Source organism: Centropristis striata, chromosome 2 (assembly GCF_030273125.1).
Source record: "Centropristis striata isolate RG_2023a ecotype Rhode Island chromosome 2, C.striata_1.0, whole genome shotgun sequence".
NCBI classification, from domain to species: domain Eukaryota; kingdom Metazoa; phylum Chordata; class Actinopteri; order Perciformes; family Serranidae; genus Centropristis; species Centropristis striata.
Window position 1 is genome coordinate 13,536,572 of NC_081518.1, and position 66,291 is coordinate 13,602,862.

At 38.2% G+C, this 66,291-nt stretch overlaps 2 protein-coding genes across 2 annotated transcripts in view; both read right to left on the bottom strand.

Annotated features, from left to right (window-relative positions):
- Positions 1-21,384: 21,384 nt before the first annotated feature.
- On the bottom strand, positions 21,385-44,986 carry LOC131988606 (mothers against decapentaplegic homolog 6-like). The gene is made up of 4 exons (XM_059353759.1): positions 43,540-44,986; positions 41,402-41,455; positions 39,996-40,073; positions 21,385-22,360 (listed from the first exon to the last, which is right to left on the bottom strand). Exons 1-4 carry the CDS (start codon positions 44,285-44,287, stop codon positions 21,690-21,692), a joined length of 1,551 nt encoding a protein of 516 aa, XP_059209742.1. The 5' UTR covers positions 44,288-44,986; the 3' UTR covers positions 21,385-21,689.
- An 18,654-nt stretch (positions 44,987-63,640) lies between these two features.
- The window catches only part of tmem208 (transmembrane protein 208), a 5,884-nt gene continuing 3,233 nt past the window's right edge, over positions 63,641-66,291 (bottom strand). Inside the window, exons 5-6 of the mRNA XM_059352562.1 lie at positions 64,481-64,565; positions 63,641-64,342 (exon numbers count right to left, since the gene is read on the bottom strand). Coding sequence (XP_059208545.1) covers positions 64,205-64,342; positions 64,481-64,565 — 223 coding nt within the window. The 3' untranslated portion in view covers positions 63,641-64,204. The remainder of the gene's footprint in view (positions 64,343-64,480; positions 64,566-66,291) is intronic.

The following is a 66,291-nucleotide window of genomic DNA, read 5'->3' on the forward strand; positions in this document are numbered from 1 at the left end:
TAACAGGAAGACAGCTATTTTTCCTCTCAGTGTAATTGCCTGTCACTTAGTGAAATCCTCAGTGGCAGCAGCATAGATGCTAACCACATAAAAAGGTTGGCTTTGTTAGAATAACATACCATTTTTGTGACTGTTTGGGTACGACTTTCTTTGTTTTGAAGGAGATTTTATATTTAAGCACTGGATTGTCAAGTGTTTAAAATATAGGGCTATTTTCCTAATGTAAACCGATCTTAAAGAGCCTGAAAAAACATGAATAACTTGGTTATTTAGTGTTGTTCCTTCGACTGAAAGGCCTGATATCAATCAATTAAAGCTGCCCGTTCCAACATTGTTTTTAAAAATGGTTCAATATGACATATATATGACAATATGACAAAGGGGACCTATGATTTGTGTTGTTTTGTTAGTTTACTCATATTTCTTCTTCTTTTTTTTTTTTAAAATGTTTCCTTTTTATTACATTTGATCGAGGTGTGAGTTATTGGTGTGCAGAGACATCTGTATCTGCATTTGTTAACACAATAAAACTATCTGTCTTGTGTATTTGGAAAGAATGGTTAATTACGTGCATTTGTAGAATGCTTCTCTAGTCATAGTGCCCCTCAAAGTGCTTTTCACATGCACTCATACACTGATGGCACAGCAGTATCAGTATCTGGCCCAAGGATACTTCAACATGTAGACGACCACAGGCAGGGATCAAACCAACACTCACCATCTGAATGGGTGTGGGTTTACAACAGAAATCACAATAAATATGGCAAATGTTGTATTTTTCAATCTAGTATTCTTTGTCAATGCAGATGTTGCATTCAAAGCATGAGCTTGATTTAATATTGGCATATAATTATCATGTTATATATTTCCACATCCTCATATCGTACCTTTAATTTCTCTCTCTCTCTCTGTGTGTCTCTAAAATGTTCTATTAATCAAAATATACTTTTTTGCATTGAAAATAGAGACTATTAATAGTAAATATTACTAGGGAAACATTTTAAATTTCAGTGATGCAGCACAATAGTCAGGGGGGTCCTGCAAGTAACAAAGCAGCACTCCAAGCAGGCCTACCTTATGAATAATTCAAAGAAACTTGATATAAAGTGGTAGGACTTGATAAGTATTAACTTTTTCCCCACTCCTTTATTCGGACCTGGAATACATAATTATGTTGCTGATGGAGAGTTTGCTGTATACTTGCTTTTGGTTTTGAAATAAAAAGTATTTTTTCAGCCATATCACCCCGCCCTTCTCAGTAGCAGGAGTACATTTCAGGTTTGTTTTAAAGAACTATTGAGAAGGCGACCCCCACAAAGGGAAATGGGTCAGTATGAGTGTCCTGTAGTAACAGACTGGTACAGCAGAGTCATGTGTGTGTTGCTCATCAGCACTGTGTGACTCTGCTGATGCGACTTCTCCCTGATACTATGTGAACACACATGATCAAACAAAAACACATGACTCACAGCGCAGGTAGCTCTACTCTCCACCCTTATATGGTCATTATAATAAGAGTCTTTGTAGCTGCAGGGAAAACTTGAACTCCAGTTTATCTTCTACTCGAGCTGTGACTCATCATGTGAAATGACAAGAGTTGTAAAACACAAGTTTGTCTTACAGTGCAGACTGAGGCACCACTGTCACAATGACTTACCTCTGAGTCATGAGTCCCTATAAATGGCTGCTGGTCAATCCCTGTGAGAGCAAATTTCCTGTTGTTAGCATGCCTGCATAATCTCATTGATAGGAGACAGGATATTGAGTTGAGGTCATTCAGTTTGGTGTGCAAAGGCAAGCAGCACAGAGCATTGTGCCACATATGAGATGGTCATTTGGTATCACTTAACAACACATGCTCTGTTAGAGGACGTGGACTAAATTGCTTAGGGATGTTGATTCAGCTGAAACCTGATGAGCATTAGAGCATCAGACAAACATTTCTTTTAAAGAATCAGCTGCTGAAAGTGTCTAATCTGCTACGTGCACACAGAGAAATCCTTCTTACAAATGACTGAACAGCATGTTCAACGAATGGTCTGGTTCAATGTACACAAATTTCATTACTGTGAGACAATCAATGGAAGCTTCCTGTCTGTCACTTTTCATCATGTTTACATCTTTGACAGGAGAGGGAGCACACAAAAGTCTCTTTGCAGCAACATTTTTTTTACTGAAGGAGATCTGGCATAGACGAAAGACATTCTTCGTCAACTAACACTAAACAATATTATATTTATTAGTTGATATAGTTGACATAGATCTGTAAAAACTGAGTTTCTTACAAATAATCATGCAAAAGCACCTCTTTAAATGTAGTGTTTTTTTTCAGAAATACCCTTGTAGATTGTTTTTTTAAATGAGTAAAAAACAACAACTTTGAGTTGACTCAGACCAAAACAACCATAAACCAATCATTAACAAGGTGAAGCCCTAAAGTATTATCTAAGTTCACAACTATACATCGTCACTTTCTTTCTCGCATGATTCTAACATAACTTCAATAAGGCTACGATTTAGTAGAGCTCGACAGATATATCAGTTGAAAGATATTACCGGCCGATATTGGCCTATCTGTATCGCTGTAAATGCTGGTATGTGCCATGATGAAAACTTTTTTCACACAAAATATAATGTAGAAAATGTTGCATGCCATAATTAAGAAAAGGTTATAATTTATTTTTTTAAATAGTCAGCAATTGACTGAAAGTGAACAGTAATGATGTTTATTTAGCTGTTTATTTTATTCCTATATATTCTTTATTTTTTTAGCTATCATTTATAGAATTGGCTGACAATGTTATTCATTGTTTGTATAATGTATAATTATGTATAATAATGTTAAATATTATTTAGTAAAGTTTTATGTTGGAGAAAGTAGCTCTCTAGGTACCTTTACAGAGTGGGGAAAAATAGGTGCACAATCCACATAAAAAAAGGTTTATTTTCATTCCAGCTCAAAAAAACACTACATTGTCCACCACATCGGTTATTGATGAGTTTCTCCTCTAAAATCAGTATCGGCATCGGCCTCAAAAATCCCATATCGGTCGGGCTCTCAGTGTTTAGGTTTAAGCATCATCACTTGAACAGGTGCTAAGGTCACTCCCAACTCGTCACATACCAAACTTTTGTCACAGCCCTCAGCGTCTGATACTGATGTTCACCTTTTAACGCGTGTATAAGACGCATCAAGCTTTCTATAGACTGTAATGTAAACCCATCCACTCCAGTAAACCAGACTTTGATTTAGGAGACCAGCGTTTGTGTTCAGCATGAAACCAAAAGTCCATGTTGCTATCTTGAGTCAAGCTGTGTAACTATATCTGGTAGTGAAGTGTGGAAGTAGTTTTTTATAAGCCCAAATGGGTTCTAAGTTTTATTAAATTAACTGTAGAGAGTGCGTTGGTATCGGATGCCAAGGGCCATGAAAAAACAACATAATAAAAAAAGATAAACTGACATTAAAAAACGAAAGAAAACAGAAAAAAAGAAAGTGAACACAAATACTTATAGCCCAGGAATGAGTATATATATATAAATATATATATATATATATATATATATATATATATATATATATATCACAATAAAGAAGACAAATAATTAATTAACATATTAACTTATAATTAAAATTTCAGTTACCCCCAATGCCACCACTACAGGGCCCTTCGGTGCTTGGATAAGAGTCCTCTCTCTGCCAGCTCATCCTGAAGCTCTGCCCACAAACACAACAAGACTTCACTACAGACACTGTAAATCGATGTGTAATATCATCTACATAATATGTTGAAAGCATGCTCTGTAGGAAATATTTCTGATTGATTACATCTGTAAAAAAAAACAACCCTCTGGTCTTCTCCAGCCACGTGTATTTACCTGATGCAAATTCAAATTTAACATGATAATCTCATTGAAACATCTGCAGTCAAGCACATTGAATTAAAATTCAAGTAAATTGAAATTCCATTATTGTAACAAATATAATATTTTAAGGTGCATTATTGTTGTGTGTTGTTGTATATTGTCTACGGCGTGTGTTCTATATGCCAGTACCAAAGACAAATGTTCACTTAATGCAAATCTAAAGAACAATAAAGTGACCAGAACCTGTATTTCTTCTTTCTGTGACCCCACACCTTATATTATCATATGTGAACGTGTCATTTCTAATGTCTTCTTGAAAAAGCAGTTAAATTGCACCACCCAGTGGTAACACTGCTTTAATACAGCTGCATTTCTTAAATCTTCCATTCACTGAAGGTGAGGCAGAGGAGCACTTTAACTTAACTGACTCTCCTTTTAATGAACAAAATTATATCTATCCTCAAAATAATCATATTACCAGCCAAATAAACACTTTAACATTTCTGCCGATCAAAATATTTATCATATATATATTGAACCACCATGATGAGCCCTGACTGTTACTGAATACATGCTACGTTAAATGAATTACGTCTAAAATCAGACTACTGTGTGGAATTTGTTTGACACTGTCCACTGCACATCATACTTAACAAAACACTAAAGTGGATTAGATCGAGTAAAATTCCTATTTGAACCATAATTGCACATTATATCCCTGCATACCAGCGTTCCATTTGCATTTATATGACAACAAAACCCCTCAATCTCAGATAACATATGCATAGAAGATCGAGCATTTGGTCACAGACCATTGCTTTTCTTTGTGGCTGATATAATTTCTCATTCTCCTAAGCCCTATTCACACACCCCTTGACAATATGCAAATAATGTCCCTGGGCTACCATTGTATTGCTGCACTTGAACACTATGAGTGAGAGAAACACTATTGTTGCTGGAGTTGTTATCAAATTCCATGAGCCTTTAAAAATGGCTGCAGCTGATCATAATGCAGGAGCATAAACAAAGAGATCTATGTGATCTGCCTAATGTGGTTTGGAAATGAGAGTCCTGGATTATGAACAACATGGAAATGAGATACTCAATATTTGTGCAGCTCATCTCCATTTATTCCACCTTTTATTTTGTGTCTATTCAGCAGTGATGTTTGGTCATTTTCAGATAAACACATTAAACATGATTACTAGTGATAATGGAATCAAATATTAGTATGAGAATGACTATGAGAATAAAGATAGACCATTTTAAGAACATTTAATACAAACTAATATCATAAACTATTGTTTCAGCAAGGTTATTGTCGAGCATCTTTGTTTCAAAACCTGAGCTGATTGGTGTTTTGGGACGCTCTAACCAGGCTGTTTCTTTTGACTTGGGGTGATGGAACATAACTACGGTCACTACTGTACTCTATTTTGAGTATTTTCTTCTCATGCCACTTTAAACCTCAACTGCACTACAATTCAGAGGGAAATATTGTACTTTTAACCAGTGGTGGAAGAAGTATTCAGATCCCTTACTTAAGTCAAAGTAATAATACCACACTGTGAAATTACTCCACTGAAAGTAAAAGTCCTGCATTTAAACCTTTACTTCAGTTAAAAGTACAAAAGTATAAGCATCATCATGTACTGAAAGTATCAGAAGTAAAAGTACTTGTTATGCAGAATGGATCCACTTAGATTGTTATTATTAGATTATTATCATTTATGTAAGCAGCATTTTAATTTAGTAAAGATAGGGCTTGTGTTTACTACTTAACAAGCTATTATGAGATTTAATTAAAAAAAAAAGTCTTATTCCTTTAAATTGATGATCCTGATCTGTGTAAGAAGTACAATATTTGCCTCAAAAAGTACCTCAAAATTGTACTTAAGTACAGTACATGAATAAATGTACTTTGTTACATTCCACCATTGCTGTTTACGGCGGTACATTTGTCTGACCCCTCTTTTGTACAAAAAATTATTGAATGATTTTTTTAAATTTTCCATGCAAGAATCATTTCATAGTTCCAGCTTCCTAAATGTGAGGTTTTTGCTGCTTTTCCTTTTATTATATAATTCAATTTGTATTCTTTTTGTTAAATAGTTTTGAGGTTTGTGAGGCAAGGAAAGTTGAATTATGCAGCACATTTCAGCAACAAGGTAATTAAATTTGCTTTGAGCAAAAAATTAAAGCGTCGATAAGACTTTGAAAGAAAAACACATTATTAAAGCATAATAAAACGATATTAAAACAGTCATTAAGGACCCAAGAGAATATAGCCAGCTATAAAATGAATAAATTAAAGTTACAGTGCAGGCATAATGGAACAAAATTATTAAACAAAACTGAGCATTGTGAAGGACCATAATTTGGAGAGAGAAAAAAGGATAACAGCATTAGTCTGAAAGCAGAAAAAAGCTCTTCTCTTAAGGTTTATACACCAGAGTCTCATGTTACTCAACTTTAGAACACACACCAACACTATTTGATTATATTTGAATGCAGATCCAGATGAAAGATGCAGTCAGGGCCCTTTTCAACATTTCCTGCTTGCATTCCATCTTGAATGGACCTCAGAAAACATAACACATTTTGCCAAAAGATGGCAGCAGAAACCAACATGTGCTGTGAGTAAAACTTTGAAACCCAAATTCATTCATAAATGTAACCACCACACAAACACTATTTACACCACAGCACCTCAGAGGAGGACTCTGAAGAGAAAGTAAAAAGAAGTGGTGCAAACAGTGGAGCCAGACAGTCTAACTGTTTATCTGTGTCCCTGTCTGCCTGTCAGACAGGGACATGTGTTCATGTGGTCAACAATGAGAGCCAAACTGATAGGGGATTTTTGAGACAGATGCCAACACTGGTTTTAGGGGGAAGAAATTAATCGATAACAGATACTGTGGCTGATATAGTAATTCTTTGGAGCTGGAATGAAAATAGACCTATTTAATGTAGATTGTTCACAAATTTTTCCCCACTCTGTAAGGGTGCCCAGAGAGCTACTTTCTCAAACATTAAACTTTATTAGATAATATTTAACATTGTTATACATTATTGTGCTAACAATATACTGTCAGCCAAAGAATACTAAATAGCTAAATAAACATCATTACTGTCAATTGCTGACTAGAAAAGAAAAAAAAAGAAAAAAAAAACCAATGCCAATCAATTTTTTCTGCATTATATATTATATTACGAAGTTGTCATAACGGCACATATCGGACAGATTATACACTTACCCAATGCCTTTGATAGGCCAATATCAACCGATAATATCAGTCAACTGATATATCTGTCGGGCTCTACCAACAATGTCACATATCTACAACAGGAGGAATAAAATGCTTTATTTTTTGTCACAATGTGGCTGCCCATGTCAAGCATGTTGTTGTTTTGTTTAACAGCTTAATATAGTATATGTAATATAGATTTGTTTTTTATTAAACCTACTGTTAAGTGCCCCCCCAAAAAAGTAATGGTGTGTCTGTGGTGCCACTGCAAAATGGTTACAATATATTACTGAATACTATAATCATACACATTCATTTTTTCACATTCACACACATTTTATTTTTTTTTAAGTCTGCTGTGCCTCTCTGGCTCAGACACAAGTATGTGTGGTTGTGACTGTGTGTTAACTGATTTATTCGCTGTACATCAGAACAGTTTAAGGCAATGTCTTCCTGCCAGATATGTTCAAACGATTCTTTGATAAAGGAGAGGTGTGACACACAGTCATAAATTAAAGAATTTTTGAAAATTCAAGATACACTTGCATACAAACACATGCTGATGCCCTGCAGTACTGTGTGCAGAGTTCAGCAGCAGTGAGGATAAAATAAAAAAACAACCTGCAGAGTTTCTGCTATTGTTTCCCATGATTCATCTGAAGGTATATGCCCTGAAAGTTAGATCTGTGAATTTATTCAAAATATCACATTTTATATATTAAAACTGTATTGATTATATAGAAAGAGTCATATTTACATAGAATAAACCTAAACATTAAATCACAATGTTTATCTATATGATTAAGCTAATTAAATAAACATTAACTGAGAAATCAATCAATCAATCATCCTGTATGTTGTTTTGTCTGAACCACGTGATTCAGGTTCAAGGGATTTTAAGTATCTACTGTATACAAAAGATTATTCTACTTAATATTATATTATATAAGCACCATTTATATACATTCTATATGGCAGGGATACTCAACTTGCTTTGCCCAGGGGCCACTTTCAAAACACCAGGAGGCCCAAGGCCAGTTAATAAACAAACAATAATATTTATAAGATTTAATAAATAAAAATTAAAAAACCTAATCCATTCACAGCAGTTCTGCACAGATGAGGGGGATTTCAAGGACATTCAGGGCGGAGCGTGGACTTCTGTCCCTGGCATTTTTTCATCTAAACCAGCTCATTTTTTATGCCTTTTTAATGCAATCTGACACCTTATTTTACGTACTATAAAAGTATTTAAGTAAAAAAAAATCCCAGTGTGAATCACTCTAATTTCATTGTGGATTAGAAAACACATACTGCAAGTTGAGTATCACTGGTGCATGACCTTTTCTTTCCAGTGCGACCATGTTCCCATTTATGGACACTTTATTTGCATAGTGTTTGCATGTACTGTATTACATAGTCTCTTGAGATGAGGTTTTGTTTCTTTTACTGCAAATCATGCACACTTTAAATGGCCGTCATCAGCTTTCCAGTGCATGCTGTAGAGTTTTATTTTTCTGCAGACTCACATCTCGACAAATTGATTTCTGTACTGTAATGAAACAAATGTAAGACAACGTCTGCCTGGAGGACAGGAAAAACCCGACACATTCAAGAGACCAACAGAAAATATGAGACGGTTATTCTTCTCTCAATGCTTGAAGTAATAGTCTGGATATGATGTTAGAGCAATGACATGTCCTGTGAAAAAATACACCAAAAATTCCTCAGATTCTTTAAGTAGAGTGTGAATGCATCTCCTGTGTTCAATGTTCATGTAAAGGATAACTATGTATAATGTGTCATATGTAGAGTATTTCATCTGAAGATTTTATCTCGAGGCACGAGGCAAACTCTAGTGCAATGTTACACCAGCATGTCTGTGGTTTTTTTCTCCTCATTTCTGTTGGTACTTTTTGAGGAAGTCTTGGTGTTCAGGACTTTCCAGCATACCAAAATGAAAAGAACAAAACATTGTGTGAGGAGAACAAAAAAAGAAAAAGATAGAAAATCAGGCTTTAAATGCAGCAGCGAAGGCCAACTGCAGCACTGCGGGGCATGTGTTGACAACTCCTCCAACAATCTCATGAACATCAGTAGTCGTGGTAATGCTGCCTTCAGGGCTCAGGCTAGTACCTGCAACACCAGCGCACTGACAGGCCGACATAGCTTTCTCACCTCCACCTCCATATGATTGACAGCTTTATAGAAAATCCAGAGGATCCCCATTAATGCACTTCAACAGCACAGACCTGAACACAAGCTTTGATTTGATGTGATGCTTCACTCGCAGCGTCTCTTGTTCGACACCCAAACTCTCCTTTTGAAAGACTATCTGGTTACTGCTGCGGGAAAACGAGGCACTTTTTATCTCCTCGTGTCAATACGACGAGCTGAAAGTGAGTTCTCTGAAAGCGAGACCTCTCAGTTCCACCCTTTTATTTCTGTTTTTAACACCTAGCTTGAGACAAAGGGTGAGAGATGAAAAATGGCTGTATACGTCTGACTGGTTCAAGAGGAGGTCAGACAATAAGGCTTTGTGGCTTCAGCTCGCCGCTACGGTTCAATAAAACGCTTTGATATTAGGAATAATGTCCGTGTGTGTCGAAGAGAGAAAGAAAAGAAGAAAGGAAAAGAGATGAAAGAGTCACGTTTAATGTCTCCAACAGTTTCAGGGTTGTCTGATGTAGACCTGCACTTTTTTTTAATGTTGAAGTACAGTTTAGTCTCCGTCACGAATAATGCTGATGCTACAGTTCTTAAATGACATGCGTACAGCTGGTTAGAGAGCCAGTAATTATACTTTCAGAGATGAAAGGCTTCAGAGCCGGTCCATTACTGTTTTCAATGTATAATTAATGTTTTTTAATGAGTTTATGAATATGTAGGCCGATTACAGTGAGGGCAGTTTAAAGGAACAGTTAAAAAAAACTTTAATAAATCAGCATTTAGTCAGTTTTGGTCAGTTCAAGTCTGAAATCAGCTGTATAATGCAGAAAAGGACCAAACATGCTTGCCAAGCAAAAAGCTCTGGAACAACTTAAAACTAATTGATGTTTATTTAGGTGTTTTCTGCAAGTAGAAGGGAAAACAGCATGTTTTATAGCGCAAACACCTTTTTCACTTCTACCCACACTGAGCCTCGTGGCGCTCGGGATGGCAGTGAGGGTCCATGACTGAAATATTTAAACAAACATTCCATTGGTTGCTAATAAACTTTGACCAGACATTCATGAATTTGGAGATTATCCTGTCTATCACCATCAGCAGTGATAGGTTTTCAGGTTTACATTTGTGGTTTTGAGTGAAATGTCTAAACAACTGTTGGATGGATTACCATTAAATATGGTACAAACATTTGTGTCCCTCTCTGGATGAGCTGGAATAACTTTGATGACCTTTTGACCTTTCACCTAAAACACTCATCAGGTCCAATCCTACAATAGTTCTGCAGGTTACAACACACATAACTAAGATCAGGGTGTAAAAAAAGGGGTTGTATTTGTTCACCTTTTATTCCACGTTTAGACGAGCGTTTTCGTGAGGAAATCTGCGTGCATACGGTGACGCAAAAGTGTGTGAATTGGATTGTATGCATGCCAGGCGGCATCACTTAAAGCGATAAGAGCATGTTTGGGCATGTGGAAGTTTTCACGCCACTCATTTTCATCAGCTACTCCTTCCACAAAGTTATCCACCATCCACTAGATCTCCCAGGTCTCGTCCAAAGCCGTCTGGCTCGCCTCCGACCAATTGCTGCATCCAAAATGTGATAGAGGTAATTACAGATCCTTCTCTGTTCACTAATAATATCTGTACATATCCTGTACATTTGGTGGAAAGACTCCTGTAAGTTTACTAGAGCTGCCAGAGCAGCTGGAAGGTCCCACGCATGGAAATAATCCCACGTTTGTTTATTTTCCTGTACTGGGGCATGTATGTGACGTAAATGCGTACGTGACGTGAGCAGATCTGAGCAGAGATTTGCGTCTCGGCAGTGTAGACGGACACGCTACGGCGGAGCGGATTCAACTTTTCCACTTTGGAAGGTGGTTTCAGATTTTTGCGTTTTTAAGCCCCAAATGCGCCTGCATTGTTGCCTGAATGCCAGATTTGCCAAAATAGAGAAATAAGCAGTTTTCTACCTCCACCGTCTCCTCTGTCCAATCAACAACTTGACTGCATATGAGCAAACTTGTGCAGATGACCTATTTAACTATAGACTGTATATAAAGCTGGAAAGTCTGACAGCTCCTGATAAGTGAAGCCAAAACATCTCAATGGCCCCCTGGTGGCTGGCTGCAGTAAAGCTCATAAAGCCCGCCCCTTCAACGTTAGCAGATGGGACATGAGGCAAACTTAAAACCTCGAAATACACGTCAAATGAATTTGTCCCAAAGATGTTTTCTATCATTATAGGTATTTCCTATTAAACTGATTTTGGTTCAAGTGTCCTTTTTTCCTCATAAGTTTGGTTTTATTTTGTTATTTGTTGCTATTAAGCTTGATGATTGATGACGCCCGTGCATTGTGCTTTGATTGGGTCGGGCGTGTGTTTTGGGCGGGAACTTGATAGTCGTGCAGACCCTGGCTCCAGTTTACGTCACCAGCCACAAGATAGTATCAGCTGGATTGGGGTTATTTTGTCTTCACTTTTGCACAGTAAGAGGAAGTGGATACGTGTCGTCCATTCTTTACACAGTGTATGTATTAACTGAGGAGTGTGTAACAAGCAGAGTATACATGTGTTGTGAGTCCATCTGTGAAGGCGCGTCTGAATAATGCGCCATTTAAACGGTGGAAAAATACTGCATCATTCACTTTGGACCAGGTTTTTGTTGGTCAATGGTGCGATCGCTTTCTACAGTTGTTGGAGTTGATCAGTCTAAATCTGTCTAAAATACATTCACGTCTGCTTGAGAACAGCACATTTCCGTCTTTTATTTAAACACTATCATTGCTCCTATTATTTTCATACACATTTTACTGAAGATTCCTTCTTCCTTCATGTGCAATGTTCTCATTTCCCCCCTTACAGTTTTGAGGAATAGATACACCAGCAGACTCTAAAAGAACAGAGACGAGTTTGACAACTTATGTACGCTCGTAGTGTTGTCAGGGTCATTACCGTGTAGCCAAAGGCTCATTCTTTACACTGATTCCTGTCAGATTTAAATACTGTTTATACGATTTTTAACACCAGGACTTCTGACAGGCCCAACCCAGAGCTGCACAGGCTGCCAGCATGCAGTATAATGTCACCCGTCTGGACGCTGGATTGTGTTTACTCTCTCTTTGCTGTTTTCTGTTTCTCATTTCAGTGCATTTATTTGTGTCGTCCTTGCAGCTCGGCTTCCTTTACTTTCAGCTGAAACACTGACAACTCTTTAGATTATAAGCATGTTGGCTCACAGAAGATCTGGTTTGCAGAGGGGAAAAACTGGGCTTAGGAAGTTAAAGGATGCCTTTGGTCAGTTTAGTAGCCTCCAGTGCCCAGAAGGAAATATTAAGGCTGTCCTCAAGTGAAGCAAACACTTCTCCACGAGATCTGAAATTAGCTGAATGGACAGCGAGGGGGGAAAATACTGCGTTCATCTGAATCAAGAGAGGGCGGAGACTCTTGCAGTCTCTCTCCCAGCGAGAGGAAACCTGAGCAGGGTCGGTACCGCGCTGGAATCTACCGCACTGGCATCTGCCCGAGCCAAAACCTCATTCTGGAAGTTTGGAAAGCAGAGTGGAGTGACAGCATTTCCTGCATCCATTTAGAGTCCCACAATATGGAAAACATTTAGACCTCTTGAAGAAGAAAAGTCAAGTCATACATTGGTTGAGCTGTGTTTTTTTTTCTGGTGGTATTTTGGGTAAATACAAGTTTTGTAAAGGAAACCTTTTATCTGCGAACAATAACAAATTGGAAACAGAAGGGGAGTCGGTTTGATACTTGATTGTGTGGTCTCGGGGCAGGATTGTTCTTTGTTATGGATTTGTAAAATGAAATATATCAAAATTACTATGAAAATACTTTAACATCCTCTGTGTCTCTGGAAAAGAGCCGCAGCTATTGTCTGAGTGGTGTGGCTCCACGCCAGGATAACCAGGCATGATATTTACACTAACCACTATTCAACCACCATATACTGTATACATTTGAACTGCATTCATTGCAAACGTATGTTGGGAACACAAAAAATATCATATCAGTCCAGAACCCAGAGAGAAAAGCTCTCTGTTGGGTATTTAACATCAGAATCAATCCTGAACCATGTTTTATGCAAATAAAGTTCTGCAGAACTCTTCAGAGGCCAGGTCCACACTTTAATTTATAAAGCTAAAAGTCATGTTTAGGTGTTGAAAGTTTTCTGTCCGCAGGAGCATCATGTAGGTTCACCTATGATACTAAAATGTAAAATGATACAAATTAGGGGCGTCCCGGTGGCTCACACTGGTAGAGCGCTAACCATGTATGCCGTGTGCTGCGGCGGAGCCGGGTTCGAATCCGGCCTGAGCTCCCTTTGCCGCATGTCTTCCCCTCTATCACCCCCTTTCTATCTCTCACTATCAATAAAGCAACAAAATGCCAAAAAAATAATCTTAAAAAAAAAAAATTATACAAATTAAGTTTGAATCTTTTCTTCATTCTCCTATTTCCATTTACTAGATGGATCGTGGTACCAATAAGACCCTCAATTAAATATCACTGTTATTTGTCTTAGAAATAAAGAAAATCATGGATTGTGTGAATGAAACAAAATATTAATAATTCATGAAATATATAAATATAGTGATTTTCAAGATAGTCAAAGACACTTTACAGCAACAACAAAAGAAAGAGCAAAATGCAGCCATACTTTCCCTGATAAATGTGGATCAGTACGGCTGGAGTAAAGGGATAATGTTCTGCAGTATGTTTCCAAAAAGTTATATTTGTGTCATATTTTAGGAAATTACCTCAACTCTAAGTTTCGAAACTGAGTGTTGTAGGCTAAGAATGTATTAAAGTCTTTAAGGAATAAGAATATAAAGAAACAAGATGACATGCTTTATATTTCTAAGAAAATGATTCCACTGGTAATGAAGAGGCTCATTTATATACTATTTACTGACAGCGTACACTTTCAAGCTTTGACAAAAACATCACTGATATTCTTTTTTTAAAATATAGTGTTACTTGTATTTTCTCCAGTTCACATAAGTTAGTGGTTTTGGGCGTGACGGCAAAATATCAAATAAAATCTTGTGACAGAAGAACGTTTATATTTAAATGTCAACTTAGCTTCAAGCAGCAAATAAATTAAATAAGGGCATATTAAGATGGCAAGCAGTGAGTGCAAATGTTCCATGACTAATTAAAAAGTTCAGAGTTTTTCAGACATGACAGATAATTACGCAGGGAAATCTTCAGTATTCCTAAAACCATTTCATAAGCTGCATGTCAGTCACTTTCCATGACCTTTGGGATCAGAACTATTTTGAGGAAACCTTCAGGTGAATTGGGAGAAAAAAGGCTGTTCGGGTGATCTAAGGGGTTAAACGGGAGCCGAGGAGTCTCTTGGCTGCTATTCAAGAGGCGAGCAGCTTCAGGCGGTACTGGTCGCGGCTCACAGCAGCTGAAAGAGAAGGCTGTCTCCAACGCCTCCCCCCCTCCTGTGTCTCTGTCTCCATATAATTACACTATGGCTGACAGACATGGTGCTTAAAGTAACAAAACAAAGACGGACTGGAAAATAAACAGCGCCTCAGTCATTCACTGAAAGGGCGAGCCTGCGATGTGTACATTGCTGAGTTTTATACTAATAGTTTAGTGGAGAGGGGAAATAGTCCTTGGAAACCATAAAGGTGACAGTCAGTCGTCTTATTACTCATTTCCACATATTAATGAGGCAACAAGAAGCTCAACCACAACTGTTATTACTGTTTCATTTCCAGGGACACCAGTGAGTCATGTCTTTTCAGTTTGTCATTAGTTTACAGTGATTTCATGCTTTAGATTTCAGAAATAAAACTGACAGAACTCTGCGGGTGAACAGATGTACACAGGTTGTTTGTGTGGATGGGCGTATGAAAGAGACAAAATAAAAAAAGGCAGAAAGATGGAAGGAGTGTAGCTCCACAATTTAAATTCAAAGTAAAAAACAGTATTTGAGTACAACGATCACAAGACATCAGCAAGATTTTAAGTTAAAAAAAAGACAATGTCAGTAATGTTCGTCTGTGGCCAAAAAGATGGATACAGACGTTTGGTTAATAAATCTTTTTGAATCGATCTACAGAGAAATGTTAATATATAACTTGCAACTGTTGTAACAATTCAGTGATTTATCAAGTGTTGACTATAAAAGCTAATGCACACCTTTAAAAAACTTGGAGAGCAACAAGCAACAAGTTTTCCCATAATCAAGATTGTTAATCTGAGACTGGAGGCACTTTAAAAGCCACACCTCTGCGAAATATGAATAAAATAGCAAACTTAATGAACACCAATGCTAACTTTAATTGATGCAAATGTTAGCTGCTGATGTTATGTGAACGTTTACTTACCTACAAAACAGTATATTAAGTCGTTAAAATCAGGCCTACCATATCAACATGGAAATGCTGCTTTCATAAATGCATCAATAATGATAATATAATAATATATTTGTAATAAATACAAAATAATCTGAGTGGGGCCCATTCTGTATAACAAGTACCTTTACTTTTGACTGTTTAAGTACATTCTGATGCTGATACTTTTGTACTTTAACTTGTAGGCTACTGAAGTCATTTCACAGTTATATTACTACTTTAACCCTCTGGAGTCCATGAAAGCACCTCCACATTACTTCTTCATGAAGTGACGACATAAAAATTAAGCAACATTGGGGCTTGCCATCAGCTTCCCTCTAAAGTTCTGGCTTGAAACTACATACCAGATTTTTTTTGAAATTATATTCAGCCAAGTAAAACCGGTGGTATTTTCACATTATTTAGTATAAAAATATAGAACTAGAGATTATCCTCATTTTACTTGTTAGGCTATGTGTAATATTTGCAACCTGTATTCATATTTGCAAAATTGAAAAATTATGTGTTTTGAAATATATTTTTCAAGATCAGATTTTATGTTTTCCTTAGATTCTTTTGGGTTCAAAATTTTGACCAAGAAAGTCAAAGTTAAAAATTAATTATCCGGACATATAGGAAGGGGTGCGCTGAAAAACTGATACCAACATGGCATGGTTAAGATTTTTTAACAGATTTTTAAAGGAAAATAATAGCCAATTATTTCAGAGGGTTAACTTAAGAAAAGGATCGGGTACTTCTTCCACCACTGCTACAAACAGACTCATTCAACTCACACAAATCAACAGGTGACTGAACAACCACAAAATGATGCTGCAGACTCACTGTAACATCATCAATAAGACAACAGTAAAACCGAGCACAGCACATAATGTGAGCTACAGAACACCAACCAGCGCACAGCGACGAGTTAAACACAGGTGAGCAGAAGGAGCAGCAGTCTGGGCCGCTGTTATGTCGCATAATGACGCTGCGTAACGATAATACTGTAAATAAAACGTGATAATCAATCAAACAAAAACTCACCATCCAAACGTTGCCGCCGCAGCGTCCTGCGTCACAGCTGCGCGTCGGCAAAACGGAGGGCACGTCACGTGACCTTTCACCTGCCGCAGGTCATCATGTGACACAAACTTACTGACGACAGCCAGATAATTTTATTTATAGCTGAAGTAATAATAATCGATTGATATTTGTAACTTTATTGCAAGTAGTGTTGATAAAGATTTGAAGTTGTTTTGGAGGGATGTACTATTTGGGCTCTTTGACTTTAAGAAGAAGAAGAAGATTACTTTTATTAATCCCACAATGGGGAAATTCAACCTCTGCATTTAACCCATCCTTTTTTACACACAAGTGAACACACCATGCAAGGAGCAGTGGGCAGCACATTACTGCCCCGGGGAGCTGTGCAGGGGGGTTGTGTGCCTTGATCAAGGGCACTTCAGTCCTAGACCTGTCAGTACTGGGATTCGAACCGGTGACTCTCCAGTTACAACCCCGAAAAAATTAAATGAAGTATTTTTTATAAACCTCATTATACTGATGGCGAAATATCAGATTCATAAATGTAAATTTGCTTGAAGAAAATCATCTTTTATTGCGTTTCACAATGAGCTCAGGCAGTACATCGCTTCTATTAAATTCTCCAACAACCAAAAAGCAATTAAAATAGTTGATATTTGTGGACTACTAAACATATTACTGTTAGCTGAATCAGACTTGATAAAGGTTCCTTTTTAACCAGTACATCACCCCATCCCTTTTCAGCATGTATCAGAGTTAATCAAATTCTGTGTCACATCCTCCATGTTTACAGGACAATTATAAACTTTAAGTTGTCTGTTGGTGAATTTGTTTGTCCTTGACTTAATCTAAGCACTCACTTTAATAATCCTTATTTTTATGTGGCCAACAAGAGTCAGAAATACATGTTTATGCCTTAGTTTAGTAAACTTCAGTGCACATACTGGCCCTGTAGTTTTTCATCCACCTGCCAGTTTTTTATTAATATGTTTATGTGACTACTTAGGACGTGTCTGTCATCATATTTATCTGGTTGTGAGGACATTAATAAACACTGATGTGCAATCAGCAACAAGACAGCGAGGAGCTGTCTGAGCTGTCTGCGGTTTCACACAAGAGGCCTTGCTAACAGCGGAGCTATCGATCCACATGCACTCTGAGCAGCAAAGTGACAAAACACCGTCAAGATGATGATGACGGGGCGATGAGGGAAGAAGAGTGTGGATTCTGAGGTTGGCGGGTTTTTCCTCCGGTGATCAGCTTCAGATTTCTGCACCCATGGGAAAATTCAGCACTGGATTATCATCTAAACAACACTCTCTGGATTTCTTTATGGATTGATTGAGGTATTAAATCAGGCTTAATGATACTTCTTTTATGTGAGTTACTCATAAACTCTTGATTCAATGTTGTTTGTTGGGCTTGCTCTATACGTCTAAGGCAACTGGTTTTATGGATTCTGTTGAGCAAAAATGATTGTTTAATAGATCAGTTAGTTAGTTAGTGTTATGTTGTGTCTCTTTGGTATTTCAAAGGGTTAGTTTAGATCAACCAAAGTCACACAATAACACGAGCAAACAAAACAATCGAGGCAGCAGTAGACTAGCAACACTTGTGTTCTGCGAGGTAAAATGACTGTTTTTGTCAATGCAGTCTGGTAGCTTTGAGAAGAGCAAAGATAATGGCTTCAGTTCCCTCCGCATAAGCCTAAACAGGGCATTAAGTGGTAAAAATATTCTAAATAAAATGTGAGCTGATTTTTTTTTTAATGGCTAAAGATTGCTGCTGCCCCTGTCCACAGCAGTATGTTGCTTTGCTTCCATGCTGGTACTCCTGTACTTTACTGTAGCTAATACTCTGACTATGGATAAGTATCTAATACAACACCACTTCAATTAATCCAAACTGTCCCTTTAACACCATCTTTGCTGACCTAAAGTGGCTGCAGTGACGTAGCACTGTACACTGGGACGCCATATCATCACTTCACAATGACATCTTTTTACTTGTGACCCTTTAAAGGGGCCCCGACCCACAAGTTTGGAACCACTGCTCTGGAGAGCATGTTCAACAAAAATAAAAAACATATGTGATTTTGCAGTTAAGGAGCTAAAACTTGGTCGTAAACGCTCTGGTATGTTTCTTTAAGGTTTCTCATCATGTTTATAGCAAAAACAGAAATTTTCTTCCATTAATTACCCATCCCTGATGTATTCATTAACATAATTATAACATCATAATCCGGACAGGGATAATTATACGTTGAAGGGGTGGAGCTCGAGAGCCAGCAGCCCATTTTCCTCCAGTTCACAGTGAGGTCAGCACACACACCGCAGCCCTGAAGACGAGGGCCAGAAACCCTCCTCCGCCGCTCACTGCCTGGGATCCGTTTCATCGTCTCCATGACTCTGAATCCTGACAAAGGAAAACAATTAAGACAGGAGACGGGGCAGGGGTGTATTCAGATGAGAAAACCAAAAAAGAGACGGAAGAGAAACATGGTACGTTTTCTTGGACAAGTCTTGCCAGCAGCAACTCTCCCACCCCGATCCCTCCACTGAATCCTTCCATTGTATCCTAACCACAAATCCCACACTTTGCCTGGAAAAGCAGGGAGACTTGACTGAAATATACATTGGAATTTTTTGGGGTGTGTGTATGGGAATGAGCTTTTATAAAAGGTTTTATCCAGTTCTGGTTGTTGTTACAAACAAATAAAAGCTTAAAACTCACATACTGCACTTCCAATACACAAATACGACTGTTTTTAGTGCTACCACGCTGGAGAGATTTTCGAATGCTGCAGTGCTTCATTTTTCTTACGGAGTGCTGCGACTTTGTAATCAACCCGTCTTTACTTTTACAGCTAAAGTTAATTACAGGTTCCAGCAAGCAGCTCTGCAGAGGTTCAGGGTCAAAACAAAAATGCCGGAGTGGAGCAGAGCTGAACGAGGTGCTGCTGCCGCTTCTAAAACCTACGCCTCTGGAAAGGTTATAGCTTTTTAACTGCTCACATTACTGTTTCATCTCTCTGTTCTTCTCGCTCTTCAGCACAAATATGAGTTTCCATAAATAATTGTGTTGTTGAAAGACTCAAACAGGATGCCGTTACGCTGTAAACACAGAACTTTCTCCTACCAGAGTCGGTTTGGGCCCGAGCACCCTGCTGTGGTTTGTTGTGTAATCTCTCAGTTATGCACTTTATTTTCTTACCACTGGCACTGTGACGCCTTTCAGTGTTTTCCATCGACACTGGTCCCTTCTGATGCCAACAAGATAGTTAAAACTTGGTGATGATTCATGCAGTTTGAACGTTTTTGAGAATTATGTTTAGGTATCATCATGTGACCTTGGGCGGATTTTTACAATTTGATAGTAACGCCACAACAGTGTTGGGACTGTTAGTGTTGGGACTGTTAGTGTTGGGAAGTTAATTTTGTTTTCACAAAGTAATGATTTTGATTGCTTTCTTACAAATATTTTAAACTGGGCAGGCTGCTTAGAGTAATGAGCACTGATTTGATTGGAAGGCCTGAGAATCAGTCAAAAACATTGCTCAATATTTGAGCATGCAGTAGTAAATGAGTGGAGCCTGTTTGGATGTAGAGGCGGTACATTGTGATACTTGATATACGGCCCTTTGCAGGGGTCTGGTGTGGCAGGTTTTTGTCTTTCTGTGCACATCCAATATTTTCAAAGTACAGTACAGGCCAAAAGTTTGGACACACCTTCTCATTCAATGCGTTTCCTTTATTTTCATGACTATTGACATTGTAAATTCATCAAAACTATTAATGAACACATGTGGAATTATGTACTTAACAAAAAAGTGTGAAATAACTGAAAACATGTCTTATATTCTAGTAAGCAAAGGGTGGCTACTTTGAGGAATCTAAAATACAAGACATGTTTTCAGTTATTTCACACTTTTTTTGTTAAGTACATAATTCCATATGTGTTCATTCATAGTTTTGATGCCTTCAGTGAGAATCTGCAATGTAAATTGTCATGAAAATAAAGAAAAACGCATTGAATGAGAAGGTGTGTCCAAACTTTTGGCCTGTACTGTATGTCAACATGGATAGGGTAAGAAAACTGACTCGGTTTTGCTAAGCTCTTGGTATCGAGAAATATTCCAGATGGAAGCTTTTCTGTACAGTAAAAAGATGCAAAGCAATAGAATATATGTTTTTTCTACATAATAAGAAAATAAAACTTATTGAAAAGAAAATATTCAGATGTAACCTATTTGTAATCCCAAACATTTTGATAAGTAACTAGTTTTCTTAAAAAAAAAAATCCCCACACTAAATGTAACATATCAATTACATTTACTTTGTTTTATAATTATGTAGTGCTGTTACATGTAACTCGTTACTCCAACGAGTTACATACTCCAACACTGCACATCACTAAATGTACAAGGCTGTGTTTTACTCTGATTATATTCCACACAATACTGGTGTTTACATTTTTTAATTTACTTTGTGATAGGAGTAATGGTGAGCTGTGCACATACTTAAGAACTGGAGTTACACCAGAAAAGCTCCATTTTATCTGGTCTCATTACTGAAAAGAAGAATAAATACCAAGCAGTAGCCATTTTTATGATTCATAATCTATAGCTCGTAAAAACACTGGAGATCAACACAGAAAACTTCATTTAATACAAATACTTTATTGACAACTTGTGTATGGCATAGTTTTTTTGATGGAATTGCTAAATCATGAGAACATTAACCAGGTTTGTCGTATTTTTACAGTTTATATTTGCAAAATGACACTGAGAAACTGTAATGCATATATAGAATCAAAAGTGCATATTCTTGTTCCTTTTTATTTTGTCCATATACACATTACACTATACATAAATAATTGCATTGTAAAAATGACTCAAGTATTTACATGTATAATATATTTTATATAATATATAAATTTTATATTAAATCTAGGTAGATTACAATTAGGATATTGGGTCAGGAAACCTCACGGAGTCTGTGTGTTTGTGTGCTGTCTGTGGTTGTTGAGTAGCACCTCCAGCCAGCACGGACAGGAAGTGATGAACTGTCTGGAGTAGCAGGGGCCCCATCCTTTAGCGAAACTGATGCGAACACTGTGCGGGTCCCAGGGCCCCTCCTGGCACTCTGGCTTCACGCCACGCTCCGCCATCCAGCTGGAGCGCTCATAGTCAAACACTTTGAGGGAGAAGCCCGGCATCACCCTCTTCACACTCAGCCCTCGAGCCCTGGGTGGGTCCAGAGTGGGCGAGTGGACAAACACCGGGTGCTGGCTGCGATTGTACACCCACACTCCGTCCGGCTCCCGGCTCAGCACGATGCCGTAGCCGATTTTACTGCGTATCTGTTGCACACCGCTGCTGCTGCTGCTGCTGTTTCCTCCACTTCCATGGCTGTGGTGTCCGTGAAGACCCGATGTGCCGTGGCCGCCTGGGTCGTCACGGCGGCTGTGGTAGGCGTTGGCGTGGAGCTGGCCCAGGCAGAGGCCCGTGCCCTGAGGTAGGTCATAGAAGATGTTGAGCGAGGGCTCGTAGGCTGGATAAAGGCGACCCACGCGAGTGCGCTGCTCCCAGTAGGCAACGCTGCACCAGTGAGAGCGGTGTCCGCTGGAAGTCGAGGAGCCGATGGAGGTACCAGTGTCTGAGGGGAAGAAGAGAGTTGGAAGAGTTAATGTTTGCATCGGTTCATGTTTATGTTTTTACTCTAACACAGAAAACATGCATTTTTTAAGCCAATAAATGTTCCTTGCATTTTAAAAAGTAAGATTATCAGGTGATATATTAATATTGTGAAAAACTGTGCCTTTAAACAAGTAATCCACACTTCCATCTGGTCGTCACAACTATACTATACGTAATGAATGAAAATGCAGAGACACCAAGAGCATGGATGCAGAGGACCCAGAAACACTGACCAATCAGAGCATACTGGGGTTTTTGTTTTCAGGTGGCTTAAAGAGACTAAAGCTAAAATGGAGGTATATTCAAAAAATTGAGTTTTTTGAACATTAAAACATGAAAACACATTCTACACACAAAATACAAGTATAAACCTGAAAATGAGCAATATATATCCCCTTTAAGTAATATCAGCATGAAGTTGTAGATGACAAAAGTAAATAATTCTCACACTGCTTAAAAACTCAACTTTTAAACATACAGAGTGTTTTGATACAAAGTGACAAAATAAAAGGAAAAACTGAACATGAATTATGTTTGTGCCTATAAATGCTACTGGAGGGATGAAACACTATTCTTTCAAAAGTTATTTCCTTCATGAATTGTTCTGACAATTAATTTCTTTCTTGTAATCATTTCTTACTTTATTAAGAAGTAGAAGTACATGTATACCTATGTATATACAATGTTTAGGTCAGGTCTGACGTTGCTTTATACAATAAAAGTTGATCCCAGTCACTTCCACAGTGAGGCATAGAGCCTTATTTATGCACACTGGTATCAGATCAGTACTTAGAATCGGCCAGTACCCAAAGTGCAAGTATCATTATCGATATCAGGACTGAAGAAGTTGGATCGGTGGATCCCCGGCTTCTTCACTCACTTATTTGTGTCTCTCCTTGAATTCATCACTCATCTGAACATTTTGGAAAAAAAAGTGTGTAAAACTGCCAACACTAAACAGCCCACTTCCTCCTCTGACATCCCTCATCATCTCCCTCCATCAAACTCCTTCAGGTCCGGATTTAAAGAGGAGCAGCAGAGAGGGGAGTGTGGGGGTGGAAAGCATTCAGCTCTCTGTCAACCTAGCGCAAGCCCGTGAACCCTTGACCCCCCAGCCCTCATGCTATCAGCTCACATTAACTCCCACACAGAGTGATGCCATTATTTTGCTCCAGAGACTCTATTGACACAGAGGATTTAAAGACCCATGTGCCTGTGGCCCCATTCCTTTCATATTCCCGCGAGCACCCCCTCTTCATCCACCAGGGGCCGGAATGGCTGCCGCGGCCCTTCTCCCATTAACAAGCTGCTTTTGGGTGAAACCGGGACTGAGATTAGGCTAGGTGTGTTATGTTTGCACAGCGGCCATTTTTGTTTCAGGAGGGAGGGGCGGGGGTTGGAAGTGGCAGAGGTAGTGCGGGGAGGTGGGAGGAGAAGGAGAGGGGGGGGGGTGCAAGTGTTTGTACGCAAATACAAGTACACACTAGATGATGAGATAGGGCCTCACACAAGCACATGTACACGCACAAATTGGGCCTTCTGATCCGAACAGTATGACTGTAACACACACACACACACGCACACACAATCATGCACAACCACACAAAATTGCACTTCTCATCTGAGGCCCACGTGTGTCATTAGTGAATTCCAGGCTGGCAACTCCTGCGGTCTGGAGTTTTTACAGCTCTCCAATAAGAGAGCAGGCTGCTCAGCTCGCAGGATCTCTCTCTTTCTCTCTCTCTCTCTCTCTCTCTCTTTCTCTCTCTCTCTCTCACACACTCACACTCACACACACACACACACACACACACACACACACACACTTTTACAAGCCATGCTCTTCCCTGTAATAAGGCAACACAAACATGTCTGGGGAAACACAGGGAGACTTTATGAGCTCATGATCAAATTAATTCCCAAAGAAGACATAAAACAAACTGGGACTTTTTAGGGTTTTTTAGACATAGTACACTTTAATTTACATCTTATAATGAATGATGCTGCAGATAGTATAGTATTAAATCCTGGCTTTCAAGTTTCTAATGAAACCTGAACTCAAGAGTATTCAGTTTTTATGCACCAGATATCTGGAAGAAACTCCCTATAACTCCTGTTTAATCTGTTTTTATTCTGTTTTAGCTCTTTTTAATTGTGTTTCTTCTCTATCTGGTCTTAAGGACTTTTAAGTTTTATGTAAAGCACTTTACAAAAGATTATATACATAAAAACGTTACTGGTGCTTAAAAGGTGCTATACAAATAAACGTTTGGTCTTCAACACCTTATTGTTATACTTTACATTTTACCATTTAAACTGCAGTATAAATACATTTCTATTTATGCAATTATATAGTTCTACTATCCCGATTCCAAATAAGTTGTGATATATATCCTAAAAACGTATATAACATTGAAAAACAATGTATATTATTAACGTTTTACACAGTGTCCCAACTTATGGGGTGTACTCTACCACATTTTGGAGGCAAATATTGTATTTTTCAGCTTTACTTACTTACTTTACAAGTTACTTATTGAGTACTTTTACTTTTGGTTTATTTCTATGCCAATAGTTTTATTCTTTTTTTCAGTAAAGTTTCAAATGCACGGCTTTACTTGTCAGTTTGGGTGTGGCGACATATCAGTACTGTTGACAACCGAAGATATTTAAAACAATAAAATATTGATATCATGTTAATAATATACATATTATAATATTGTGTTAAAAATCAAGAGACTCTTCAGTAATGTTTGTTTCTGTCTGTTCTTGTTTAGTTTCTCTCCCGCTACACTTTTATTTTGAGAGTAATTAGACAAAAAAGAGACAAAAGATGAATTTGACTGATATCTTTTATTTCAAATTCACTTAGATATTGCGATAATTTCATTATCATGATTTACTTTGGCCATGATAATCATGTAGCAAGAAAATCTGATATCGTGACAGCTCTACTTAGCAGATATTTTCTACACTGTTATCATTGCTCTACTTAAGTACAGGATCTGAGTTTGGATTTCAGTTACTGAGTTCATTGTCAACTTACTTTGTTTAAGTTTTCTGCCATGTTTAACTGTTCATTTACATTCTCAAGGTGCATTGAGGCATAAAGAAAAAGTCCAGGGAGCCTAAAAGTCTTTGAAAACTGGTACATATGAATGTGGAGGATTTCACATTTAGCATTAGCGTCTGAAGACTGACTGATGTGAAGATAAAACCACTCAATCATGATTTTTCACCAGCATTTGACAGCACCAGTGGTATAGCACCTCATGCTTAATGTTTCTGGCACAGTCCTTAGTGTCATCATGCTCGCCTGGCTATCATCCAACTAAAGGTATGGTGAGGTTGTATCGGAAACATGAGAGAGCAGCGAGGGAAGACGGGTTCAAACTGGAGGTTATCAGCGTGCTTATGTTCAGGAAGTCAAAAAAAAGTGTGTGACTGTGAATGTGCGTGCCTACATCTGTATGTGAGGGCTGGCAGCAATTACAGCGTCCTGCAAGCATTTACGCCAACCACCATTTAACAGCTCTGTTTACCAATTAGATAAGTAGCCTTTGTTATTTCATTTCAAAATCACTGTCTCTTAGTGCCAATCTCACGGAAACGCCCCGGTGAACTTCACAGTTGTTTTTATCCTGAACAAAGGTGGGAAGACAAGTGGGATATACAACACATGACTTGCTGTAATTACATCATGGTAAATGTATGGAATAGTATTGTTTCTGACTTTTAAAGAACAGCAGCAACCAAAGTTCAGGGGTCAGACTGACCACAGACTATTGAACCTGGACTACAAACCATGATGGCCTCACTCATCTTTCCTCCTCTTAAAGATTAAAGGAATATTTGGATGAGATGAGAATATTTCATAGAAAACTAACTGTGAGCCAGGAGGTGCAGCTTATTATGACCTATGTTGATATTTTTGTTTTCGGAGGCGACCTCTAGTAGCTGTAGTAATTATGAGAAGAGGGGGAGGACCTGAGGTGATGTAGTATAAAGAGCAAGAAGGTCCGTTTAGGGCAAGTGAGAGGGGCTGGTGGGTCAAACAAACTCAGGTGCAGTTTGCATTCCCTGTTAAACCAAATTCAATATTGTTTAATAAGTTAACCAGTAAATTAACATCCGTGTGTAGAAACGTTATGTTTATGTCACATACATAACTGTGTGCAGTAATTCCTTGCAGTAGTATTTGTTTTAACCCAAACCCAAAATATTTTTCCGAACCTTAAACAGGTAGTTTTGGTGCCTAAACGTAACCAGGTAGTCCACAACATTAATCATGAATTTAAAACAGCAACCATTGTACAATGTTAAATAGAGTTGTCATATTCTGGAGGATATCATACGATCCGCTGATGAAAAAAAAGGTTGGTTTGTTTAACTCATGCCTTGTGAAAACATGGGAAAAGACTGAAGAATTTGGTGTGTGATTTTAACACTATTTGGTGATGCTGGGTTGCCTAAAATATCATCTTTACTCTCTTATAATGGTTTTGTTTTTGTACAAATGAAATGATGTAAAACATGTTAATTAGTGAGCGTTGTGGTAGAGGTGGTAGGTGGATTTTTACTTTCGGACACCAGCCAGGTTGTTTCCCTGTTTCTATCCTTGAGGCTAAGCTAAGCTAACTACCTTCATATGTTACAGACAAACATGAAAGTTTGTCAAATCTAATTCTCAGCTTCAAATAAAAAAAAAAAACACTTTTCGCAAAATATTTAAGTATATCTTTCTCTCCTCTCTCCCCGTCCAATCTGTTCAGCGGAGGCTTCCTCCTGCTAACTCTAACCTGCACAGAGAGGAAGAAAGTTGGGGGAAAAAAGGGTAAAGTAAAAAAAAAGAGAGAGAGAGAGGGAGACTGGGTGAAAGAGGGAGCGGGAAAATGAGAGGGAAAGAGAGAGCGAACCTGCCAAGCATAACCAGCATCCACGGAAAAAATGAAGAGAGAGAAAGAGACTGTGAGAAAGAGAGGGAGGGAGGGAGACCCTCGTCTTTCATCCAGTGCCAAGGATTAGATTCCCCTCCAGTTATTAGACTCTTCCACTGTGCTGAAAGAAGTGGGTGGGTTGGGGAGAGGGACGGGGAGGGAGTGTAGGGGGGGACAGAGGGACGAGAAGGGAGGATAGAATTCAGCTACTGACCATTGTCGGCCGCCTCTAAGATGCTTTGTTTTGATTCAACTTCCTCAAATTTCCTCCCAAAGCTCTAAAAAAAACAAAAAAGTCAAAATAAAATAAAATAAAATAAGGAGGGGGAAAAGAAAACACCCCTCCCTGGCTACAAATGGTAGGTTCTGTGTTGTTTGAGACAACTATCATTACAGAGCAACTTCAATCCAGCAAGCCACATTTAAGCTGGCGTCTCGACTATCTCTGCCATCAGAGGGCTGCGTTATCGCCAGACATGGGCTTTACACAACAAGCCTCTCGCTCACAAACACACACACATTCTTGCACACACAAACACACACAGTCCTTCCCTCTCTTTCCATTATAAAGTGGCTCTAGCCTGCTGCAGTGTGCAACATCTTTCCCTGCTTCTGCAAGAGAAACACAACTCTCTAACAGCGATCCATTATTTCATACAAACAGACGAGCACATTCCTTGAACCTGCAGGTCAACCGGGCCACAGGAAAGTAACTGTGTGTCCCTGTAAAATTCCTAGGAAGACGTGTTTGGAGACGGTTTAGAAAGTTCCTCCAAGAGGAAGAGAGAAAGTAACCAGTTTCCTGCATTTCTGCTGCTACTTCAAAGTGCCAGACAACTTTAGCCAAGGAATGTCTCAGGTTTTGCATACATCATTGCATCCTGGAAAGACTCTCCTGTCATGTCTAAATCACCCACCAAAGGTTGTGTTGTCATTGTGGACATGAAATCCAAATCATTTTCAGTTTCATGGTTACAGTTTAAAACGCATGTTTGGAAATAAAAGTTAGTTTCTGCTGATACAAGTTATACTGAATTGATTATGCACCATTGTTGATGTTTGCTCCTCTGTTGTTAAGTAAAAGTTTACAAGTGTCCTGGTGGTTGGGTGATTAAGACACTTACATGTATCTACAAGTAATACAGGTACATATAAAAGTGCCATATAAATCATAAATGTGAATGTGTTGCAATTCAATGTGTGCTTGTGTTCAGACGAGACCTGCAACAATGAGGCTGCAACAGAAAAATAATCACCAACTGTTCTGATAAAGTCAATAAAGTATCATTTCATGCAAAAATTTCATAAAATGCTGTTTTCAACCTCTGAAAATATGAAGATTTCCTGCTTTTCTCTTCTCTTTTTATATGACATGAAATTGAATGTCTCCGGGTTATGGGCTGACAAAACAGACACTTAAAGACATCACCTTGAATTTGACATTTTTCACTATTTTCCGACATTTTTATTGCCCAAACAATTAATCGATTCAACAAGAAAATAATCGTCAGATTAAACAATAAAAATCCTTACTTGCAGCCCTAGTTCAGACTTTATATTGCCAAGTTCATACATGTGAGAGTATGCACAGTCAAGGCAATGTCAGACTGAAGATGGAAACAAAGTAAAACAAGCAATCAACACACTGCAAGGATTGCTAAAGTTATTATTCCCATTTGGCAGTAAGCTACCTCATCAGGAGCAGCTAAAAATTTTTGTTATTGCGGAACAAAACAATGATCTGAAACTAAATTAATCTTACTGTTTGTTTTTGTAAATAATCTGTGATCTGATCTTTACTTTACAGCAAGTTCAGTTTCAGTGCAACAAGGGTTTTAAGTGCAACTTAACCAGCTAAGCAGGAGGAGGGTGGGACTGAATCCTAAATTATACTTCTACAGTACATTAAGGTGTCACAGCAGCTACAGCACGCAGTGATTTATTGTTCTGCACAGTCAGGCTCTTTCTCTTCACTGTTGAGATTGTTTGATCGATTGCTGTGCATTCCTGTTCTTCCTGATGTAATCACGTTCGTTCATACACAGCGGCAAAACAATCACATCAAAGTCAGAATTTGCACTGGAAATGGCTTCGCTGGAGGAGCGTGAGCTAATCTGCTGAGCATTTTTGATAAGAAGAACATCAGTCTGCAGAAAGCTGCACGCTGTCTTCTCTTTCAACAAACAAATGCTTCCTGTAAAGCCTGTGGAGCCCCTATACTCTATACATGTGGCTACATATTTCAAAGAGTTACTTTGTTTTGCACAAACAACTTAAAGAAAGGTGATTTAAACCTGAATAGAGACACGAGAGCCGACGCAGAGAAGCAGAGCTCTGCAGTTGACAAGCCTCCCCTCCCAACACATTCCTGGACAGGCCCTCTTCCTCGACACTTCCTCCCCCCGCTCAGCCAGTCACAGGGGTCAAGTTGACAAGTCTCTCATTGAGCCTCACGTGGTCCCAGAATATGGCCTTCACTCCTCACAACATAATTACACACACTTATTGGTGGAATAGATCCATTTGTTCCACTATGAAGAAATTAATTCTGAAATTCCTCCTTAAACTTAATTTGGGAGAATTATCTGAATGTGAAAAATTGTATTGGAACAATACAATGCACAGTCACCATACATAACTCACACAGTCAGGGGCGAAGACAGAAGATAGAAAATGTGTATTATAATAATAACACATTTTGCATGAGCATATATTCCATGTGTCAGATCTGCTTTAATTTAAAAGTGAGACAACACAGCCTGACAGACTCTAAACCTCACTGACAGTTGATGTGTGTTAGCAAACAGTTGCATAGTTACTCATCCATCATTAGCGTTATACTGCAGTCATGTCTCTGCATCTGATGAATTTAAATCCAATATTTACTTTCCTTTGATTTCTGTTTAAGTCTACAGCAATTCCTGAGGCAAATATCCGACACTTTAGCTGCTAAATGTGTCCGATATTCTGATACCACAATTGTCCGAAACATGATCCAATGGAGCGAAAGTCCATTAGTCTGACAGCCTGTTATTGAAAACAAAAGCCCACTGCTCCTAAAATAAATACTAGAGTCCGAACCATATGGGATTTTTGAGCCTGATACCGATTTCAGAAGGGAAACAATAAGTGATTAAGGTGTAATTTTGTGCACAAATATGATTCTGCAAAGATACTCAGACGGTTGCTTTCTTGAACAAATAACTTAAATGCTATACATTTTTTTAGCATTATTATATATTGCACTACAATGTAATTACATTGTCAACTACATCACCATCTTTTGATAAGTAGTGCCACATTTACTGCCCGTTTGCAATCAATTTTCAGACATTTGTCCATAAGGAAAGCGCTGAATAAACTATATGATGATGACACCATTTCTAAATAACCTCAAGCATCGTTTACATACTGGACAACATATATGCCAATACTGATAGATACCATTATATATCTGTGACGGGCCAATATCTACTGGTATTATTAGTCGACCAATACATCTGTCTCGCTCTAATACATGTTGTTGGAGTCCAGTGACTCCCGGCCTTTCTATCCGTCCAGACTCATATTATTACATTAACATATTGCTCGATTTAACAGATCTGGGTTTCCTGCAATACAGATGATACTCCTAAATATCAACACGTGACTTTATATAACTGCCAAAGAAAGACTTTTTATTTTGCTTGATATTATACTTTTACAGCCTCTGTGAAGTTAAATAACTTAAAGTAAGATGCGTTAAGTTACTGCATTACATCCCAAAACACAATTTTGTTTTTCGAAATATGATGCATTTATAAGAAGAACTGAGTAAATTATGTCTGTCTGTATGATAAGAAATAACTGTCGACCAATTTATGATTTTAAGTCTTGAACTGTTTCTTACTGTTGGAGGAAAGTTAGCATATTTAAGTAAAGTTGGCAGTTTTCGAGACAGAACTGAAAGTTGATCAGTGGTTCCTGAAAGCTCTGTGTGTGAAAGAACAGCATGTCCGTGTCTGGCTTTAAACTCTAACTTAGGCCGTAAGTTAACTTAACTTAAACTCAAAGTCTAAAAGTGAATGAATGTGTTTGCCTGTTCTCACTGTTCTCACTAACAACAGGCAGCTACATCGCTTAAAAACTCCAGAAAATGTTGCTTTCCTCAGATATACTCCAGTCTGAACTCAGAGCTTGCAGCACAGGCGACAGTTTCCTACATTTCATAGAGTCAGAGAGCCTGTCGACATCTGCAAAGAATCTTTAGGTTCAGCAGCATGGCAGGATTCCATTAAAAGCCAAATTGCGGGTTGGCAAAAACTCTGAGGGAACAACGGAAAGCCACAGCCAGTCCTGTAATTTAAACCTTATTTTAAATTGTGATGGCCTGACAACATGGACTGAGAGAGAGGGGGCGAGAATGAGAGAGCTACAGAGACGGAGAGAAAGAGAGCAAAAATGTGTGTACAACAAACAGTAGACGCTGCAAGGGCAGAAGAAGAATTAACACTCAGACAAAGAACAGTAAAAGTGCGATGAAACAGGCGAAGGAACATACGAGGAGATGGCAGAAGAAGAGAGCAAAGCTGATCCAAACGTTAATGTGATTTGGCACAATAAAAGACTGATGTGCAACACTTCCTAAATCCATGAACTTGGAAAGGTTAAGGTAACTCACAGTGATGTCAGTCAAAGACAGAATGTATGTAGAACCAAGTATGGCTCTGCAATTTATCAGATTTTATTATCAAAGGCAGAGCACTTTTGCCCAATATGTTTATTTTAATTTTATTTAAATATTTTTAATAATTTTATTTTTTAACAATGTAATTTATTTATATATATATTTATTATTTTATATTATTTATTTAAATGCATATATACAGTCTATTAATAAATTATTAATTATTATTTATTTTGTTAGAATTATTGTTATTTTTTATTGATACTATTAATAACAATCATCCTTTTATTCATTTATTTTTCTATATAATTTTTAAAGTTATTTATTTTGATAAATACATGTGCTTCCAGAGTCAACTGTGTTAAATGATGATCTCATTATTGACCAATGAGTTATGACTATGATTTCTGCAACAATGGAGCCGCCCGGGAACATCAAAAGAGATCAAACACTGAAATCCCTAAAAATTATATAAATATATTTTTTCTTTTAGTTGCATGTTGATGACATCGGACATTGTTTCCTGCTCAACCTCAGATACCGGCACTTCTTGCACAAGTATTTTAGAAGTATATATGTTGATTGTTTCCATTTATCCATGGACATGAATTTGCATCTTCACTGACATTTCAGTATTGAAGCCTCGGAGGTGACAAAACTTCATCAGCTCAGAGTTGACAGCGTTTTTATACATGTGAGGATTAAATACAGACGAGAAAGAGGAGAGACTGACGACACTCAACTCTCATTTCTCCTAAATGTGTTTTCAAACAGCAGAGTAAACAAGCACCAATTAACTTGTTTTTCAAGTCAGGTTTAAGCTTAGCTAACGAGGCTTTGATCAGTTTTATTATACAGGGAAATAAAGCGAAGGAAGTTTCTGTGCTTCTTTTATAAGAGCAGAAAATGTTTGTCAAGTCCTGGCTTCAGAGAAGCTTAGCAGCAGTGCAACCTTGTTAAAGTTCAACTTCCCGTTTCATTTATAATTCCTTGAATACTAAAAGATTAACCTGCAGCACCTTCTGCCAATATGATAACTGAAGAACATGAATATATATTTAATTTTTTCTTAATTAGCTGATAATATTCCTTCCAACTTTTTATTGTTTTATTTTGTAACATTTGTATACTAACTAATTATTTTCCTGGTAAAAAAAAAATATATATATATATATGCTTAAGGCAATGTAGTTACATTATTTGTAGAAATTCTGGAGTCGAATCTTACTCTGCTGTTGCTGGGATATTTCAGTTAATAACAAACTCTGTCTCCTAGAAATCACATTCATATAGCACTAAATTGTTTTCCAGTTTATTGTGGGCTCCATTTATTTACCACTGGAGTCACAGGAAGGTGGTTGAGGTGGATGATGGACGTATAAAGAGCAGGACTTTGACACCAAAAGCTGGAGGTTTGCATTCTTAGTCCCGTCTGTGGTCGGATTTAGTCAACAAAAGCGCTTTGGTTAAGGTTGAAGAAAGACTGTGGTTTCGGTTAAATGTCAATAATCATGTTGTGTTTGGTGATTTAAATCATTGCAGACTTTTTCTGCATTAAACGAGACCACAATATTTCCTTAAAATGTGTTGGCATCGCCTGAACGAAACCATAAAAAGTTTAATAATGTGGTAGTCACAGCGAGCGGATATTGTTTTTGCAAGATCGGGGATTTTGGAGGAAAACAAATGAAATACACTGTAAGTGAACATTTCCCAGATACATTCTGTATGAATAATTTTGCAGCTTGCAAGCTACATTAACCCTTTCATGCATGGTGTCCACTGTTTGAGATTTTTAACCATTTAAGTTGTAGTACCATATCCCAACTTCCCTCCAAATCTAATACTTCTTTTTACTTGTAGTCACAAGTTGCCCTTTCTAAGTACGTACTGTTGCATGCAGTGTACCTACAATTGGGACATACTGCTTCCTTATAGCGTGGTGCCTTTAACTTTGACCCTCTGTCTCATATAGTATATATTCTATGCAGAGGATTGCAGGTGAGAACAGCAAGAAAAGCATGCTGCATACATACTGCATGTGACATGCTATGTACTAGGACATACTAAATATTTTTCTGGAATACTAATAGTCCGGTGTATGGTAATGTAATGTACAGTTTGTATATCTTTGTCGTTTTTGAGATGTTGCATCATATTTTCGAAATAGAGGGAAAACAAGATGCACCAAGATTCTCACTAATAACTAGAAAGTATTATATTAAATATTTTATTCTTAACACTGCAGGTAAAAGGACATATTTGGAAATACTTTGATCTAGATTTTAATAGTAATTTTCTTGTAAATTTATTTTATCTGTGACTAAAAATACACCTGTCTACCAATGAAGATTATATATAGTCTTAATATTTTAATTCAAACATGTTTTATTTTTATTTTTTTATCTTTATGAATCACATTTTAAAAAATTGTATCATATTTAAAAGAAAATACCAAACTATATTAAACTATATAACAAAAGTATTACTTTGTGATTTATTAGATCATAAAATAAAGGGCTAATAATAATAATATTTCCTGATTATTTTATTGGAAAATCTATCTGTTTGGCATTACGTTTCCTTAAAAACAAATTTCTGTTTGCACATTAGTTGTATATGAATGTAGTTGTAATGAGACAGGGTTTAAATAACAGTGTTAACATTCTGGTATCCTGACTAAAGTGTTAAAATCCACTAAAGAACTTCAGAAAAAAATGACCAAGCTGACATAAAATAGAGTAGTGCGCTGCGTCCTTAGCCTGCTTGCACAGTTAAAAAGAGCCTTGATGGAAAATATTTGAGGAAATGGCAAATGGTTAATGGGCCGGCACTTGATGTTGAATTCCATAGTCTAATGTGTCTCAGTCAGGCATAAGAGCAAGTGTTGTACGCGTGCCAGCAAACAGGCTGGAGGTTCAGGTCACTGAGAGGACCCGTCCAGACTGAGACGGAGACATTCTCACTGGATGCAGAAAAATGAGGGTGTTTACTTCTTGTCTTTGCACCTTTTCCATCTTGAGACTTTAAAAAAGTGTTGAAATTATTTCTACAGAGGTATCTCATTTAATATTCATGCTTCTGTGAGTCAAATATTTTACTTGAGAGTCTCAGTCAATGATTTACAAAACCATGTCCAACTGTGTCAACCTGGACTGACCTGGAAAGCTTCACACTTTCTGAACTAAACTCACTAAAACAGCACGGCACAGTCAGAGTCTTAAAACTGTCCTCCAAGCTTCCAAGAATGTCGGCTCAGCTCCGTGTTTCTTAAGTATTAACGGTGATATGTTCAAACATGTATCAGATGTCACTCTCCAGAGTCAGACCCCCTTATCCCCCTCCCGACTCTTTCACTCCGAGACCCTACTCCCCCTCACCTTCCCAATTTCCCAACATTCCTGGGCCGTGCCCCATCAGTCAAAGGGCCAATTCATGGGGTTAATGCTGCAGCGAGTGCAGACAGGGCTTTGAGACAGGATGTTTGGCTGATACCTTGCTCTGCTTAAGCAAACAAGCCACCAAAATATGATTACTGAGGGCAGAGAGGGAGCAGTCTTCTTGTCTTACTTCAGTGCATCCAGGCCAAACTAATGTCCACTAAGTATCATTGCTCTACTTGTTTCCACATGTCCAAAAGCCAGAGTCTAATGACAACAAGGTGGACAAATGTTTGACGAGCACAATGATGTCACATGATGAAGAAAGCTGATAAGGACATCACTTAATCTTTGGGCATTGTCCGTCTAGACCCTCAATCCTCTAAAAAACAAACAATGCTGTCTACAGTAGACCTGCCAAACTGTGAAATGCTGGAAAAAAAACTTTGTTTTTCTTAGATCCATACCAAAAAGGTGGGCAAAAGGATCCATTAGATCCATACCAAAAAGGTGGCCTGATGCTATGCCAGATCCAGTCCATAAGGCTCTATCCTATGTACAATGGCCATTTTATATCATCAGCCCGGTCATTAGCCCACTGCAATCATCTTGCATTTACAAAGTTTTGCAGTCGTCACATGTTTGTGGAGTGTTTAAGGCAGCAGTTGCCACTTGTCACAATGCGAACAGGTTGCAGCAACCACATTTATTTGTGGTTATAAAATGTTTGGAAAATGGTTTGCAGAGGTTTGTTCTGAGAACTGGGTTGAAGAAACCTGGGTGGAAGATTTGAAGAAATATCGCGAAATAGTTTTTACTCTTGTCTGAGATCTAAAAGTTGATGTATCCATAAAAGCAAAATTCGACAAGGTGCAATGGAAACAGATAACGTACATGAAACGGAAACTTTGCTGATTTTCAAGCGACTCTGTGTCACTGCAGCGCGGGCAGAGCGGCATGGAGCGAGCATTTGGCTGCTGTTAGCAGGAGGCAAAGCTATAAGCAACATTTTCTCTCCATCTCTGAAACAATTCACCAATATTGAAACTGGTGTTATGGGTTTTTGTCAGATTCTCCCTTTAATAAGTCTGTCTTCCTTCTTTTGGGTTGCCTTGCAGTGTGTGCTTCTGTTGCCAGTACTGTATAAACCGCTTTTTTGCAGGATTTTCTAACATTGATTAAGGCTTTCACCAACTGCAGGGACATGAACTCGCAATTGCATTTGCATAACAACCAGTAGGAATGCCCTCTGACTGAAATGACCTGTGATTGGTTTACATCTCCCGTCATAGGCTAGATTTAAAGTCTAAAACAGAGCCAAGAGGAGGTGCAGAACTCAATTTTTCTCTTTTAGGGGATTTTGTCCAATTATGCAAAAAGTCAACTTAAAACAACGGCCGCATCAGAGATGAAGGCGGCGCTTCAGATGAAGAATACTGTGGTGGCATTTTATGTTAACTGTAATCACTAAATACAGCTGAGGCTGACAGGAAATACATTTGGTTAGTTTCGTGTTAAAGTTTAAACCTGTTGGTTATAGTAAAATAAAAATCACCAAAATCATTAGGCTCATAAAATGACAGAACTTTCATCACCAACAACGCCAAAACAGCGACACCTTGAGTTCTGGCTTACAGTGGTCATGATTATAAGTTTTATGCGATATTTACATTTTTCTTTCCAAGAGAGAATAATAAACAGAGAGAAGAAAGGAAATAGAAAATAAAGAATACCGTACAAATAATGTGTTATTTATAGAAAAGCACAAAACACACTTATACAGTTATACATCGATTATGGTAAAGAGGCAGAACTTGGCCTCCCTTCCTGCTAAACGCGTGATTGCTGTGTGTGTGTGTGTGTGTGTATATATATGTGTGTGTGTGTGTGTGTGTGTTTCTGTCCTGATAGAACCCCTATGTGAGTCCTCTGAGACGATCTTATCACAGAGTCAGACAGAAATTCCTTCCTCCACCCCCCACCCCACACCCTCTGTCTCTCTCTCTCTTACACACACACACACACACACACACACACACACACGCACACACACACACACGCACACACACACACACGCACACACACACACACACACACACACAATACGCAGCTGAATGACACGTTTTGTTGGAGTCACAGAGGGATGTCCCAAGTAGATATAAGCCTCCTATATTTCCAGTAGACATTTCCCTTTTCAAAGCGCTGCTGTTTGCTGCGGTTTAAAAGGGAACGTTAACTGATCGAATGATAAAAGAGGCCAGGGCAAAGGTATGTATGGACCACACCCTGCTGCAGCCTTTTTTCCCCCTTAAAGCTCGGGTACATAGCTGCTTTAAAAGGAATTTAAAAAAAGATGCTGAAGTGCCGGAGCACATGTTCAATGCTTATATTTGTTCTAACCATTTGTTCTTACCTGCACAAACACGATTCACTCACGCTCTTGAAAGATCTAACCAACATCAACGGTCTCTTTCTAAAGCTACATTTATTTGATACCAGATTTATGTTCAGGTTATTTCCTGTTATTAGTGCAGAGCAGGGGGTCTTATAACCTGTCATAGTTAATGACAAAGCTACGCACAGATTTCTTGGCCACGTCTGTTTAGTCTCTTTCCTCATGCTCCTGGCCTGAGCTCCAGCTCTCGGCTCCAGCGTTCTGGGGTGGGGGGCAGGGGATCAGAGACCACACACACACACACACACACACACACACACAGACACACACACACACACACACACACACACACACACACAAGATCACCCAAACACACCAAATCTTTTGAAAAAAATTGATCTATTTCCACTCATTTCACCAGGCAGACAACAATAGGAGGTAAAACTTGACTGACTTTGACTGAACAGACTTCAAATTATTTTTTAATGTAATGTCCAGTAACAACCCTTTTGTCAGTGTTAATCAAATAGAAGTAAGTTTAAGGGGATTGATGTGTGTAATCGGAGTTACAAGCAAGGAAATAAATTATGTCTTCATAAATACATTTATCACAAAAACACAAAGACACTCCAAACTGCCAGAGGTCACGTACAAACTGGGTTGTTTACATGCAATCAGTTCTTTGGTTCTGTGGGTATCCACGAGGCTCCACTTCATTATTACAAGCTTTGGTCTGAAGAGCAAATAGCAATTAATCAAAGCAAATAATGCTATTAATTTGTTATTTTGTCTGAATCAATTGACAAGGCTATAAAAGCTTAGGAACTAACATATCTTATGTCGTGGAACAAAACTTGAAAATGTCTTAAACTTATGTTAACCACAGACCTTATAAACAAACCAAAAAAACTGATTTAAAAAAACTCCAAGAAGAGGAAACCCAAAGTGCAAAAACGCTAACTCATATCCGGGTTTTAGGACTCAGTTCCTGCGGCACTCTATTTATGTCCCATAATTTTATTCCTAATAGTGTAAAGAATGCTTTGAAACAACATTTAGAACTTCATCTTGGGAAATAAAACACCCTGAAGGTATAGTCCAAACAATTAAAGCAATTTCATCTTCTGCAAGGTGTGCATTGGGAGGACATCAGTATTTGTAAAAATGCTGGCTACGGCCCTGCCATTGAACATGGAGGACATGCAAAACAACTGCAATGTATGATTTCAACTTCAAACAGCTTTAAAGAAAAGTTTCTGGACAAACAAACCAAGAAAAATCTCATTTGGGTGCAGCTGATTCTTCAGACAAATCTGTGACGCTGTGACTGCACGACACAGACTTCATAGGTGCCCATTCACCTTTCACCACCGTACACAAGTAAGCCCAGAGAGGCTTGATCGAGTGGGTTTGTGGGTTTCTTCGAACGCTACAAGGACCTCTCCACCCGACCCCAGCACGTAAACAAATAAAGCTCCAGTTTCATCATCTAGAGGGGGCTGTTTCCTGTCCAAACGCAGCTCTGCAGCCCCCCCTTCAACCCCCTCTCTCCACATATACACGCACACAAAACTCTACACCTCCGCCTCATCAGAGCAGCTCGGATCCCCCGCCCCCAAAATGCCAGCCTCTTTCCACTGCTCAATTGCCAAGAGGAATGGAGGGATTTGAGGGAAGAAAGAGGGAAAGAGGGGGATGGGTGGTTCGAGAGGGGACTGGGAGTATGCACGGGGATCTTATTGCAGCTTCATCGCAGTGAAATATTTTGCCGTGGAGAAAGCTGAGGGAGAGGGAGACGAGGAAAGAGAGACAGAAAGGCTACACTGCTGTGGCATCTAGATAGTGAGAGACCCCAGACCCCCACCGAGCCCCCCATGCCTCTCTGACAATAGGAGCTTTATGCAGGGGAGTTTTTGCTTGTCTTAACAGCCTTTGAAAATAGGAAGGAAAGCACAACATAATAACACCAGCAAATGTAATTTACCCTTTTTTGTAAACAGTCAGAAAGGATGCACGCTACGTGTTAGGAAGCATGATTGTGTGCGTCTGTATCTGCACGCACACTCGTGCAATTAAAGAAAACTTTTTCCATTTGTGCTTCCAAACTTATGCGTGGGAAAAGTTCACTTCTTCCGCATCATACCCTGCTGAAACAAACATCTGCCTGGTCACAATGCTGTACAGGTACGTCTGCAGCAGTGATGCAAGTTACTCACCTGTGTAGTCTCTTGGCGTAATGTGAGGCGGAGTGGAGGAGAGGGGGGGCACAGTTTCAGTGTAAGACAGAGTTGAGTCTGGCAAATGTAAAAAAGCACAAACATAGAGTGAGATACAGATTTTTTTTATTGGTGATCAATTACCGTATTAGTGCAAGTCCCTTATCAAGCAAAAATGCCAACAATTCTCTGGTTATAGCTTCTTCAATGTGAGGAGTTGCTGTTTGTTTAATATTTTAACATAACTATGACCATATATAAGTGATCACTATTTCAAGACAGCCTTGCACTCCTTTGGATTTGGTGACGTTTTATAAAGAATGGATAATGACTTGATTGCACCATTAATGGGATCATTTGGATTTATTGAAGTGGAGTTGTATGAGGTACTCATCCATACTGAGTGTATTATCTAAAGTAGATGGTTGTCTGTACGCCCCTAGTTTGGAGAAGCAGCCAGGACTTCTGACACAGAAGCTGAGCAATGTGCTGCTGTGGACGGGGCAGCAGCAAAATGCATCTTAGCCAACTAAAAAAATCTGTTTAAGTGTACATCATATTTAGAATATTTTCACTGCTTTAAAGTGTCGTCTGATGGGAAGTGAAGCCGTTACCTACGCTCTCTCAAAGTCACCAGACTCCTTTGACAAAAACAATAATTTGAACTCACAAAGCATAGGAGTTGCTGGTTTTCAGTTGCCTTGATCGGTTAGTTTGTTTGTGTTATTGTGTGACTTTAGTGTTTTTAAGGGTAGGTTCGGTGCACCAAAGTCACACAATAACACAAACAAACTAAAGATACAAGGCAGTGGTAGAGCAGCAACTCCTCTGCTCTGCAGGGTTAAATTACTGTTTTTGTCAATAGAGTCTGGTGGCTTTGAAGAGAGCATAGATAAAGACTTCAGTTCTTTTGTTGGAAAGGTAAAGCTGTGAAAATATTCTATAGTGTACACTTATACACAGAATCTGCCTTTTCTTTCCTCGATTAAATATGATTGGCTGCTGCCCCCATCCATAGTCGTACGTCACTTAGCTTCTGTGTCAGCCTGCTTCTCCAAACTGGGGGCATGCTGACTGTCACCTACTGTAGATAATACACTGACTGTGGATAAGTACCTCATGCAGCCCCACTTCAATACATCAGAACTATCCTTCAAACTACAAAGGAGATTGCATGTATGCACAAACAGTATGTAAAAAAGGGATTTGCCATCTAAACTCTAGATGTCAAGGTCATCAAAGCGGAAGATGAGCAGCACAGGTAAAACTCAACTAACTCTGTGTGGCTTTCAACACAAGCACATAATTGGAGATAATCTGTGTTTCCAGTCTAAAAATATGGTGGTGACGACACCCTCTGTGTCATTAACTGGTTTGCAATGTGGTCACCATTTTTCCAAACTCACCCAGTGGCTTGTGTTCATCTGAACGGGACAGAGAGTATGGGGGAGGAGGCGATTCTGGAAATACAACAACAGTTAAAGTTAATTAAAAGGCTGCATGGTCTTAAAAGGACAGTCACACCAAAATCAAAAATACACATTTTTCATATTATCTTTAGTTCTATTTATCAGTCTAAATAGCTGTGGTGTAATGTGAGTTTGGAGATATCGGCTGTAGAGATTAATGCCTTCTCTTCAATATAATGGAACTAGAAACCTTGTTGTGAATAGTTTCATGAAGGAACTATACAAGAAAGGAAATAGTTCCTACATGATCTGCTCACAACACGTTCTGTGGATTATCTTGAGTAACCAGATCAAGATTTCTGGAAAGAGACGTTGCTGAATTTTTCAAATAGATTGCAAAATGGCGTCTGGTTCCTTTCTATTCAAGAGAAGGTAGACATCTCCACCATTCAACAACTCGTGCCAAAAGGATCTAGAGTGAAAAAATCGCACGACAGGTAAGAGAAAAATATGTATTTTTTTTTATTTTGGGTGAACTGGCCCTTTAAGGCTGAATTATCAACTGAAGGAGTCATGCCTATTAGCTGCTGCATGAAACAATCAAATTTATTATTGCTACCGGCTGTAGACTGTAAAATTTTAGCAAATGGCATATTGAATTTGTTTTATATTGCAATTATTGTATCATGACCTTCTGACAAACAAATAAATCTTCTTTCTCTTCTGTTCCAAGAATCTGCTACAAAATAATTCATCTAATTTAATCATCCATCAATAACATCTTAATAAATACAAATGGAAGCCCTTAAATGATCATATAACATACAATAAAAATAGTCTCATTTAAATAAAATAACAAACAAAGTCTTTCCTCTTCAGATAGCCCATTAAACCCACCTGTTTCTACAGCTAATGATGATGTATTGACTATGTTCCTGAATGCAACTGTGCACACTTCAGGCTCTGCTTAGAGTAATTGTTTCATGTGGTATGTTCATATTTAGGTTTATTCCTTGCATCAACTTTCTATATTTCATTTAAACTAAGGAGCTATTTGTGCTGAGGACAAGATTGCATTACTGTAAATATATTTCTTTTGAATTTTTGTATAATTCAACATATCCAGTCTGAACCTGCAAATAAAGCTATATCATTCTGTTTTTAAGAGAGCTGTGTTTGACTCTCATTGTTCACTCTGCTTTTCTTATATCTTCATAAAGTTTTCATATATCTTTTTATTCACACAGACTCAAATGATGACTTCTGTGCGAAGCAGCTCTGTCAACTAAAAGCACTGCTGCTGCTGCTGCTGCTGGGAGAGTCCCTTTAGTCCAAAGTGGACATGGGTTTGTGGCAGCGGCCCCTTTAAGAACAGAGCCAGTAATTGCCGGAGTCCTCAGTCAGTCAGATACCCAGCGAGTCAGTCTGGCGCCAGCACTATGCAAACTGTATATTATCGGCACTCCTTCACCTAAATAACAAGAGGAGGACCTCCTTGTCAGAGAAAAAAGAGCCTAAGTGCAACTTGAGAGCGACCTTCAATTGGATGATGGGGGGAAGCAGCAAAGTTTTGCGCAAATTTAAATAAATGTGTAATGTGTTTGGAATGTGAAGAGGAAATCAAAGTAATGGTTGACCAAAGTAAAGGCTGGAGTTATGGACACGTTATAAAACTAGCAGTAAACATGAGAAGATATGTATTGTCTTCTGTGCTTTAATGTGATTGTAAGTGACAGATTCATGTGTAACAAATTGAAGAGAAGAAATAGGTGCTTTTTCTCGTGACTTTGACGTTTGACACGTTGGTCAACAACAACAACATTCTTCTGTAGCTGCAGGCTGCATGCAAATCACTCTTACTGCTTGGAGACTCATTAATTTCATGCTTTTCATATGTCAGCCTGTATGGGCCTTAAGATGCATAAAGTCTAATTCATACATGACGCACTTCACTTTTATAAGATTAACTTTGAGGCTCTACAAGGCCTTCAGTTTGGACCTGCAGGGGTTCTTGGGGGAGTACCACATGAAGATGTTAACAGAGTAACATGATTTATTGCCATCTGTTGTTGTTGCATTTGAATATGCCTATATGCAAGACGAAAGGTGTTTTCTGAGGAGAGAGGTGTCCTTACCTGGCCCACATAAGCGGCTGTAGTGATAGGGGTTGCAGCACACCTTTGCGCCGTCCACTGCGCCGAAGCTCTGGCAGTGGCACAGCGTCTTGAGCCGGGCTGAGAGCGACAGGTCGCTCCAGCGGTACACCTTACACAGGAGATACTGTGGAGAGACTTGGTGAGCCGCACCGAGCCGGAGCTCAGTGCTCGGCACCATGACGCACTCGCTGGGTATCCCTCCTTTGGTCTCCACAGCCTTCACCAAGGCATCCAGAGACCTCTCCTTGAGTCTTTTCAGAAAAGCGTGAGCAGTGCTCGCCAGTTCCTCCTCCAGCCCTGTATGCCTCGGTGCGCACTGACAAGCGCCCCTTCCGTCTTTCCTCGGGGCCCAATAAGGGCTCCGAGGTCTGAGATCCCATTCCCCAAACAAACAACACGTCACCGTCCTACTGTCGCCCTCCTGTCCCCGCTGAACGGAGCCCCTGTGCTCCGGGACGCACATGGCACCCCGGTCATCGTCAGGCTGCTCCTCTTCCTCCCTCTCCGCGCTCTCCGTCAGGTCTCCAGCCTCCCCAGAGAGTCCCGGAGCCGGGTCGGTGTGCGTCACCGACCGCTGCTCGTGTCTGTGGAGCTTTCCTGAGTGTCTGCCACACGGACCGTTCCGTCCTCCCTCACCTCGTCTGCTTCCATCCCGCCCGTCGCTCTCGGTGACCAGACGGCTTCTCCAGAGTCGCCGTACAAGACCTGAGCGTTTCGACTTGAACATACGACAACCTAGACAGTTTTGGATGTGTCCTGTCGGTCCCGTCCGGGACTCGGGAGATGCCACATCGATTTACACTCGTCGCGCAGGACGACCGGGGGTTTGTGCACGGTGCGCACAACATGCGCAGCCGGTGGTCACCGTTTCCTGGCTCTCCCGCAGCATTAGAAAGTAATATTCAATCATGCGTTGCGTTAAACATCACCAAACGTCTGCAGAAGCAGAAGGCTGCACACAGTCACTGCTCAGTGACCTGCTGTCGCCAACTCAATTAAGCCACAACTTTTGCCAGCCCTCTCACAAAGCCTTCAACTCCCCAACACTCTGGAGATCCCGCACACAATCCACAAACCATAGTTAGTGCACTCCAGGAGCAGGATCAGTTTACGTTAACGAAAAAAGAAAAGAGCATCAGAATCACATTAATCCAAAAGTTTTCCAGAGTTTCTCCTTAAGCTTCGTGAACCCTTTGAACCGTAAAATCCTTCCTTCACCCCGAAATAAATCCTCACAACAGTGAAATATCGATGGTTGCTGTCGCTGTGCTGGAAGCGATAATCCCGCTGCAGAGTCCCGGTGGTGAAGCAGAGATGGTCGGGGACTCCAGTGCCAAACTCCGGGACGGATTCCGTGCTGAGAAGTTGTTTTAAAGAGAGCTGGAATTACTCCACTCTCCACTCCCCTGCTAGTCCCTTTCGGACGCACACACACGAACACACACGAACACACACCAGCACACACGCTCCTGCACACACACTAGAGTCAAGTCAAACACAATAACACCAGGCGTATTCGACTGCGATTTTCAAAATAAAAGCAAAAAGGATGAAAATATTCAGCAGTTTGTTGATGTATAAAAACAAACAAACATTATACAGACAATGACAATGAAGGCAAGAATACGTTGAAGATGAAGATGAAGGTATGCTAAATTTAAAAAAAGGTTTGTATTTGTTTGATTTTGTGCTATTCTACTTTTTGTCCAAAAGCTCATAGAGATATATGTCCAACATATCATAAAACTGTAGTGCAGAAGACACTGTATGAAACAGCATAATTCACAAGTGGTGCTACTTTAATTTAAGCTTCACAAGTCTGTTATCCTGATAATGTATATATATATATATATATATATATATATATATATATATGCCTATATGCCTAGCTCTTATTCTTTTCTTTTCTTTTCTTCTTTAACATGTAGCACTCCTTTAGCGATGACAGTTAGCTCTTAAAGTTATATACTTACTTGATTCCTATGGTCTATGTCTAGTACCATCAGGTTGAATGCACTTATTGTAAGTCGCTTTGGACAAAAGCGTCTGCTAAATGACATGTAATGTAATATATATATATATATATATATATATATATATATATATATATATATATATATATATATATATATATATATATATATATATAAAACGTAAACAAAACGTAAACACAATGCTTTTATTTTGAAACCCGAATCACTGAGCCTCCCTTGTAACTCAGTCTGACTTGACTCTCTCTCCCTCTCTCTGTCCCTCTCTCTCTTTCTCTCTCTCTCTCTGTCCCTCTCTCTCTCTCTCTCTCTCTCCCTCTCTCTGTCCCTCTCTCCCTCTCTCCCTCTCGCTCTCTCTCTCTCTCTCTCTCTCTCTCTCTCTCCCTCTCTCTCTCTCGGGGCCCCAGAGGAAAGCTCTGGAGCCATTGGTTGATTCCCGCCATCATGTGCCAGTCTAGACACTTTGGCGGCTGGGAGCTGGGAGCCGCACTGATTGTTGCGCAAACACTCGGTTTCAAGTTTCTTAACTCTTAAAGACGCAACATCCTGCTCTGCTCTGCTCTGCTCTGCTCTAACTGCAAACGTCCTGCAGCGAGCTGATCACAGAGGAAATCACATTGACCACGGGTGAACAGAGAGATGATGATATACCTAAATTGATAAATTACAATAAATGCCTTCATGGCCTGTAAATGTGGACGTGCACTACAAACAGGACAACACAAATTATTGGGGAAAATATCCCCAAATTACTACTAATACTAACAATAATAATCATTATTATTATTATAAACCTAAATAACATTTGCCCATTTAAATGAAGTATTTGCCCATTTAAATGAAGTAATTATATAATCATTTAAGTAGTCATTTATTTATTACCTTTACAGTCTACATTATGTACTTTTATACAATCAAAAAAGATTAATACATTACTTTTAAGTAAATATACTAAATAAATAAATGTAAAATATGTATACAAAATGGAATAGAAGTAGATGAAAATACTCAACTACAGTTTCCCAAAACTAATTTACAGTATACCTATTTACACTATATTTAGAGAATTATACAGTTTAAAAAGACTCAGTTTTGACACTTAACAATTTTACATCACAATATTACAGCTTAATTTATTTATTTTTTATCCCAACGCCTGATGGAGTTGATTAATTTCCAAAAAATACACGATTAAGAAAAAAAAGAAAAAGATGAAAAAAAAAATTGAGATATCTTCTCTAGCCAATCCTTTAATTTAGGTGATATTCTCAGTTCTGCATAAAAATAAAAATAAAAATATGAGAACAGAGATGTTGTTTTTGGCAAATTAACTATTTGCCTGTTCAACATTAAAATATTTATTATACCTCAACAACAACAAATTGAATACTATTAATCAGAATGAGTACTTCTAATTTTCTTAATTCTTAAACACATTTTACTACAAATATATCTTTACTTTTACAAGTGAGAATTGTGTATGCTTTAATCAATCACAATATCACTGTTATATTAGAGTCATATAAAGGATCTGAAGACCATTTCAATCAGTGTGTGATAACATAAATAAATGATCAAGACACTGACTGCTCAGCTCAGCACCTTACATGGTGTTTGAGTGTGAGTGAGTGGGTGAATTAGAAGCAAATTTTAAACAACTTTGGATAAATTAGGAGAAAACCTGCAACTGTAAGTCCTCCATCCTTTCCAGGCTACTAAATGCCAACAGCATCATTATAAGTAAATCCTTTGTGATCTTATATTATGTGTATGTGTCGACAGTAATTTTAACTTTAACAACGTACATCCTTTCAGGCTTGGATATTTTTATGAACTACAATAAAATGGTTTTATTACTGCTGCTTGTTGAGCCATGTATGATAATATCTTGCCTTTGGCAAAGATCTTGCTTGGAGGTTTTTTAAGTTGCATATGTTTTGCATGTTGTGTTCGGACCAGCAGAGCTGCAAACAAATCTCCCCTTCTTGAGATAAAAAAAATGAAGTGTCCTCCCAAGGTGATGTCTTTAAATGCTGCTGCTATTCAGTTTCATATGATATAAACAGGAATTTTCCATATTTGAGAGTCTGAAAACAGCATTTATTTGCCATATTTGAATGAAAAATGACTTAAATGATTTGATAGGTTATGAAAAATGACTGCAGATTATATTTCTGTCGATCAACTACTCAAATAATCGACACGTTGTAGCTTCACCTTGCAAAATAGTGATTGCACTCAGTATAGTAGTAGGACCTTTTGAACGTTCTGAGCAGCAAAGAGCACAGGGGTGAGACGGAGGGTAAACGGGGGTAAACATGGGGTTAGGGTATCCCCGAGTGGCATCGTGCCAGTCCTCCCTCTGCTCATCTCTGTGCCAACGTGACCGTCTCCACCACTGCTCCAGACTGGTGTTATAAGTACAACTGGTGGTTCAGGTGGATATCACGACCATAGGATTAGTTCAGTCCTCCTGGTGGGTGACTGTTCACACCTCATATAGGAGAAGTTAACCCTGCGTGTCAGGGGCACATCCAGTTACTGTGTGCTGTGTATCAGGACCAGGACTCCACTGGGGTATGTGAGGGACGACAGGGCTAGCTGAAGACGTGGGAGTCGAGTTACAATGACAGAAGGAGAGATTCGAGGAAGAAGAGGAGAGCAGTGTGTGTGTGTGTGTGTGTGTGTGTCTGCAGAGGGCACCTGTTCAAAATGTGTTCCCCTGTGTAACTCAATCAGACGCAGAGTTTCAGAGAGGGAAGTGTTTTGGAAGAGCCTCGGCCGGAGTCGAATGTTTGTAACAGCCACGTGATTTATTGGTCTGTAAAAACAATATATAACCATAAATATGTTGATAAAAAGATCACAGACTCACAAGGAGTTCCGGAGCATTGGTCATCACACTGGAGTTTTTTTCTAAAAAAAAATCTGTATTTTAATATAAATGAAAGGAAAAGTCATATAGGGGTTGTTACATCAGCTCAGTCAAACACATAAATCAAATAGGGTGTAACATACATACTCATACATACCTCGCAGTCAGCACTCACTTACACAGGAAGCTGTCAAAGTGGAAACACAACAGGTTTATTACCAGACCAGGTGTGACCACATAGTCTAAATACATTTTTATAATAACAATACTTAAACTAATAACAGCTTTCTATTGAAAATCTAACAACAAGGAGCCTCACATAAAGCAGCAATGACATCAGGTGTGCTGTGATATCCCTATATCTGAATAAAATATGGATATCATGTTCATAGTACCCATACGATAATATGGTATAAATAATCAAGCATCTCTTAAATAATTTCCATTTCTCGAGTGCATTCCATTCACCATAAAAACAGAGAAAACACACAATAAAGAAAGTTAAAGATGATTTTAAAAAAAATCTTATAAAAATCAATATCAAAATATTGCAATAATATTGTTATCTTACAGTCTCGTAGTGAAAATCTGATGTCGTGGCAGCCCTGAATGACAACAGAAGGCCAAATCCAAAGTTTAACCAAGGGGTAATTAATGTGAGATAGAAGGGACATCCCTCTTTTCTGCCACATTGAAAAACAACCATGGGCAAATACAGCTCAGATAGTGTGCAGCATAATAAACTGTGTACATAGTGAGTGGCTAATGTGCACAAAGACCAAGTGCAATACGTTTACATTATTTTCAAGGTGTAACACAAGAATTATGTTCAGTAAAACAAGTATATATACATCATATAAGGCAACTGTGTAATCTACTACAGTTATTTGATCTCCTTTATTTGTATTTTTATTCAGCACCTTTTTTGGTTCAACTAAATACTGTATAATTGCATTTATTTACAAAATTCTATTATAATAGACTATTCTATAGGTTATTACAAAAATAATTTAACTTTTTATGTCTATCTTTAACTGACAGTCTACAATTAACTACATTATTTTTTTATATAAACATATATCATTTCAATTTTATAAACTTATTTTTCTTGGGGGATTTGGGAGGGGCAGTTAAAATGGACAACATGTAAACTCATATATTGGTTTTTCAATATGAATGTATCACAAAGTTGTTATGTTGTTGAAAAAAAGAAAAAGAAAAAGTCATTTTAAAGAATTATTTACATTATTTACTTGTATGTGTGTATGTGCACATATCTCTGTAGGTATTTTCTTTTTTTATTATTTATTTAGTATTTAGTTAGTTATTGAACTATTTTATCAACATTATTATTATTATCATTATTACTTATTACTTTATTACTATTTGTTTTTCTCCCCTTTTTCCTCACACACACCTGCACACTCCACACACTACAATACTTCCCGTAACATAAACATCTAAAAATCTGTAACACATTCAAATCATAACGTTTGCTTCATACGTCTTGAGTTGCTTGTAAGGTCTGAATATTTTGATACACTGCCACTTGTTTGTACCATGTCACAAAAAGAAAAATACAAAATAATTCATATTCTGTAGCTTTGAATTCTTATTAATATATATCTCTGTATATTTTGTTACTATAATAATATTATCATATTTCTGTATGGCTCGGCACCTGACTGGACGATGGAAACTGTAATTACAGTGGAGACAATGACAATAAAGCTGAATGTTGAATCAATAATGAGGGAACCGTTTGTCTGCATCACTAAAATTCAAAGAGGACAAACTGGCCGGCTGACCGGAGGGACATCGGTTATTGGTCACTTGACAAAAAGACAATAGTCTGTGCAGCCACACCATCATTGAATTACATGTTCACTCATTATTACTGTTCTGTGTGCATCGATTAGCCAAACAGAAATAGAAGATAAAAAGTGGAAGAAGACTTGAAGAAGATGAGAATCAAAGCTTTCATTCAATAACATAAAGATTTTAGTTTGATGTGTATTCGGTAGATGCCCACATGTTTTCATTTCTTTGAAGGCATTCTTTGAGCTTTTATGTCTTAAATGAGAGATGAGAAGCAATACGGGGTCAAGGGTTATTGGAACTATTTTTTCTCTGCACTACTCACCAGCAGAAGAGGCTTACTATGGAGCACCCAATAATGTAATCATTTCCTTAAAGTATCAGAAAATATACACTTAACCTGATTGAAAATGTAACAGAACCCGATAATGTATATAAATGCCCTGAATTATATAGTAATAACATAATTTAATTATTTGATTATGTCATAAAAAAAGTTTAAAAACAACAACAACAAAACAAGTATATTTAACATTGATTTCATGATTGAAAATGTAAACTTTAGGCTTTATGTAGAATTCAAAATTTTCAATAGATGCCCTTTCGACTGAATAAAAAAAAAAGTAGAACTATGGACTAAAAATGAACATAGTAATGCATTATCTGTGAAATATTACTACATAATCTATTTTTAAAATAAATAAAAAATATCTGAAAACGCAATAAATTCCCAATTATGGACTGAGAAAAAGAAAAGAAAAGAAAAGAAAAGAAAAGAAAATATCAGATAGGTCATTTTGCACTATTAGTAAAGTTATTATATTATTGGATTTCATTACATTTTCAGGAAATTACAAAAGCTAATTTGCAGTGTTCATTAGAATGACTTTAAGAATGATCCCTATAAAAACTGTTAACTGTATGTTTTGTGTGTTTAAGTGATGCTGCTAAAAGTTTTTATCTAAATTCTCAAATCCTTTGTCAGCCAGAAGAAAAAACATATCTACTGCATTTGCATTTGTTTGGATTTCGGTGAACTGACCCTTTAACAGAATCTGTGGCCAGCAATTGTTATTGACGCCATGTAAAAGTGTGTGTGTGTGTGTGTGTGTGTGTGTGTGTGTGTGTGTGTGTGAGTGTGGGAAGACGTGGGTGGCGCAGTATCAAGGTTGGTGGGAGAGTAGACAGGGTGTCCGGCACCAAACCACGTCCCAAAATAAACTCAGTCCCTGCGTCTCTGTGTCTGTCCAGCGGCAGACCCGCGGGCTCCCACAGCTCCGGCGGCAGCAGCAGCAGAGAGGAGTCTGGGGCCCGGCGGCCTGTCACAGGAACAACATGTCATCAGCTTCATCACTCCCCTAATGGTTCTCTTCTAGACCAGAGACAGTGTGTTGCCCCACCAAGGCGGCAGTTTACTCTGCACTCACACACAGACACACACACATGCATACATAAACATCCATGCACGCACAAACACTGCTGCTGCCCACTCCCAGCCACTTACAGGCCAGCACTGCAGAGACTAGGAGGCCCCCTTATGAAAACATGCAGTGGTGCTGGAGATAATGTCTAGCCAGACCTCTGGACTCGCGCCAGGCTGCCCTCCTAATCTGACGTCCAGGAATCTCCGCACAGAAACACTGCCAAGGGTTAGTAACATTAGCCAGCTAAAATATTTATCTGTTTGGAGCTGATCCCGAGCTAAAGAAATAGTTCAACATCTTGGGAAAATACTCATATTTTAGAGTCAGATGAGAAGATCGATACCAACTGCATATGTGTGTGTTGAATATGAAGCAGCCCGTTAGCTTTGCATATAGACTGGAGACAGGGAGACAGCTCTGTCCAATGGTTAAAAACAAAAACTTGAATGGCATTTGAAGGGTGCAGACCTCCGCCAACGCCAATGGTGCATTCAGGTGCTTCTTGGATGGTCCCATTTCCCAAGTTGGGAAATCATTCTTCTGTGTCATATTTTATTGCTCAGAGGGTTTTCACAACAGGTTGATTTATGTGAAAACGAAGAGCAAAGAAAAGGGATCAGGTGAGCTTTGAAATGTTCCAACTTTCTGAAACGTTGTTATGACTTGAGGGGCGATCACGTGAATTTAGCCAGTTGTGAACTCGTTTTCCGATTATATCGACGCCATATTGAAGTCTGTCATTGTTAACAAAAGTGAAATATACCTTGTGTATCCACCTAGTGTCGCCCCTGAAATGTCATGTGTTCTTCCGTGGTCCACCAAGTGAAAAAAGGGTCAGTAGGCTATTGTTTCTGTTACCCTGCTGACAGAGACAAAAAAAGTAACGATGAAAACATGACCTACCTTGCAAAGACAATTAAAAAAATACCACCACCTCTAAATTTTACTAATGAATTTAATTTTGTTCTTTTTTACAGAATAAACAGATAGTAATACCTTTGGACAGGTCCCAGTGTTTGTGCTAAGCTAAGCTAATCAGCTTTTGGACGTAGCTTCACATTTAACAAACTAATATGAGAGTGCAGGTGTGAATCTCATCTACTCCTCTGCAAGAAAGTGAATAAACATATTTCACAAAATGTCAAACCATTAGCTAGCAGCAGGGTAGCTTCCCTTAATATAAAGACTGGAACTCGGGGTTAGCCTTTCGGTCTGTTTAGAAAAAATGCATACCAGCATCAATAAAAGGTCACTCATTTGGATGTTATATTTTGTTAATTAATTATTGGACAGAACCAGACTAGCTGTTTCCTGTCTATATGTTGAGCTAAGATAACCAACAGGTGACTGTAGCTTTATATGAAGCTACGAAAGTTTTACTTTCAGCAGGAAAGTCAAACTATTGCTTTAAACAACATCCAAAATTAAAGGCTATTTGCATAACACATGAACAATACACAATATAAATATACAAGTTTTTTTTAATATGCAAAACTTAATCAGAATTCTCGATGGCTCAAAGATATTACAGCTAGCCTACATGTTTCTCAGTCAAATTTGGCTGCTTGTATCTCTCCAAGTTAAACTTTAACTTAAAAATAACCATGGTAGATGGACTGATCACTGCAAAAACAAAAACAAAAACATTACTATCTAATATTTTGGAAATTTAAAATTTAAGTGTGGCTCAAAGAAATGATAGACACACTTACCTCGAGATAATCCAGTTTATAATCAAGGACATGTTTTTATGAAAATTTGGCATAGTTTTAGTCTCTCATCTTGCAGAGGGAATTGAAACGTAACTGCAGTCCGGCAGGATGTGGGGTAGATGAGACAAAAGTGTGAGGCTGCTTATGGGTCAGAGGTCACTTGCATTCTTGATAAATAGGCAGGAATACAGTGTGTTCTTCCTATGTCTTTGACATCTTGTTTGTTTATTGTTAATGTTTTGGAAAAAGGAGAATATATTGCCAATATTACATTATGTTTTGTTATCCCTGAAAATAATGCTTTATAATAAAAAATAACTGAAACACAGCCAATGAACTTTACACCTTCAGAGAGTGAAAGAAGTCAAGAAGCCGCCTGAACTGCTTTCCTTGTTAACAGCTCTCAGTTGTGCAGCACACGCCCATCCCCGTCTGCTGGACTTCTGGCACCAGAGAGGGCGTAATCAAGCCTCTCTCTGCCCTCTCACTCACAGTTCAGCTCTAATGCTCCACCATCCCTTTGAAAATGCACTCAGCTACCCTTTCAATGAATTTCCATGCACTTTTTTTTTTCAAGGCCACATATTTATTTTGTTTCCCTCTCTTTGCGGGTCCGACTCTTCTCACGCTCACCACTGGAGCTAGGCGAGCCGCTGGCTGCACTGGTTAGCTCATTAATCACTCTTCTCTTCTCCCCCTCCGTACTGAAAAACAGAGACACTAATTAATGGAAAGCACTTTATGACAGAACACAGGGGTTTCCTGGAAATTAACCATTAATCTAGACTTCCATTATAGGTCTAATAGCATGAGGTGGGTGGGGATGGATGGGTTTGAAATAGGGGAGAAGGGTGAAGGGAGTAACACGAGGCTATAGAAACAAGAGCTGTGTGTAAAAAAAAAAAAAAAGTGTGTAAAAGCTCATTAATGTTAATGCAAGCATTAGCTGAGTTAACAACTGTGCAGGTTGATGGATCCTGCTTCACCAGATGTATGTTCAAAGACACATTTCAGATTTTTCAAGTGTTGTGATGCTGACTCACGTGCTGACTGTCAGATGCTTTAATGGGATAGATATAACAAAAGAGAAACTGGGATAACATGCAGGACAGGTCCCCACACTCATAACATTGTGATTACATGCCATGTGCCACGGACCATTAGGTCATTAATCATTATCACGGGATGCATCATATTTCTTCATGTCTAACAGAGTGGCTGGAGATTGTTCAGCCAAAATTCCCCTCAATTTCATATCCTATTTCAATTTGGGGTTTGACAGTATCCTTCCTTATCAACGAGGATCACTGGACACACTGTTGCTAGAAAACATTCGCTTTGAGGCCACAACATTGCATATAAGAACACATTTTGATATCAGTTTGACAAACAGCTACTTTGGCAGAGTTTGTGACAGCGTATGAGCTCAGGATTTATGAGCTGATGTAAATCTGTTGGTCTAAAAACTAAAGTAAACACAAAAATGGCTGTGCAGCCAGAAGAATGGAAACTGTTTCTGTTTGTTTCTCTGAAGCAAACAGACAAAGCTTCAGCCTGTAGTCCAATTATGATAGAGTGCTGCTGGAATGAATCTTAAAATTAGCATATTCACACTTCTAGTTCCCTCATCTCAAATGCAATTTATTTTTTTAATGGGTTTTTGGTTAGAAATGTCTGAAAAGAGGTCTGTGGTTAACACAAATTTCAGACGTTTTCTTCTATGACATTAAATATGGGGAGATTATTTTGGTAGATCATCGCCACTAAACTAAAGTAATGTGACTGGGTTTAGTTTGTTTATAGCTGTAAACCAGGTTTTTACTCCTGGAAATTGCATTTATGCTGCAAAAATTATAAAGGTATTGTTGTAAAGATTATCTTCCTGAAAAAATGTGTCAGTATCATAACCTTTTGTTTGCCACAGATCTTATTTTATGCCTTGAATCCAATGCAACAATCCCATTGGCTTTTTGTCAAGGGAAAGACAAAATTATGTCGACAAAAATATGTCGTTCCTGCAGCTCTTTATGCCATCTCGTCTCTTTCTGAATCAATTTGCTCACATCGGTTTTGTAAACATTTGCAAAATCAATAAAATACCAGATTCACAATCCAGTCCGATTAAAGTTGAAGCTTGTTGGGCAAAATCACAAACCAAAGCCTTGTTCTGGGATCCTCATAAAACTAGATCTGGTTTTGGTACGGGCCAAGGTTGTAGGACATGATATTTGTGCGTTTGTTTACTTTCACAGTATTGTATTTTGTTTAGACTTCTATTGGGGGGAACAGTATCTAAGAAAACGAGGAAGGAAACGGGATGAAAACAAAGGAAGAGGAAGGGAACCCAGTGTGATGGAGCCTGTCCCTCGCTGATCCTGGTTCAGCCGGAGTCATGCGGACAGTGGCGCCACTGCTGCAACTAATGGCTGTGGTCACTTATGGAGGACCTTTTATTCCTTTTATTTATTTATTTTAAATGAAAGCACAAACAACCAAACAAAGTGATGAATGGAGGGAGAATTGATGTGGCCTGTTTTAGATTCTATCACAACTTAAAATCAGTCACTGATACTCACAGAAGTCAAGTGAGGATAGATCAGTGGGAGCATCACATCGCGATTAATAATATTTGCAGGGTATGTATGAATTGTTGTGTGGTATTTGGGGGCTTTTTTGCATTTATTAGAGGGATAACAGTAAAAAAATAAAGTTCATAAGGCATGCAACAGACAGATTCGAATAGAGGTCTTGTGGTTGAAGGTTGGCGCCTTCAGCCGAGGCCACCACTGTTGTGTGCTTATTTTAAAGTAAACAAATACTCTAAAATAAAAGAAGGCTTCTTGGATGACTCCATGATAAATAAACTTAACGCCATGGGGCGCCAAAGAAATCAAGGGTTTAAACCAAGAGGCAACCTCCAGGCCTCAAGTGATGCCGATGCAGGAGTGTGTTGAAACTGCATTCTGTCTAATGAGCAGGGTGCTACTCCACTGGTTGCAAAAATAAGTCAATTTGTATGTAAGTCAATAAAAAATGACCCTACTTCTCACATGATTTATTAGTAAACATTCTCATAAAGAGTTTAGGGTCTCAAGTCTTATTCAATACAGTTTGATGTTCATTTGGGAAATAAGATTCTTATTTAGAGTGAAATAGACGATAAAGCACTACATGTTTTTCCATCAAAGAACTTTGACCCTTTCTCACTCAGTACGTTTACATGACACTTGAAAAAATGAATTATTGCCTTAATCCGACTATAACTGGACAACTGAAGTGCATGTAAACGCGTTAGTCTGTCTAATGTCGGAGTTCTTCAACTCGGATTAAGACACCCAGATAAAGCGATTGGAATAGGATTTTCGCCGGCATGTATGACAAGACAACGCATGTGCACATGCTCCTCATGCTCCAACCCCGCACCCCCATGCTGGAGTATGACCCCGGAAACAAAATCATCCAAAAGCCGGTCGCAGTAGCCGGTCAGTAGGAATGGCGCAAAGTGTCGAACCAAAGACAGGCTACTGTTGTAGCCTTCCAACAGCATCCGGCGTTCTTGTCTGCCACTCAAAATCACCATCCATCTTGTTGTTCTTGTTGTTCAAAAAGGCCAGTTTCCCGCCTTTCTGCAATTGTTTATTATGATGTAATAAGTCAACTGTAAAGGGGGTCGTATAAACCCGCTGAAACAGTGTATATCTCCACCTAGTGTTGAGGAGGAGGACATGTTCCCGTCAGTTATTCGATTTTCTCAGTTGCATGTAAACTGGGACAAGGACAGAAGTCCGATTAGACGCCAAAATTAAATTTTAAGCATAGCTCAATTTGTGCACGTAAACGCACTCAGTGTGTTTTTATTTAATCAAAGTTAACTGGAACATTTTGGTAGCTTATAAATGTCTTGTTCAGTGTTCAGTTGGTATAGAAGACACCAAATAAAAGTTGAAAAGTGCAGAAAAGCAGGATACACAGCAAGCACGTGCATGCATGCTTTAGTCAGGACATTAATAAAGTATGTAAAGTCACAAGAATTTTGTCTCAGTGTGTGCAAGTTAATACAAACTCAGAGAGTGTAACACATTCCTAGATGAATTATTTATGATTGATTTAGCTCCGGAGCAGAACATTCATCATTAACCTGACATTTCAGCCAGTCTACTGATTTGTTAGTTTGTCCTGAAACCACCTCAAATACTCATAACCACAAATGAGCACTTGATGTTGATGCTGTTTCTCTAAATCAAGAATAACATGAAGCGCATTTTCTCTGTGTCTGACAGTCGGGTGTTTCATCAGGAGATGGCAGCTGTATGGGGTTGCTTGAGCCAAGAAACTTAATGTACAAACCCAACTTTCATGCCTTCAAGGTCAAAACCTTCCCAATGAGTAACTTAATATAGGGGCTATAACTTATATAATAGGGCTAAACTGAGGCTAATGACTAAAACAACCTGATATCCTCAGGATGTTTCTGTCATGATGTTCAAGTTGAAATCAAGAGATTATCTCTGCTGAACTGATGCTGGAGGTCTTAATACCAGTTTACCTTTGTTTTTACGCCTCATTATAAACCCCATTTTTGGAGAACTGACTGACAAATATCTGATTGTTGCTTATATGTTAGTGTTTTGTCATGTTACTTGACTTGAAAGGTACTTATGTTATACCAAACTATGATCTTTTCCTCAACTTAAGCAAGTAGTTTTGGTGCCTAAACCTAAACAAACTGCAACCATTTCACGTTAATCACATGTTTAAAACTGTGATGGTTACGTTTAGGTATGAAAGACACTGGTAGGGGTGCAAATTTATGAATCACTCCTCGTCGTATCTGTTACATATGCTACAATACTTTCTATAAGACCTTTGAACAGGCTTTAATGTGTGAAATTGGCTCCCCTTTAAAAGGACTCAGTAGGTATCTGAGGACACAGTTTTTGAATGTGCACATTTACTTTTTGTCACCTTATATTTAGTTTAATATAACCACCGAAGCAAAGTGTTGCCTTACAGTGATGGTAATACTTTGGCAATAGAGCTAGATTTTAACTACAATATAAAAGTGCATAGCTTTTTTTAAATTGTAACAGGCAGACAACAGAATAGATCATTTTCAGGGAGGCGTTTATGTGGAGACACATAATTTATCATTAAATATGTTACAGTCCAAAAGCAGCACACGTCCCATAAAAAACTGAAGAGGCCATTAAATTCAAATGACACTTTGATATCTTTAATCTATCTGCTAATAGCTGCGGCACATTAACAGATGAGACAGTGACTGTGGTTTTATTGATTTATCTTCAGCTGGTGACAAACAGGAGCAGATGACCAGCTGGCGAGGGGACGGAGTGAGATGTTAAACAGAGGTGACAATCTCTGAGGATGGTGGAGTATTTGCCACTGAGTCTGATGCTCAAGATGCTTTCCCACACACACACACACACACACACACACACACACACACACACACCAAATGCAGAATTCCTGACAGCTTCCTTTTAAGGCTGCGGTGGGAGCTGTGAACGCTGCCTGGCCGGTGTCGTCTTTAAGCTAAAAGATGATGCTGGAAATAGTGATGCACATTGGTTTCAGCAAGAGAACGCTGAAATGTGTATCATAAATTAAAAATCTGTGTCTTGTACTAACACCAACCACTCCTTCCCCACAGCCCAAACTGTGAGACGTGTTTGGGTCAGTTTAGATCGAGTCAAAACAAGGTCGAAACAGAGCAGAGATTATAAACTTGACTACACCCACCGCTCTGCCAAACACACTCAGAGAGCTCTGATTCTGTTTACACAGTGGAGGCTAAATGTTAAAGGGAACCCACTCTGCATCGCATGTAATTGCTTGTGATTCTCTCACTTCACTTCAAAGACAGGGAGTGCTGCAGTTCAAGGGTCAAAGGCTCGACTGTTGCCCAAATGCCCCCCAATTTCCTGTTATGTCTGGCTCTGTGAGTGTAAAGGGATCTAAAACGTGACGGCCATGTTCTGCTGGAGCCAATGAGACAAAAGGCTCCGCTTCATCAGATTTCTATCCCGCTTTCTATTTCAGGTTAAATGTTTTTCTGTTGTTGTTGTTGTTGTGGTGTTTTTTTGGTGGGGGGTTCTTGGTGCAGAATACAGATAAGGAAGGGAAGCTTGGCTCCCCTTAATAAAACATGAGCTTCCCTGAAAAGTATTTGTGAAATCTTTGAGAGTCTCTAAATTTAGAGAATTTTATCATCAGAGTCTAAAATAATGATAATTTTATATCTTCATCATTATCATACACAAAATTAGACTATTGTTGATATGTGATTCATGTATGATCAATAATTTACTTTTTAAAAAAGATAACAGCATAAATGCTTTTTATTATTGTGCTTATCTGTATGTGATGGGTAACTTTAATTGTTGTTGATGAGGACTTGATCCCTTGGAAGCACCTACGCTTTGGATTTAATGCTCATAGATTTGTGTGTTCATAGGCTGTTTTGCAATTTGACCTATCTGTGTGTTATTAGCCAGAGTTAATGCCCAATGGAGTGTCCATTTTCAGGAATTAATGGCATCTGTGGTTGCTGATTAATCCCTGATAATGAACACCGCAAAAGGGCATGAACCCACTTGTTCCATGGTCCCTTGTCAATAAAATAAACAAGACTATTAACGTATACTTTTAATGCATTATGCACTTAAATATAAAGTTTTCACAAGCCACAGCATCCTTCCCCTGTCAACACCTGCAGGTTTAACTTATGCCTGGAAGATGAGATACGTCAATAAACAGCAGCATATGCTACACTCTTAAGTAGAGCCCAACCGATATTGGATTTTTGAGACTGTTGCCATACTGATTTTAGAGGGAAAATTCATTGATAACTGATATGGCGGCCAATATAGTAATTTTTTGAGCTGGAATGAAAATAGACCTATTTTATGTGGATTGTGCACCGATTTTTCACCACTCTGCAAAGGCACCCAGAGAGCTACTTTTTCAAAAATAAAACTTTGTAAAAATAACATTCAACATTGTTATACATTATACAAACAATTTATCACATTATCAGCCAATGAAACATATAAATTACAACTGAGAAAATAAAGAATAAATAGGAATAAAATAATAAATAAACAATAAACCGTTCAGTTTCAGTCAAATGCTGACTATTAAAAAAAAGATTAAAAAATGAATAGCTGACACCATTTCTTAATCAAAGCATTATTTTCTGCATTATATATTGTCTAAAAAAAGTTTTCACAACAGCACATATCAGACAGCATAAACACAGATAGCTATATGTCTTTGATAGGCCAATATCGGCCGAAAATATCTGTCAAACATAAGGCTCTAGTCTTAAGAGTATACTGCGCCCAGCTTTAGTTGGCCACATTGTATCATGCTTTGGTTTTTATACCCATGTGGAGGTTTGGTGTGATCATGACAAAAAACATAACAGAAAATGGGCAGACACACTTGCAGCTATGAATGTTTCTCTGCAGCAAGAGTCACAGTCAGCCCTCTACACCGTCCGCTAAGACCCCACAAAAGAAAAGTGAACCCCCCCAAAGCCACAGTCTGCACACTTCTCACTTGTATAACAGGTTTAAACTGTTGGGTTTAAAAGGCTGGAAAATGGAATGCAGCTTCAACTCCCTTATTTCATCTTGTCAGGATGAACCGATTTTTACTGCCATGGTAAACACGAACCTCTCTCTCCCACTCTTTTCCCCCCCTTTTCTCTGCATCTTAAATCAGCAGCCAAGACAGAGACTCTTGCATGCAGCAAGTTATTTTAGGAGATACTTCTCTGTTTTGTGTTGCACCTCAAAGTATGAGCAGAGACAATGCTGTGTTATTAAGAATTGGGGGGGGATCGGAGGGGGGAGGGGAAAGCTTGCATTTAAAAAAAACTTAGAACAAAAACAACCACGTGTCCTTTTTCCAACCACAAAGCACATTGTGTAGTTTCTTAACAAATAAACATGTAAAATCCACATTTCTGCACATCTTGCTACAGAAAAGAGCCAGAAAACACAAAGTACATATGTGAGTTTTGAGGGGGGTGGGGTTACATGCAAGTGAGCGGCCCCAGTGCTAAATTACACTGCAGCATGGTCCCTCTCAAAGCCCACATCTGGGATTGGCCCTGACAACTGGATGCCGTGCTGCTCTAATTTTGGTTACTTTGTTTATAACCCTATAATAGAGACAGTATAGGACCACAGGGCAGGAATGGAGGAGGGCAGGACACAGGCAAAGTAAAAGCAGTCATTTTAAGAAAGCTTCAGGGAGGAAGAGTATAAATTAGCTTACAAAAAAAGAGCAGTTTGAATTCCTGCATGTATTAAATTAAGCCAAACTCCTGCCTGGCTTTTAACAGGATTCACACCATCGCAATGATTGCTCTTCAAACCTGAACACTGCAGGTTGTAGCTTGTTGAGTTGGGTAAGCATGGATGTAACAATAATGAGAAATCTGTAATTATATTGGGAGCAGATCTGAGCTTTACCAGCCCACTCACTCTGTTTAAAGTCTGAGCATGAACATAATCACTGAATACACTTTGTCAACACCGGATAGAAAGAATAAAGTCACTTAGTAGACTCGATAATAAACAACATTTTCCCCCCTGAGGACAAGGCTCAACTCACCGGATGGGAGCAGAAAAGTTGGTTGGCATTTCTTCAGTATTTGGGGATTAAACTGTCATCTGCACTCTGATATGTCAGCTCTAATCTTACATCTTTAATCTCAAATATGTGAGCAGCTTCAAGAGCCACTGGAGAAAAACAAGCAGGTGATGATGTCTGGTGTGTTGCAGGTGGTAACATTAAAGTGATGTAGATCTTAATTAATTCATCTTAATTTATCTCAAACTATATTTAAAATTGAGCAGGAAAATGAAAACAAATTATTTAAAAAGGTTCAGCTTGGTGTTGTTTTTGTGGACCCATATCTCAAATCAAAGCATGTCACTGTCCAGTGGAAAACACAAATCAACAAGTTTGTCTCGTTTCTCATCTTGGCTTTACTTGTGATTTTCTTTGATACATATTTAATGAGCATTCTTGGGCAGAAGCTAAGATCCAAGATTTTCGTTATGAATATTTGCTTCTTTTAATTGTTGTTTACGTGATTATCAAGAAACCTTGCACCTTGTTGATGACTCTTTGCTCAGATGTAACTTGGAGGGTTACAGGTTTATATGGATTCAGAACATCCTCACAAAACACACTGGACTGTGTTCAGGTCATTTAAAACTGCTTTAGTGCTGAAACAATCACTCAGTCAATCAACAGAAATGTATCAACAGTAGTTTCAAGAACCAGTTATTTGTTTATTTATCAAGCAAAGTAAATGGAATATTTTTGGATTCTGAACAGTCAGAATGAACAAGCATTTTAAGAGAATCACCTGGGAAAAATTGTGATGGCCTCCACTCCCTCATTTATACTTACACTCACTTACATACACTATTAACAAAGAATTGATAAATGGAGTGCACTTATATAGCGTTTTTATCCAAATCGCTTTACACTACGCTCATTCACCCATTCAAACAAACATTCATACTGGTGGCCGAGGCTAGTTGTGGCACTAAAATGCCTTAAACATGACAAACACTGTGATAAAACTACATAAAATAAGTAACTAATTTCAAATAAAGCTGCATTCAGCTTTACACCAGTAAACCACCAGTGTCTGTAATGACAGAAAACTGACATTAGGAAGGTTATTTTATTCCGCCCAAATCAATGCAGAAATCACCTTAAATCTCTGTTTAAACATATCAATTTCTATTTGTTTGTATTTTATAAATTGTTGCCAAACCAGAGACATGGCCCCGAAATAAGTTTTCATGAGAGCAGTTACACTTAAGAGGGATGTCAATGGAATGATTAAAGTAAAGATACTTTTTATTAAGTTTTAGAAAGCTCTTAGCAGAAAATGTGGATAACACATTGTGACACACAAGACACAAACATTCCCACTTTTGATTGAGGAAGATTAAATGTTGCATTTCTCTAAGAGGTTATCATGTAATTCTCATAAAGTTTGATGGAGAAGCTTTCAGATGGACCCTGCCATTTAAAAAAAAACAGTTACTGGAACAAAGTTGTTTCTTGTGCTCCAGTATTGATTTCATTAGTGCACAAAAAAAAAACAAATTTTAGCTTTCCAGGAGGAATTAAATTATTTGCTTAGTACTTGAGGACAAGCCTAAACAAAACAGCCACAGTGGAAAATAAAACTTCTCGAAACAGATATGATGATCAACTCCAAACGCTGGAGGGAAACTTTTATTGCAAAAAATGTTATTTTCTTATTAAAACTTGATTTATTTTTACGTTGATTTAATAACACTTAACAGCTCACAAACATGAACAGCTCTGTGATGAAGTCTGTTATGACAGAGACAATTATTGAAACATTAAATTAAATAAAAATAAAAAGACATGCCATGGCAAAAGTGGCAGCAACAGAATAAATTCAGGTGGATATGGCTCAAGCTTGTTTTCATCAGTGTCATGTGGGTTGTTTGATGAAAATCTGCAAGGGGCAGTCTGACGGCAGAAACTGAAACCTCTGCATGAGGATAAACGACATTTGGACTGTGATGTATCTAAAAAGGGAACATTATATTTCAAAATTTAGGGGGGGAAACTAGATAACAGAAAGAAAACAAAAATGGAAAACAAGATTTCAGAGTATCAGATTTGGATTGAATTTAATTTAATAACAAAATTTTCTTCCTGAATAACTTATGAGTTGCTCACTATCTGTATATTAGATTCTGTGTATAAAAATACTGCTCCATCCGCCCCGCAGCATCAGAATCTCTTCATCTGTCTGCGCTCTTGTCTTCTCTGCTTCTTCTCGTTCACTTCCTCTGGTGCCGTCGGGCTCTCTGCCATAAACCAGGGGCCCAGGAAGTTCACCCACAGCAGGTGCAGGGCTCGGGCCGGGGCCTGACACACACACACACAGTAGATGAGATCAAATTATAAGACATGAGGAAAGAGAAGGGGGAAAAAAAGAATCAGGCAGAAAAATAATAGCAATCCCAAAGGATTTATCAAGGAAACTGATAAGAAAAATCTTCTTACCAGCAGCCAAAGATACCAGAAATAAGAAGAGATTGTGCTGAGCACTTGAACTATAGCTGTGAGCAGGATGACATCCTTCAGGTGCCTAAAAACAGAACACACACACAATAAATTATCACGAAAAAATTACATGTTTCTGTGCACACAGAAGAAGAACTATGTGGTCTTTAGCAAGGACAAAGAATGATGTGGCTATTCATTTAAATACTTTTACTTAAAGCAACTGCTAGGAGTTTAAACTCACTATGAAATGGCGGCCATCAGAGAGATAAAGAAAGAAATTATTGGTCTATTTGTCAGGTTTACTCATTTCAATTACATATATATATACATTTCAATCTCACTGAGTCAAGTAATTCTAAGATAAAGCAAAAAAAAGTACTATTTCAGTTATTAAATCAAATAAAAAACAAAGACAAATTGATTATAAGAAATGTATATAACTATAGCTAATAGTAAATGTAAATGTACCTAATTACGTGATACAATTTATATATTTTGCTTTTCACATACATAAACAAAATGTTTTAACAGGAATTACAGAAATGATATAAAATTAGGTAAATTGTATTGGATAGCTATAGTTACATACAGTTCTTATTATCTATTTATCTCTTATTTATTTTCATTACATAAATGGTACTTTTTTGGTTTACATTAGAATTAGATGATTTGATTGCATAGAATAGGAAATAAATAAAGCTGACATATCAGATGAGATTATTTACTTAAGAGTCTATGTTTACATTTCCTCAGTGACTCGTGCGTTAGCCTGTTAAAAGAAAGCAGGAGGAGATTTTTCTTTAGAGAATATTATTTTTTAAAGATGTATTTTGTTGTTATGGCTGATACTAGTGCATGATCAGAAAATAATTGACTGAAGAACAAAAAAAATAAGCTAAAAGGGAAATTAATAGATGTAGTCATTCATTTTATCTTTCTTTTATTTAATAAAAGTTGCTTGTAACACAACACTTTTTTTTAAGTTTTTTTCTTTCTGTTGGCTTGTTTTGAAGACATAATATATAAAAACATTATCAGGGAGAGCTGATAACTTTTGTTTTCTCAACATATTTACGATTACTGAGCAACTATTAGTTGTCAGTTTACATGTAACGTGGGTACAAATGGTACTAAAATAAAATTCACTTTGTTTCACCATCATCAGATTACAGTTATTAATGTTTCTTAGTCACAAATGGATACATTACCTCATTGCTGTGCATCCTGCAAATATCTGTCTTTAAAAGTTAAAAAAAACGAGTTGTGTCTCTTTCACTTGCTTCAAAATAATGCACATGCAGCCAGATCAAGATCTTTACGACTTGAGGCGGTGGTGCACATGGAAATCCTTTCTGTTTTGCCAGCAAGGGTCGCCAAAATCAACACAAAATTAAAGTTCCATTTAGTTTCTTTAAGCAAGAAGATAAAGTGTTAAAATGCTCCTGAGATTGACTGAGATTTTTGATAGAGAAGAAAGATTAATACTGTAATGCTATATTGTTATATTTAACCACAAATAGTATTAATAGACTAAAATATAGTTTTAATCAACCACAAATATCAGTCCACGTTCTTGTCTACCGATTGATGTTCAGTTGCAGAATGTTTTTATTATAATTTTTAAATTAAACATAGTTTCCTTTATAAAAAAATAAATACACAAAATCATTTTTGCAGTGTAGGATGGCGTGCATAATTTTCAGATTTCAGTAATGTCTTCAAAGTTTCCTGTCCCCAAAAGGCTCCATAAATCAGAGGACAGAATGATCACCTGAATATAAAACCATGTGCAGGTCCAAGTTGTTTCA

Coding starts and splice junctions, on each gene's coding strand:
- LOC131988606 (XM_059353759.1), bottom strand. CDS start 44,287: ATGTTCAAGTCGAAACGCTCAGGTCTTGTACGGCGACTCTGGAGAAGC. Junction 40,074..41,401: donor AGATGAACACAAGCCACTGG/GTGAGTTTGGAA, acceptor TACATTTGCCAG/ACTCAACTCTGTCTTACACT. Junction 22,361..39,995: donor TACGCCAAGAGACTACACAG/GTGAGTAACTTG, acceptor TCTTCCCCTCAG/ACACTGGTACCTCCATCGGC.